Below are 72089 nucleotides of genomic sequence, written 5' to 3'. Positions count from 1 at the left end.
CCCTAAACCTCAGAAAGGCAAACTTTTGGCTGCTTAGGTGCTAGTGCATGGGATCTCTTGGGAAACTGCCCTCAAAGGCAAAGGCATGAATGAGAGGTGGGAATTAAAGACATTTTTCTCTAGGGTGCAAGACTTCTTAATCTCAATGTGCAAGAAGTTGGGCAGGGGAGTCAGGAGGCCAGATTGGCTAAGTCAAGGCCTCTTAGCCAAACTAAACCACCAGAATAAAATGCATAGTCAGTGGAGGCAGAGATATATGGCCTGGGGAGATGGTAGGGATATGGCCCCAGACTGCAGGGAAGGGATAAGGAAAGCCAAGGCACAGCTGGAGGTGAACTTGGGATTGTTGGGGTTGTTTATCCTAGGGAAGAGAAGGCTCCAAGGAGACCTTATAGTGGCCTTCCAGTACTATAAAGAGGCCTACAGGAGTGTAGTGACAGGACAAGGGGGAACGGCTTTAAACTGAAAGAGGGGAGATGTAGATGAGATCTTGGGAAGAAATTGTTCCCCGTGAGGGTGGCGAGGCGCTGGCCCAGGCTGCCCAGAGCAGCTGTGGGTGCCCCATCCCTGGCAGTGCCCAAGGCCAGGCTGGATGGGGCTGGGAGCAGCCTGGGCTGCAGGGGGGGTCCCTACCCATGGCGGGGGGGGTGGAACTAGATGGTCTTTTTGGTCCCTTCCAAGCTAAAGCATTCTGTGATCTAAATTAGTAGTGTTTCCATTAAATCTGTTGGATCATCACCAGCTCTGAGTAAAGCAGGATTACCTAGACAAAAAACTGCATGACCTTAAGGCCTAGAGAAAAGTAAATCAAAGCAACCATTACAATGACACACAGTAACACATTTGAAAAGACAGCAGAACACTGTGCAAGCACAATGCTCAGGGAAGAATATCTGTCGCATCTGACACTCACCAGTTAGCAGGAATGGAAATGACATCTAGCTGCTAACATGGTAGGGCTGGAAGAAAAATAAATTCAGTCCTATGATATGTGGAGACAAATCATTCCAGTGAAGATCACCCTGGTGCCAGCAAAACAGGCCTAGGTGAGACTTCCTCTCTGTGCAGTTCTGGACAAGCTTATTGAAGAAAAAAAATTGGCACTAGAACAATTCAAGGAGGACTATAAAGGGCATCAGGCACTGGGGAACTCATAAGAGAAGGTGAAGGATGTTTGGGTTTGTTAGGTTTAATAAAGAAAGGCTAAGACAAGATTTCATTGCTTTTTGTAGATGTCTGGGGAGGACAGAAATACACCACAAGCGGAGCAGATGAACTTCAAGAATTATGCTGGCACAAGAATGTGTAGGGGCAAACTGGAACTCATTTCAGCTGGATGTCTGAAGATCTATACTTATATTAGTACAGCGATGCTGAGGATTGGGGTCCTCGTTAGGAGACTGAAGGAGAGCTAAATCATTTTAAGGAAGGGAAAATGTGACAGTGGGGATCAGACTAAAGCAGACTGTAGAGGTTGCCATGGTCCCACTGCAGGGTAGAGAGCCCGTTATTGTGGATGCAAAGTCAGGATTCCTTAGGGATTATAGATGCTGATACCTTGCGTCATTCTTGCTTCACTGAACTTTTTTCTAACATCTCTGTTTATTTAGTCAAAACAGACATATATTAAACACCTTGATAACTAAATCAAGAATTGGTATTCAATAATTTATGACTGTATGCACACTGTATCCTTTCCACATTAGCAAGATATTTACTCTATGACTATCTTGAGCTGAGTCAACAAGGCTGTCAGGAAATGATGCAGAAAGGCACAATGATACAAATTTTTATAAATGATTAGATGTTCTTCATTACCAGCAGCTACAAATCCACAATACTGAACATTACTTTTGCCTGAAAATGGGTAATTTCCTGATAAGAAATCATGCTGAATAAATTACTGCTTTGTTGCCTCTTCCATGAAAATCTGCAATTTATGCTACCACATCCACCAAATGGACAGCCTTCTCTTTTTTTCCATACAGACCTTTGCATTATAGCCTGGGGCATTTCCAAATCCAGTATTTAATCAGGAGATTACCTCTGAGGTGTAAAGATTTCTCTTTAATCTCCACAACTCAGACAGCTGCTGTGTTTAATACAAGGATGTGTTATCCCTCTTTAGTACCCAGTCCTTAGTCAGACACATTGAGGATGCACTGAAAACAGTCCCTTCTTTCTTCTGACATGTAATTTTCAATTCTAGGTTCTCCCCTTAGATGTCCTTGCTGAACAAGTTCATCAATCCAGAAGATCAAGATGACCTGGAATAAGCAGTCTCCAAACATAACAGCACTCTTGCAGAGTATTTAGATTTTAAAACAATACTTTGCAGGGCAGAGATAAATATGTAGAAGAGGGAAGTTACTTCATTTTATTTCAAATCTGGAAAACCTGCCAAACAGCAAGAGACTTAATAAGCTCATCTTGTTTAGTTTAACCAAGAGAAGTGATGATCTGTTTTCTGAGTATGTGCATAAAAGATTTCTTTCAGGTGGGATCTTCCCAGGCCACCTGATAAAGGCATGAGAAGATCCATGTCTGAAAACAGAGGTTGGGAGAAACCTGGCAGGAAATACAGACTGCATTATTTGAACGATAAAGCAATTAGTCTGTGGTGTAATTTACCTGGGCAAGCAGTGAATTCTCAGCAATGGGCCATCACTAAACCAAAGTGGGGAGATTACCTAAAGGAGATGCTTCAGCTCAGTCAGAAAACAAGGGTTTTTCTGGAGCACTCCCATGGGTGCATGGGAGGAGGTCAGACCGGGTCCTAGCAGTTTCCTCTGGCTGTAAGATCTGTAATGCCCATAAAGATTCATTTAAAACTTTGCCTGGAAAAAAAAATTGTTCTATTCTGTGAGGAAGATCAGCTCTGCGGTGTTTAAAATAGTGGTCAGGACACTGCAAGGTTGTGGAGAAGATTTAGGTGAGGTGCAGGAAAACCTGGATTTTTCTTTGAATTTTCCAATGACTTGCTGTGTTGCACTTGACCAAAGTTCTAGTTTCTATTTAATTGATAACCTCCAATGGTTCTGGTCTGCTGGGACTGGTATTAAGGCATCTGTGAATAACATCAAAGCACTCTGAAAAATTTAGAGATGGAGGAGAATGCTTTCGTGGCAAAATGACCCTCTCCCTGAGATGGAGGAGAATGCTTTGGCAGCAAAATAACCCTCTCCCTGCTGTGAAAGATTTTGTCTCGGGTCTTTGTCTCAGTTGCAGATTTTTCAGCTATTTCCTATCCTAAGCCATCACTTTGCTACAGCCCGCCAATGTCCAGCAGCTCAAGCTTATCACTGGTAACTTATTATTAAGACATGACAGCTCATGTGCTGCATTCACATGCCTAAGTCTTGAAGACATGTTCTTAATGTAAAGAAATTGCCTTTTTTTTTTTTTTTTTCCTGGCTGTACAGTTTTGATTACTTTTAATAATGAATGACTTCTTTTCAAGAAAACTCAACATTTGACAATCAAGTTTGGACAGTGTTCTTGGGCCACTGCCTCAGCATCCTTGTAATTCAGAAAACAGATTTTTCAGTCCAAATTTTTATTTGAGATGGAGTCCAGTTTAAGCTCCCTTTCTAGTTAGCAATCCTCTGCCTTCATTCTGGTAGAGCCCAACACGAAACAGGAATGCTTGGCTGGCTTTTCGTGCTGCCCGTATGCTGTAAGACTTCACGGTCCTTCATCAAGAGCCACATGGATACAGGCCAAGGGCCTCGTAGCAAACACCTTCCCAGGAAAATAAAGATCACAGCTCTTGGTCTGTGATGGACTTCTCAAATGCTGTCTCTGACATCGTGTTTGATAAGGCTTGGGGGGGGGGGGGGGGGGGGGAAGACGAAAAATTAGGTTTCATTCCCTGCAGGAAACTCAGTGCAGCAGCACCTGAGTTATAACACAACAGCACTATGCCACTTAAATCATGGTTTTAAGAGGCTGCTGATCAACCTCAGAAACTTATACACCTCCATTCTTTGGCTCCTGAAGCATCTAAGCTCCTCATAATCTTTGACAGATTTAAGGTAATAGTGTGGCTTGCTATGAATTGTCCCCATTTTACAGAGAAAAATATGAGTGACAGTGAAACTGAGGGCCTAATTTTTCAGCCATGATAGAGGTCACTTAGTCCACCTCCTTGCACAAAGGCTGTTTCAGCTCTTCACAAACTGTCACGGCTGCTGTCACCCAGACACCTCTGCAGACAGAAGGAGATGCTCCCACCTCCCCAGGCAGCCTACACCACCGCTAACCCCCTGGATTCTGGAGACTGATCCCTCTCTCCCTTACTACAATTCATACTCATATCTGCTTGCACTGGATATGGAAGTGGATATTTCCTTTGTGCAGCAGTATTTTAAACATTTAAGCTCTCATATATCTCCTCTCTGCCTTCTATTCTCTGAACTAAACAACCCCAGCTCCTTCAATCTTCATGTTTTCTGGATTCCTAGTCATTTTTATTTCCCCCCCCTGGACTATCTCCCATTATTTCATATCTTTCTTGCTTCCTGGGGCCCATACCTGGACAGCTGAGACTTCTCCATAGTTGCACAGAAGGAACATCTTTTTATGCAGTGCTCTGGTACACATATCCCAGGAGGATTTCTTTTTTTTTCATAGCAGTCTGAGGTTTCCTCCCATGTTTTTTTGCAGACTCTTCATCGAGCTGCCCACAGCTTATATACAAGCAATTGCTTGTTCCAAAATGTAAGCGATCTCCAATTTGTCCAGATTGTTTGCACTTACAAAGTGTCTCTCAAACCACCTTCCATTCTGGCACTGAGGATGTCAGGTTCATTCCAGTTTCTCCAACATTCATCCTCATTCCACTTTGTTCCAGTTTCTCCAGTATATGTCCAGAAATGCAAATTATCTGACCCATGGTTTCACTTGCCTTCCCTGCCTCTTTCTAAATACAGCAATTCTTTTTGACCTTTCAAAGCCTTTTGCCCTCTCTCCTATGCTGTGCACAGAGGAAAGGTGCTAAGGGCTGAAAAAAAACTTTGATGCTGTTCCTGCTGGGTCCATCAATGTTCTCAGATAAATTTCAACAGATCCTCTCAGTATTTAAAATACTTAAGTGCTTGATGATTCATATTGTATTTTTGAAATTCTCTGTAGGACAATTTAAAGGGAATTTAGATGCTAAGGTTTCTGGAAACTAAACATAATAAAGTCTTTTTCTAGGTCACTAAGAAGCCTTGAAAATTCCACCAGGACCCAAAATCTTCAAGATGTTTAGGACCCTACAAGTGTAATTGAGGATTTAGGACCCAGGGGATGGACAACAAAAAGGATTAGGTGTCATGTGCCCTGCCCTTATCCAGACCTAGCTGTAGATACCTACCTTTAGGTGCCTAAATGACTTTCACAGACTGGTCCCAGGCAGGACAGGCAGATCACAGGTGAACACGGAATAAAACCCCATTCTCTCAAACCCAACAGCAACCTGGAAAGTTTTGTACTACTCTCTCTGTTCAGAGGGTTGTGTTTTCTGTGGACCTTTTGAGCACAAAGATTGCCTGAGTCTGGTAAAATGCAATTTTTTTGGTTTATGGTAAGTCTAACTAGATACAGCTAAAGCACAGTGGTCACATGGATACCTAACAGCTCGGTAAATCTGATTCTGTCCCAACTTGTCCTCCCAAAGAAGTACACAAATAAAGCTGGGAGAAAGGAAGGGTTATGGTGCCATTTTTCCAGCTAGAGATTCAGGGCAAAGAGTGATTACCATCCATTGATGTATAGCTTAACATGCTGCTTAACAGAAGTGATTTTTCCCAAAGCCATGTTCCAAATATGTGGAAGAGCTGATTTTGAACCCACATCACTGAAGAACAGGTGAGAGATACCACTGCAGTATCAGCAACCATCTTCTTCTGCATACAGCCTGATTTCAGTGATTGCAAACATAGACTCAATTTTGATGTATTCAAGTGGCAACGGAAGTGGGATTTCACTTCCTCCCCTTTAGAGTTTTTTATTCACAATGCAGTGTGCCTTAGGAAAAACTAAACATGTAATTAATGTCAAATCAGATCAGCTGATTTATATATTTTGCATACGTTCAACAGAAACTGGTACTGTCTAGCCACTTCCTGAAACAGCACAATTGTATTTCTGCATGAACAGAACTGTCTTATCTTCTTATTTATTTTCTTAACTTACATGAAATGTGATCCAATGAGTCAAATGCCAGTTGTGCTAGTTTATTTTCCGGTGTTTCAGGGGTACGGTCACAACTCTTTAACAGTTTACAGCATTTTTGCTCAGCTATAGCTTATTGCCTCAACAGGAGATGGGCCTGAGAAACTCTGAGAATCTCCAGTATTAATAACAACAGAAATGCAGCTGATGTGTTTCACTGGTGGCATACCTATGGCCAGTATTCCATCCACACTGAAAAACTCGATGGTCCAGCTGAACCTCTACATCTTTAGTAGATGTCACTGTTGGCATCAGCTTGATGCCTGGTTTTGTTCCCTGTTTTAAAGGAGTGTGTCTGTGAAAGATTTGCAGGTATTAGTAGCCTACAGCTCTCTGTCAGTGGACTATGTGCAGCTCTTGTTCGTCAAGTGGCAAATCTCACTGGGAGATATTAACAGGAGAGCTGGGGGTAGGGTACAGGATGCTGAGGTGCTGCTCCATGTTATGAACATTATATTTCAAGGAAGGAGGGTTTAAGAAAATGGGAAGCATTTGCAGGAGAGAAACAAGTGTTTAGCCATCCAGCAAGTATGAACTGTTCAGACAGGTAGAGAGGACAGATATAGGGAATGTGTGGCTGATAACATAGGTAAAATGGGTCTAAATGTGAGGGCAATCATTTTTTCTCCACCAGTTTAGGAAGACATTTAATTATTACCTCCAAGATTTCATTTGGCTTTTAGAGAAACATCTTTAACTGGAATGCCAAAGAAGCAGGGAGCTGAAGGGTCCTTTCTGGTGAGCATCTGCAAGAACATGAGATGAACAGTCTGCCCTGGGAGCAGAGCAGGAATAAGGGATATTTTCCCTCAGTGCAGAGATTTGATGTACCCAGTCATTTTAGCTTCCTTCTTACATTTCTGTGATTTACACTACTGAATGAACCTGTTGATCTCCGGCTATACAAAGGGCCCCTGGAGGCTCCAGGTGGATCAGAGGTTTTATTTATTACATGCTAGACAAATACAAACTAGGAATCAATTCCAGCACAGAAAAGCTCTCTTTGCAAACCTGAGAATTGCTTTAAAAGAAGCTAAATAGCCTCAGTAGAGCTGCCAGTCATCTGGATTTCCCTGCTGATTTTCTCTTTTCAAATTTGTTTTATTGCCCAGAACAATCATTCAGTTAAAAAAAAAAAAATAATAAAAAAATAATCAGAGAAATTTTTCTTTTGTCAGGATTTGCAGTTATCCAGCACTCTTCTAGGAGATTTTCATGCCCAGAAGTTCCCTCTGCCCATGCTGTTGGACCAGTCTCAGTGTGTAAAGTCCAGAGACTCTAAAGTGCAATGCACTTATTGCATACCTGGGAGAAATCTGTGCACAGCATCTGCGGCAGGTTGAACAGAGCACAGCACGTGTGAGCCACTACGCATATGTTGTACAGCTCACATGGTCTGTTTCTGCACAGGGTTGCTGAGATGCAACAGTTGGGTGCCTTCAACTTAATCCAATATTTCCACTGTTGATACCAATATCAGAACTTGGAACAGAAATCAGGTCTCCTTGTGGTTAATATAATGCCTGAACTGCAAGATTACCTGCATTCTCCAGAGAGATTTAACTATATTAAACTATCAGTGGTTTTTGCTCAAAATAAAACCAGGATTGTGGGACAAGTCAGCCTGCTTCTTCCTTAATTGCTGTTGTAATTGTCATGACATTGCACTGGATAATACAAAGCATGATGGGTCTTTTTCCCTTGTCATAGTATTGGAAAGATGCATGATTTTTTTGTGAAAGAAGTTTGTAAAATAAACTTTTATGTATGGGTCTCAACAATTCTGAAAACATTTCTCAGAAGTGACATTTGAATTCCACAAATATTTCCCATGGTCAACTACAACTATGCCACTTAGTGGAAGACTCAAACTACTGTGACACTTATTTCCAAAGAGTATTCCTGAGATAATCTGCAGAATAACACACAGTTTATTTCATAAACCACAAATCAAAAGTCATAGACAATGTTTAATAAGTGCACGTAGGACTGGCACAACTCTCTTGGATGAAATGTCTCCCACTATGTAATAAAATGAAAATCACCCTTTTCAATCTCTCTCCAATGAGATGTAATAGCTTTCCCTATTGTCAAGCCAGTTATAAATTTAGCTTTTGCATCTCAAAGTACAGAGAAATTGTTCCTTTTCTGTTTCAGAATAAAAGGTGGCCTTTTAAGAATCATAAGAGCTTCCTTGATGTACCCGCCTTGCCCCATTCCTGAGGCCGGGCTGGAAAAGATACAGGATGTAACAGACCATTTGCATTGCACTTGCATCCATACAAAATATTTCCTTTAAATGAAGTAGCCAAAGAGATGTTGCAGGGAAATGTAGTCTTAGAAACAATTTCAGCCCAGACATTTTAAGCACAGGTTGTGCCTAAAAAAACCACTCCATCTGTACTGAAAATGACCCTTGAAACATTTTGTTTGAGCAACAAGAACACAGTGTAAATTTGACTCAGCAGAAACACCTTAAAGTCAAGCTTTATTTTTTCCAAAATAAAAGAGATTGAGGACTTTCATTTCTTTGACTAATGGAAAAAGCTCCAGGTTCCCCATGGAAATAATTATTGCAGGGCAGCAACTGAGCAAGTAGCACTATGAATAACTGAAGACAAAGATATCCTATTTAACTCTCTAGTCTTCAACAGAAAGTTAAATATGAAAGTCCACAGCAAGCCAAAGATTTTCTGAAGGGCTACCATTTTTAGGTTTTTGTGAAGGTTTTTGAGGTCTATTCAGGGTCTTCAGAGTCTCTTCAACCACAGAAGCCTAAGGAACTCAGAAGCTTCAGAGTTTTGGGACTTGAAATAACTTCTGGGACAAAAGTAGCTTGTGAAATGCGTACACTCCAGTACAATTTAAAAGGAATGTTGATATCTCAAAAGCTGTGAAAAACACTTGTATCTGGGTAGTTACCTTTTCTCCAATGACCTGAAGCACAGAAAGAACTAGCACTCCACTCATGGAGAACAGGGAAACCTTTTTGCATTGACATATACTTCAAGTACAAATAATTTGTGTGGGAAAGATAAACAACAGGAGGAGGGCACAAGTGACCTGCTAGTTAAAAAAAAATTAATTGCACACGTCTCTCTTTCCCAAGACTACAAGGTTTAAGATACATACCATTTCACACTAGGCTGCTCAGACCACTCAAGTGATGCACACCTTCATGCATATACATGCATTTTGGCTTTAAACTGTTTCCATCTCAGGTTACTTGAATACTATTCCTTAAACTAAGTTAGAGCCCATGGGTTTAGAATGAAAAATCAGTGTTCAAAATGGAATTTGTACCAGTTTAATGGAATCATTTGAAATTCACACTTTTAATTAACCTCTGCCAGTCTCTGGGACTAAAATGCCTTGTGTTTCAGTGACGGCGGCACAATTACTTTCTTATCTAACTCCACTGGCTCCTCTTACTTGATACAGCCGGGGAGAATAGTGCCTGGATGTCAGGAGCGGCTTCAAAGCACTCCATCCAGCTTCTGCCTTCCTGTGATGGGGGACTGTGAGGACTTGAGACAAATATTTGGGAAAATCTCTGAAGCTTACACATGGTTTATAAACAAGACCAGCTCCCAGAGCAGGGGGAACTATAACTGTTCTTTTATCTTTGCATTTTTATCACTAGAGACAGTCAGGAATTCACAGATTATTTAACCTGAGTTTATCCTTGCTATCCTGCAAACTATCTGTGTGATACTAGTCATCAGACCTTCCTCAAACAATCAGCATGTTATTTTGAAAAATACCTCAGTGGTTTACACATTTTCAGTGATACATGTATTTATACATTTCCCATCACACAGTCAGTGCTCCCATTGGTTAATTTACTCTCATCAGCAGGCGTGTATTTTATTTCTACCCTTGGTTTGTCTAAGTTCAGCTTCCAGCCACTAGATCTTGTTACATATGGGTCTGAAAGACTCAAGAGCCCATTATTTTAATTTCTATTCCCCCTGTTGGTACTTACTTGTTATGATCAAGTCATCTTTTAATCTTTTTCTAAATTACCCACATTGTGCTCCTGCAGTCTGTTGCTACCAGGGCATATTTCCCCACATTTTCAACATTTGTTTGGTTCCAGTATAATCCTTGTTTAACCTATTAACCTTCTGGCGTTGTGGACAGAGGACATTATACAGTAATCCCATTACACTTGCATCAGCTCTAAACACCAATGCAACAGAAACCCTTCGCTCCTCCTCAATAGTTTCCTGTATCCAAGTATCTCATCATCCATTTGGACTGGAGCATTGTGTGGAGAGATCTTGTCCATCTGACTATCTGCCACATACTTTTTAGCTCAATGCTTCCCACAACAAAGTTCTCCGAGGAACTTTTTTCATGGTATAGGTTTTTTGCAGTGTTATTAGAGCACATGCTTCTACTTCTTTTCATCTCGCTTACCTTCTGACATAAAAGATTCTCTGCCCTTTTTATTTTTGTCAAATAGATTATCTTTAACTGTGTGTAGCTGCACAGTTTTCTGATGTTTTCCAATGGAGACCCTGGACTGCAAGCCACAGCAGATGCTGAGCTAGAAAGAATAAAACTAAGCCAACTTTCATGGGATGCCTATAAGCCATGTCCACATTATTTTGTTTTCTGCCATTCTCATTTAGCTCCATAAATGGATTTAGCCTTAAATGATAGCTCAAAGAGAAGAAAATAAGTTTAAGTATATACATTTTTTCTAATGAGGCATTCATTTCCTATATCTTGTGAACTGGCAAAATCCAGGCACAAATACACTCTGTCTTCAAAACTGCTGGCTGAAAACCAGCCCACAGGAGCAGCATTTGTAATCAGTGATGGTTAGTGTATTTACATGACTTTGTGTTTATAATGCGGTATTGCTGCTTACTGCAAAGCAAAATAGAAATATTAATTCAGTGCTGAGAATAAAAATGAGTTTGGAGAAAAATACCAGGCTTGGCACAGGGAACCTAAAATTCTACAATAAAAGCACATTGCTGTCCAGAAGCTGAATTTTTAAATGGCATCGCTGTGGCTGCCAACCTGTTTCTCTGCTTCCTGCCAACTGAAAGATATTTCAAGGTTTCTCCACAAGAATGCATTGCTTCATCCTTAGAGGGTCTCTGCAATTTCTCTTGTATAGGGGGATCCAACTTCTGCCTCCCTGAATTTTTCCCTAGACTCGGCTCCTCCACTTCCCTTACCTCTGCCAAGAGGCTAGCCACCTTCTTGACATGAATTATCTGCTCTGCTAAGAGTCTCAGTAGCATGGGGGCAGAAATTAATTTGCTCCTGCAGGTAGAAATCTTTACAATCTCTTTTTGGAGTTTATCACTATAGAAGTACTTTGGGTCTGGACAGACAAGTGAAAGTAATGACTCATCACAGTTTAATAAATGTATCACTGTCAGCCAGGCTAAAGTAATTACCCACCGTGTGTACTCTTCTGCCGCCACGATGGCCGGGCAGAGCTTGTTCGATCCAGACACCTGCATGATCACTTGCTCGGCTGCAGAAACATAGTGTTTTGCAATCATTTGTTCATATCCATTTTTGCTTTCTCTCCTGGGCGTACAGTCAATGTGTTCTTCCACTTTTCAGCTCTGGAATTTGCTGCAAAAAACACTCTCTCAGCAGTCCCATAGCATTTTGCTCCAATTTTTCATTTCCGTAGAGTGCTTTAAGCTGTCACGGTTTTAACAAGGATCTCAAAACAAAGAGTGTGTCTAACCCATACTGTGATCATCGCTGCTCTTCAGAAACACTGTTTTTACCTCCCCATACTTTCTCTTTTTTGACAGTACGCTGCTTTTCCAGAGGATCATGTTCTATTTAGTCTATTTACAAGGAGACCTTGCATCCATCACCAAATCCTAACGGGGTTTCTTCCCCAAATCCCTGCTTTAGCTCAACTGGGAGTTACAGATGTGATGCAGGTTACAGGGTGAGCATCTGTGACCCAGAAAATGCCTGAGGTCAGGCTAGATTTCTGTAAGTCTGACCTTAACGACTCCGTTAGACAATCACAACTAATGATGTTAATTTCTTCTGTGGCTGGTTCAAGCTCTCCAAACAACTTCCTTTATTTTCTGGATTTTGTGTTTACCATAAAGATAAGTACAGTGTGTCTGTAGGGACCATCATTTATAACAAGGTCCCAGATACTCTTTAGACATATATATGTTCATAGATAACAAAACCAGACACGATAGGAAAAGCAGAGTTGTTTGCTGCAGATCTCTGTTCCTGGGTATTGACATACTGCTCAAAATGATGTAGTTATGGCACTTTCCCCATCACTCTCAGCACTCCCAGGACATGACCAAGTCTTATTTCCTCAGGCTATGTGAAAGAGGCACTGGAAGGAGAGGTCCGGGTTACTGCCTCCACTCCCAGGCTACAACCTGTGGCTCAGACTCTCCCTTGTGAAATGGCCAGGTTGCCTCTTCAAATGATGTGGGTTTCTATATGTATTTGGAATTCTGTTCTTTATTTTCTGCCCTGGCAGTAGAAGTCTTCCCTCAGTGATCAGGCTAAAGTAGCCAGGGCCAGTTTACCCAAATGAATTATCAGGAAAAATTTGTCCTTTATCTGAAGCATCCCTTTTTCCTTCATGGCCTCCTACCCCCACTCACCATATCCCAGAATGGATGACGTTGGTGGCACCTCTGGAGATTGTCCTGTCCAACTGCCTTGCTCAGAGCAGGATCAGCAACAGTTCCTTGGGGCTGTGTCCAGTCATGTCTTAAATATCTCCAAGGACAGAGACTCCATGTCCAATCTGGGCAACCTGCTTGAGTGTTGACCACCCTCACATTTAAACCCTTTTTTTAAAAAAATAAGTTTTCAGTGCAGTTTCCTGTATTTCACTCTGTGCCCATTGCCTCTCCTCCCAGCAGTGTGTGTACCACTAAGAAGAACCTGGCTCCATCTTTTTACACTGGGAGTATATACACATGGATAACAGCCCCCTGAGTCCTGAACCCCGACCCTTCTCTTCTCCAGGCAGAACAGCCCCACCTCTCTCAGTGTCTCCTCGAATGTGAGATATTCCAGATGCTTCATCATCCCCATGGTCCTTTGTGATCCCTTAAGTCCCTCTCAATCTTGTATTGGGGAGATCAGAACAGGACCCAGCACTCCAGATGTATGTCACCAGTGCTCCCTTTTGTATGGTTGGAAATGCACTTAGATATATGTTTTTTGTGCTGCTGTTGGTTGTATCACCAAACACATTTCAGAGATTTTTGAACAGGAATAAGATCAATTTGATTCTTTAGTTTCTATTTTTGAGAAGACTATTAGACCTAAAAAGCTGAGTGTGTTTCAACCTTTCATTAATATGTTTAGTTATTATTACTGAAGGCAAACACCTCTGTGCCATGGTCCTTGCAACCCCCCAGCCAAAGAACAAACCCTTTGCTCCTGTTTTCAGTACAGGTGCAGCAGACCAGGTGACAGGTGACTATATGAGATAGAGGCACAGAAAGCAGCAGTGACATTGTACTGGTGAGCATTAGTGGTACTGACAGCAAACCAGCTGTCTCATTGCTACAAAGCCTTATTTTCTACATCACAGGTGGGCTGGGATAAGGTTCATGGCCTGACAGCTGGAAGTACAGCCTCCTGAGAAGATGCAGGAGGCAATGTGGTTTAGTCAAGGCAACAGAGCAACTTCTGCAAAGAAAAATCAAATAGTCCATAGCAGATGAAGTTTGGGTGGACTTGGGGTCCTTTGGAGGGTGAAAAGAAAGGAGTTGCAGAGATGGTTGTTGCTTTCTGATATTGGGCAGGTCATTAAATTGTAGCTAAAGTGACAAAACTGGGTAAGGTGAGCAGCTGGAGGCAGAATAACCTGTTCACTAAATTACAAACTTGGCTGGATACATACACCATCATAAAAAATAGTTAACAATGCTAAAAAAGCACTTGATACCAAGACTACAACAGCCTGCTGGCTAGACATCCTTGGGGTCTTATGAACATGGAGATGGTTTATTATAGTCCATGGAGATTCAGGTGTTCAAAGTGCAAAATATCTCCAAACACAGTGTTCCCCTCTTCACTCATTCGTTATTCAGGTCATTGTAAGAGTCGGTCCAAAGAGGAAGATACTGTCTCAACATTGCCAACAGAGACCTGGAGATGGAATGTGGTCCTCATGGACACCAAGACGCAAACACCCTGGCAAGGAGAACTGCACGGTACAAGGAGTACTATGCCGCTCCCTGTGACCTGGGACTGAGAGGAACAACTACGGTAAGGCCGCATAACTGCTGTCCGTAAGATGGATCACAACCACTGTCATAGCAACGAACCAGAAATGTTGAACTCCGGGTGAACTTTCTTCATTATAATATCATTATAATACAAAACCACACCTCCTGGTCTGAAGCTACCCGCCTCTAAAGCAAACCACGCCTCAGGCACCCCTCTTTGGATATGCTGGTAACCTTGCTCAAGAAGGCGGAGGCTGGCAGCAATCCATGGGCCAGAGGAGGAGCAAGGTGTGTTGCCTGGCATAAAAGATGGCTCCTTAGAAACCCAGCTTTGGAGATCTTCCCCACCAAGGACCAGCGGGACGCTGCCTGGACCTGAGACCATAGGGACGCCTTGGACCTGTGGTGGTAGCTATAATCCTCTTTTATCGTTTTTTTTCTTTTTACTTCACCTTTTCTTCCCTTCCTGTCACTCTATTTATCACACGCCACTTTGAAGGCAAACAATAAAGTTGCGCTGTTTGATCAAAGCATAACCCCCTGGTGTGGTCGCCATGATTTTTTTTTATGCTTTGAGATCATAGTAAACGAACCATCATGAGTCCACTGAGTGGACCCTGACATAAAATTGGCATCACAGACAGGATCCTGAGAGACAGAGGGGTGCAGGTTGTGTGTGGTTTGTAACAGGGGAAGGACGTTTCGTTCCAGCTGCACCTGGCCCTACACCCAGCTGGGTGAGAGGTGTCCAGAAAGCAAGGGGGGGACTTGAGTTCCCCGCATACCACACAAGCCCAGGACTTAGCACTCCAAACTCCAACTGAGGGCTCTGTCTATTGGGATCCAACTAAAAGAACTCAAAGTGCAAAAGGGGTAAAGTGCTAAAAGGGGGGCTGCCCTCATATTAATGAGAATTGTCTGCTCAGGAAAGTGAAGGGAAACCTTTTAGTAACTATGAGCTGCCTTCCCGAAGCAGATTTTTGTCCCTTCAACCACTCAGGGAAGAGAAGGGCGACACAGCTGTGTGTTTGTAACTAAGTCTGGCCTCCCCGAAGTGTGTTTGGTCCCTTGGTAGTGAGAATGGCCGAAAAGGCTGATAATCAAGACTTTTCGTTAATGAAAGATCGGGACTTGTTTTACACATTTTTGGCAAAGTACGGGGCTTGACCCTCTGTGCCAGGAGAAGATTGGGCTCAAGATAATTGGACAAACTTGCAGAGTGTAGTGGACCGAGTGACCTCTTTACAGACTGAAGCTAAGGTTAGATCAGGTAAAGGAAAAACTATAGTCTGTGCCATTTCAGGAGCCAGCCTGGTTGCTGCAATTGAAGATCACCTGAGGCAACACAGTAATGAAAACAAGATTATAGAATCCCTTGAAAATTTGGTGAAAATTCTGCAAAAAACAAATTATGACTTAAAACAAAAATTAGAGAAAAAAGGGAAGAAAACCACTTGTTAAAAGCCACTCTGAAGGCAGAATGCTTTAAAGACACTGAAGCACTGAGTGAGGTAGAGCTGGAAGTGGAGGAAAAGGGTATTTGACAAATAAACTGAACGTACCTTCAGAAGGAGTTGGAGGAGGCGAGAAAGCATTTTGGAGAAAACCCTCAAGTGAGACCCTTAATTAAAACAGAATATACTTATCTGAATGAGGAGGATAATGACCCTCACAGTACAATTAAAGAGACATGATATACTGCCACCGAGCTAGCCAAACTGAAGAGAGTATGGGCCCCTTCCTAAAGAATCCAAAACAGACTACGTGTGGCGTATCCTTAACTGGGGGGGACCACATCCAATTAAGTGAAAAGGAAGCCAATGGCTATGGGGGTCATGGAGTTTTCTTGACAACAGGAGATAAACGTGCCCCATGGTCCCTAACCCAGCAGGCTGCTTATTGGGCTGGAGGATTGAACCCTTTAGATAGAGGGGATCCCCAGCAATCACCGGCACAGCTGATCAGTTGCTAAAAAGTGTACACAAAGCAGCCTGCTTGCAAATGATACAGGAAAGAAAATTGGTTCCCTGATATGAAACCCCAATGATGCTGCTGGTGAACCCCAAAATCATGACCTCTTGATAAGGGGGCTTCCAGAGTCCCTCAGATCTACGGGGATTAAGGGATGTACCGAATGGCTTCCTTTCTGGGAGCAAAATGAATGGTAGGTTAATAGGATTCCAGTGTGGCAAAAGAAAAATGGCTAGAAATCCTAAGTATCGCTAGCAGAGGGAACTTTGCTGTAGGTTGGGTAGCTTCCCATCAGATAGATGGGGGGTCAGCAGGATAATGGAATAACTGGGCTGATGAGTTAGCAAGGCTAGCCCCTGTGCAAAAGGACCAGATTTCAGAAGACTGGGAATGCCTGTTAGAATGGTTGCATGTGAAGCGAAAACACACAGGAGCTAAAGATCAGCACCGAGAAGCCCTTGCCCGAGGATGGCCCGTCACCAGAGGACTGTGTAAAACCTGCATATCAGCCTGTGAACAATGCCCAAGATGACTTGAAAGGCACCCTTTAGAGAATGATCTTCTGCATTTAAGGGAGGGTAAAGGCTTGTGGGATGACTGGCAGGTGGATTATATTGACCCCTTTAAGGAATCAGGAGGAAAACATATTGTGCTGGTGGGAGTGGAGATAATATCAGGACTAGTCCAAGCCGAAGCCTTTAACAGGGCTACAGGGCAGAACACCCTGAAAGCACTTCAAGAACGGTTTGGAACTTTTCCAAAGCCACAAGAAATACAATCTGATAACAGTTCCCACTTTACCACCAGAATTGTACAGGATTGGGCACGAAGTGATTAAATGGGTTTTTCATACCCTATATTATCCACAAGCTAATGGGATTGTAGAAAGGACTCTTAAAATGACTTTTGAAACCTCATGAGGGAAATTGGGATGTCCACTTGTGGGAAGCCGTTAAAGGTGTAAACGATAGGTGGGGGGTAAATGGATGCCCCAAAACCACCGCTTTTTGCCCAAAGGCTCTTTCCTCGATTCCCTCATTAAAGGGACCAAATGATTCAAAGAACCCAGCTCACTTCCCAGGACAACCCTTTCTGGTGGAACTCCCTGCTGTGGGAAGCATACCACTGGTACTGAAAACCCCATAGAATGCATATGCATAGGTAGCCTCCGATGCCCAGGGAAAGGAATATCGGATAAATACCCGCTGGATAATTCCATCTTTTTGCCTCAGGAAAGCAAGCTCTGTTGTTTTATTTTTACAGGAGAACTCCGAGGGACACCAAAAATAACATGAATTATAAATGGATGAAAATTCAAGGCGTAAATTTTAAGATGACTGATAGTATAATTGGACTGGTACTACTTTTTTGTATTTTCCCACTTACGCATTATCAAAAGTATGCTGAATGGCCTTGGTCTGAAGCTACTGTCAGGTATACTAGTTTTACAGGACAGTATCCCAAGGATCGCCTTCCAAATCTGGCTACTGTAGTAATGCATAATGATGAAGTGTATCACCAACTTGAATGGGAGTGGGACAGGAAATATTGGATTAGAACCTTGACTGGAATAATTGGAGAAAAGATTCAAGTAGGATGCAGGAAAGTGGAAGGATTTCTCTATGAAAAGGCCTCTTTAATTACAGTCTCTGGAAATCTTTTGCATCCGAATTTAACAACCAGTATCCACCCTGGCATTTCAGCAAAACTTTGTCATACTGCTGAGTGGGGATGTGATAAACAAGAATCCCTCACCATGTGCTGTCGCCAAAAGTACGTCGGCAATTATACCACCCTGGACCCAAGTACCAACAACATTGAGATCTCTAAATCTTGCAAAAATGATAAGACTGACTGTTGGTACAACTTCACCTTGACAAGGCCTGTCTATGTGGTGTGTAATTGGCAAAGCAATCTGGCAAACCAATCAGATCTATTAGGTCTAACCTTCAAATTCAAAATAAATGCTGTAACTAAGCCCTAGTGATGCTTGTTGCAATAGTCACACACCATGGCATAGACACTATCCTCACACTAAATGGTAAAAATTAAGCTTTACCCCCTTTTATGGTGGCTCAGGGTGACAACATCTCCATACGATGCAGATTAATTACCGAGTCCCTTGCTGAACCAACAAACAGCTATGGAATTGAACCCCATGGTTCTATTTTTCATGTAAAAACCAAAGCCCAGACTTTGGCTAAATTTGACTGCAATGCAATACCCCCATAAGATTATGTATGGCAAAACCAACACGAGATACTGGGGAGAATTCAGGATAGAAGTCATAACACCTACCACTCAACCAATAGCTGTACCCAATCAAAACATTTTTGAAAATGGACCATACATAATCAGAAATACAGGTCATCAACAAATGTAGTTTAATCCAGAATGGTCTCTTAAACCAGTTGAGTTGTTCATGCAAGTTAATGTTTCAGAAATTCAGTCAGCCTGCTCTCCTTTCCTAAAACCCTTTTAGGGAGGATGGATAACCGGGATGTGGAAATGGATTCCTTCTGGGAAACAGACTCAGAGAGACCTAACTGGTGTTTTGGGAACAGGATTGGGGGTTTGAATGGTATTGACTTAGAGAGATTAATGAACAAATTGACCACTACAGCTAATGATCTGGCAGGATTGCCCTGGTTTTTGCGGTCTTCCCTATCGGCTCTGGGAACTAACGAGTGGCTGTTAGCAAATGTGCTACCAAAATGGGAAAAAGTGAATGTGAAAGACCATGAATTGATTGTAGATGCACTTGGTATAATCCAAAATAACATTCCTTTGACCTCAGTTGTATCCAGGCCCAATTATGGACGCAATCAGTGGCTGCCTCAATTATTAGAGAAGGTGAAGAAGGCACTTTCCCAATTGAAATTTGGAAAATAGTCTGGGACAGTGCCACTGACATTGAGAGGAAACTCCAGTCTTGATGGAATTTGGTAAACTTTACTTATAACCCCACCACAAACATTGCCACAGATTTCGTGATGACGACATACCATGCATCAATAAATGTAATCTACCCCATCATTGCCTTAGGACTGAACCACAATGGAACTATATCTGTTCGAGGATAAGAGTATGGGCCCAAAACGTGGATAAGAAATGGCAAACTGTGGACTTAGAATCTTGTATCATGTGAGAATAAAAAGGGTTCCTCTGTGAAGGCAACACAATCAGAGCTCAAGACATTTGTTTAGACACTACAGAGAATATCTGTCATTTCGAGATTTGTCCTGACGATAACCCTGAAACAGTGCTTGTATATATTGGCAAAGGTTGTGCGTGTTTGAGGACTGCTTGTAATTCTTTATCTGTAGCTATGGTAATTGTGGATACTAAGAATCATTCAAAATTTTGTGTTTGTAATTTTATTAACATCCCTGGATGTGACTTTTCCTATTTAGCCCCAGTCACATCTCACCAGCTCTTGAAATCTAATTATACACTGATTCACGAATTGCAGCCTGTACCCATTGGGATGAATATCACTTTGGTAAAACAACTGTTACAGCATCAAGACTTGATCAAGATTTTGGAAAAGGTCAGAGAAAATGGACAGAAAATCTTGATAACTGTCCACCACAATGTGGAAGAAATACACCATGTCATGAGGAGAGTGGGAAAAGATGCAGAACATAGATGGTGGGACACACTTTTTGGATGGTCACCGACTGCTACAGGCATCTTGAACAAGTTGTGTCATACTATTGCTGTCCTTTTGATATTGGTCTTGATCAATTTTGTTTTGTCAATAATATTGTATGACTTAAAATGGAGAATGGTAAATCGATTGACACATTTGACATCTGTAGTCAATGCACATAACTTGTTGAATATCCCCTCCAACGTGGACATCCCTAAATCTATTGTCACAAGGCAAATTATATAAGACTCAAGCAGATCTATGTTTAGTCATTTTAATGAATATCATTTGATTATTGTAAATTGTTTGATATAAAGTTGACTCTTTTCCCCTTTCTTTTTCCTGTCGGTCATTTTCCTCTCCCCTTTTTCTTTCCCAATCCTCTTTTACTACTCTTAGGGGGTTATGACACTGCCACGTGGTCCTGATAACAATGTTGAGCCACAGGGTGGTGTAGGAGTCGGTCCAAAGAGGAAGATACTGTCTCAACATTGCCAACAGAGACCTGGAGATGGAATGTGGTCCTCATGGACACCAAGATGCAAACACCCTGGCAAGGAGAACTGCACGGTACGAGGAGTACTATGCCGCTCCCTGTGACCTGGGACTGAGAGGAACAACTACGGTAAGGCCGCATAACTGCTGTCCGTAAGATGGATCACAACCACTGTCATAGCAACGAACCAGAAATGTTGAACTCCGGGTGAACTTTCTTCATTATAATATCATTATAATACAAACCACACCTCCTGGTCTGAAGCTACCCGCCTCTAAAGCAAACCACGCCTCGGGCACCCCTCTTTGGATATGCTGGTAACCTTGCTCAAGAAGGCGGAGGCTGGCAGCAATCCATGGGCCAGAGGAGGAGCAAGGTGTGTTGCCTGGCATAAAAGATGGCTCCTTAGAAACACAGCTTTGGAGATCTTCCCCACCAAGGACCAGCGGGACGCTGCCTGGACCTGGGACCATAGGGATGCCTTGGACCCATGGTGATAGCTATAATCCTCTTTTATCGTGTTTTTTTTTTTTTTACTTTACCTTTTCTTCCTTTCCTGTCACTCTATCTATCACACGTCACTTTGAAGGCAAACAATAAAGTTGCGCTGTTTGATCAAAGCATAACCCCTTGGTGTGGTCTCCTTGATTTTTTTGTGTGCTTTGAGATCATAGTAAATGAACCATCATGAGTCCACTGAGTGGACTGTGACAGTCATCCCTTACATTCTTTCAGTTCTTTATCGTAGCATCACCACTTACCTCAGTAGCTGCCATTTGTTCGTCACTGGGTGTCACGTCTTTTTTATCTTTCCAAGAAAATTTCATTCAGATTTTCTTACCACGAGCCTTTTTGCTTATGGACTCTTAAAAAACACAACGTTGCTTCTTTTTAGTATTTTCTTTTAATGGTACCAGTGAATTCATTCACAGGTAATTTCTGCAAACTGTTTTTCATGAGAGCTACGGGATACCTGGCCTGCAAATTCTTACACTAAGCTTGTCCCTTCTCTCTCTGCTGACAGTCAGTTTGTTGGAGGTTAAAAACTGAGCTCCTCCAGTGACTATCACCAGCCATTTTAAGCCAATTTTGTAGCAAAGTTCATATTGTATCATGCAGTAATTGGAATGGAGATTCCTCCATCCTACAGGATGAAGCAGAAGGAGAGTCTTCAGCAGAGGGTCAGTGTTGTATTATATTTATTCTAACAACTGTATTTTTAAGCTGGGAGTCAAATCCTCATGGATTACAAAACCATGTTGGCATCACTGCACTGATCTATATTGAGCGAAGACTTATTTTTGACCCTTCATTGTGATACAGCCTTCAATATCTATTCCTTCACCAAAAGCAAAAACCTGTTACCAGAATGTCCCACTGTAGGCAACAAGACTGGTTAACAAACTTGACACAGACACTTTTTTTAATCAACTTTATGAGAGCCTAACAGATTTAAATACTACTTTTATTATAGGATTTAGTTGTCCAGATTTCCAAAATAATTATTAGGTCCATAATTTTACCATAAAGCACCTAATTATTCATTAGGCATGTCTGTTAGTATCTGAAGGCTTTTATAACCATTGAGAAGTAAATACTGAAATGTTCCATGTTAAGAAGACGTAACTATTAGAATAACAGAGCATGAAGTCTTCTATAGTAAGTCTACCTCACACATGCTGAGGTAACACCCGCAATCTAGATTTCACTTAAATAAAACTAAAGAAATCTTGATAAATAACTGTTAGATATAGAGTTTCTCTTTCCATCTTTCCCTGTGCTGAAGTTAAAAACTCACCAAACCTCCTGTGAGCTGTGATGGAAAATGTAGATCAGAGGTGTGAAACATAGGAGAGCTAGAGCAGGCAGAACCACGTCTGCCACTGGATGCTCAGCTGAGGTTTTAAAGCAGCAGTCATACACTTCCCTTTTAATGAATGAAGGGTTAATTGGTGTCTCTCACTGAGAGTAGTGAAGGATACATCTATACATGTAAGCATCTGCATGAAAAATAGCTGCTGCTTACCTCCATTAATGTGCTGGAAAATTTTTCTCACTGTTCAAATAAAGTAAATATTTTATTTGTTTATGATAAAGATTTATTTCTTAAGAGGTATAATCTATTAACAGAATCTTGTAATAAAGAAAAAAAGGGGGTTGTATTTCACTTCATTCTTCATCTATTTCACAGCAGCCATTAACTAAGCATAATGCACAAGAAAAATACAATGCAATATCTGGCCTTCTTCAAAAAGCCAACAGAGTTGTACAAAATAAGAATTCCTAGAAACAGATCTGTCTGTAATCTGTGAGTAGAAAACTGCTCATATGTTAAACGTTAGACTGGACAGAAAGTGCTTTTCATCTTACCAATGACCAGATCAAAGTGCCACATTCAAAAGCATAATGATCAAAGAAGCAATAGAAAAAAATGAAGATAGTCACATGTTCACTGAATTAAATAAAATGTTTAAACAGTGAAATACAGGAAAGTCAGCATTGGTCCAAGCTTGGGTGAAAGTAGCATTGGTTGGACAAAGACATCTGAAGAGGCAACTGCAGTTACCTAGTTGTCTTCTCTAACCAGAAATGAAGGCCCCAAGCTGATGAAAACTTCCAAGAAGGTACCCAGAAAAATTCCAAAATAACAGACCTCACGTACCTCTGGCTTAGCATATTTTATTCTTTGTTATTGGGATGCTTCTTTACAGCCATTTCACTCGGCAGCTCCCATTTCCCATAAGAAAATGGATATGAGACTGCTGGCTGTAACTAGGTGGCAAACAAGAGGATTGAAATTTACCCTGGGAATGGTAGGGTCGGGTGGTTTCACCTGACAGCATGGGAGGGAAAAATCTATCTACAAATGTATCCACAAAGCACTGTACTCCTGAAGAGCTAAGCATGGCCTCAGCACCCCTCGCTGTACAACATCACAGCCATAAACTGCAGTAAGCTCTTACCGGGTTCTGTCTTTGCTGCCCCCATTTTCCCCTGCTAATCTAAGAGGTAAACTTAAAAGCACCTCCTACATCCTTGTCCCAGTTTCCTGCGCTACCCATCTAGGCATGACTGTTCACTTATTTCTCACTTCTCTCCATACACAGATGTAGAACTCAGTACCTGGGAACCAATATGCTTTATGGGTAGAGATAAAAAATAGATTTAATCATGTCCATTAACTTATCCAGAAACACACACTGACATACTCTATTAACTGTTCCTCTTCAGACATTTTTCATTTACAGTGTCTAATTCCTGGTTCTAAGGCATTTAATTACTCTCACTTTGTTATAAGATCCTACTAAATCTCTTGACTTATGCAACACACCATAAATAAGACCTTTTTTTTCCACATTGCCTGGTTACTTTATGATTGCACAGGTTTGCTGAAGACATCTGCATAAATTTTTATGGGACTTAATAGTCCACTTCACATCTTTCTTGTGCACTTTCTTGTTTTCCCCATGAATCAGAACTGGCAATCACTGTCCTAAGTACCACACACTGTAATTACCCAGAATATTATATCCATGTATATTAGTCTCTCTTTCTCTTTTTTTTTTTTTTTTCCCCACAGTCCTAATGTTGTAAGTGTTCATACATGAGTTATTTGGATTATTTGCAAAATAGGATTAAGACACAAGGCAAGATTTATTTGGAAAATTACTCATCAGTCTACCAAGGAAGAAGGTCAGGAACTTCATTAAAACAGATTAATGTATAACAACTGTTATCTAATAAGGCTGGAAGCCTAGAGGACCTTCTTGCTCGTTGCAGAAGTACTCTGCTAACATACATTATTTGTGGGAGCAACAAAAGCTACTTTAGAAACACTGCAGTTGCAGCCTGGAACATGACAGGAGATATATTCTCTTTAGCCGCTCCAGCCATTGATAAATTAGTTCATGCCTGAAATTGGCATTCTGTCAGTAAGCTGAAGGGGACTGCAGCAAGTGCTACAATTAGTGTTCCCCACAGAGTGAAGGCAATGACAGTATGCCTGCCTGCGAAGGTGCTAAGAATTCCTGGGCTGGTTTATTATGCAGCCTTTATGGCTTATCCACTCCACTCTAGGCTCCAGGGAACGGCCTGGATAATAATTCTGTAACTTGAGTACTTAACCTGCTTACTTAGTTTGCAAAGCCAAGTCTTCATAAAGGAGTGACTCGTGGGGAGTACCACTTAGAGACAGGTTGAGAGGCATACGTTGAGCAGTATGGGCAGAATTAGTATTGCGGTGATTTAATTTCTCTTTTTCTGCCTTCCACTAACCATTTCAGAAAGATAACTGCCAACATCTACCCTACCCCCCCCCTTCTCTGAAGTTAACCAATTTAAACAAAGCAAAAAAAAAAAAAAAAAAAAAAGCGCTAAAGACCTTACAAGATTTGCATGTATGTGCACACATATTTTTTACCAGACCTGGCCTCAGAAATAAAGGCATAAAGTTTATAAAAATGTAGGCATAACTGAAACAGCTCTGCTACGTTTATGTGTTGCTGCAGTCCAACAAGTGACAAATTCTAATGGGTGGTTGCAGCTTCCAGAACAGTATCTGTCTCACTCCTTTGTCCTTGGTGAGTGATATAGACCACAGGCAGAAGTTTGTTACACAGATTTATGACCATAAGTCTTTCCTCCTTGAACTCCACACTACCTGTCTCTGCTTTTTCTAACCATTGAAATGGCACTTTATTTTTAAGTACTAAATGCCACTAGGAAAAAGGTTAAGGGCAGGCAAAGAAAAGCCATAATCCACGTAAAACTGTAATTCTGTTATTTTTGTAATTGAGAAAAAAACCCAAAACACAGAGATTTAGAGTGTGCGATTGAGATGACCAATCTGAAAAGAGTAGAAATTCAGGTCTTTACGCAAGCATTTGAGATGACTGGGGAAAGATTTAAGCTCACATTGTGCCACAGCAAAGGAGGATTTATAAAAGGCCAAGAGTTTTGGAAGAAGTCTAATAAGTCACCAAGTGAATGATGCTGAGATTTGAGACGAGATGATGTTACCCAACTACTTTTTAGCTGGGTCAGAATGATTAAGTGGTTCTTCTCTTTCACAGTTCCAGCTAGTGCCCCTTTTTGGTCAGCCTCTCCTATGCACAGATCTCTGTATCTCTCACCACAGTTAGCAAAATTTATGCCAAAGAATACACACAAGAAACACAGATATAACTTCCAATGCACGTGGTCTGTAGGAAGTACACCAAGGTCCACACAGGTTGCTTCCTGGTTTTAGAGGCAATATTTGGAAATAATATACTAGCTCTATCTATAATAAAATATTGCTTGGATTTCCCTGCCTTAAAAACAGAGCTGCTGCATTTTTTTATGAAGTCTTTATTCACGTTTAAGCCCACAGAAATAGAGGAACTGAAGCACAAACACTGTTAATGGCCAGTCTGAACATCCACGTTTGTTGCATCCCAAGGCAGCACAGAAGCAGCACAAGTCAATTAAACTCCTTTGCCCCTTTCACCATCCCGGTGTAACCCAAAGGTGATGTTTTTACATTTTATGAAGAATTTTTATATGCTCAGAACACATGCAAAATGAGCACTGACCTCTCTCTCTGAAGCCCACAGGCTTTGTGAGAGTGGGGCACATTTTAGTCAAACCTTTCGTATTTGCACATGCAACATTTATCACCATTTTTAAGGCAATTTTGTCACTCAGGAAAAAGTCTGGTGATGTCTTCTTCATATATAACAAGTTCCTTTCACAAAAGCCACCAAAATAGCCCATCTCAGAGCATGCACCTACCCAGAATGCATCTGTGAGGAACCACCTCCCCAAACCATGTCCCGTCATGCCACTTAAATGACATTTTGCTCTAGCGGCTGATACTCAGACCTACGGCTTGACTGTCCTTTCCACAGGATGAGTGACAGTCCATAGAGTCAGGGCATAGAGGAGACAGACCCAGACTCTTCTCAGCCATGCACAGCAGAAGGATGAGGGAAACAGCACAAATTGCAACTGGGGAATTACAATTAGATATCAGTATTATTTCATTTTCATCATGAAGGCAGTCAAAAACTGGAACAGGGACCTGAAGAGGTTGAGTAACGTTCTGGAGATACTCAGAACTTGACTGGACAAATCCCTGAGCAACATGATCTAATCTGGACAACCCCAGCCATCCTATCCAGCCTCAGTTTTAATGTGATTCTATAAAAACCATCACCACTGGAAACATGAGTTAGGTACTTCTGGAGGAGAATAAATTGGTTACATCTCTCAGTGGGTATGGGTGCCTTGGGACTTAGATTTCTGGAAAGCACAGCCCATGCATGGGTTAGCTGTGAGCACATTTAACAAATGAAACTGCACTGAAATGAGCACACAGTAGCAACTTTATCTTCATTTTACGTGAAAACCTGGTGCACTTGCAGAGGAAGTAGGAAATCCCAATGGGACTGTTTATACTCTGCAAACATTCCCATTAGGATGAAGCTCACCAAGATATAGTTCAACTTTCTCTTCCTGCCCCCTCATCTACCCACTTTCTCAAATCATTTTATGAAATGAGAAAAGGTAAAACCTTGCAATACACTCATGGTCGTCAGTAGGGTGTTGTTCTGAAGGGAGGAAAAAACCCTGAATATTCATAACAGACTTGATTTCTGCAGTCTATCAGATGTTATTTTAATCACTAAGGAGAAAGTGGTTTCCCTAACAACAGTGCCTTTGTTTAACCTTGTCCATATGATGGTTGCAGAGATCTGTCCATCTTGTTCTAAGGAACCTGATTTTTTCATGAGATACTTTCCTTTCTCTTTTTGACATTATTAGGATATGTTCTTTGAATATACTGTTAAATATGGTAGCACACAGAAGTGTAAAAATTGGAGCAGGACTGTGTGGGCTAGGCAGCACAAAGAGATATACAGAACAAAGAGATTCCCAGCCACAAAGGAATTAAAATCTGAGGAGTAAGAAGATAATATAGGCAAATGAAACATGGAAAATTATCATAATTTTGGTCAACATCATAAGCCAAGGTCTCATCTAATCACTTGCCTTGTGGCCATGCAGTTTTGAGGATATTATGGCTAAGGCAAGGTGTAAGGAGCATTATGATCTTGTCCAGACCCTGTCTCTGCATCCTAGGTTTCCCGGTCCTCACATCATCTAGTTGAAAATATTCAGTGCCAATATCCAAAATACCCCTGCTTCTTCCTTCAGACACTCTGCATCTAGTTCACAGCCCCAAACTCCACACCCAAAACTTGGGCTTTTCTCTCTGTAAAATCCCACTCTGCTGAAATTTGGGTTTTGTCTGGATGATGTGTCATGCAAGGTACTCCAGTAGGTGCAGGAAGGACACTGTCCATTGCTAAGATAAGAATGGGCAACCCTCCACATTACTGGTCACCCACCATCAAGAATGACAAATTTTTGCCACTGCAGAGGTGATCAACCAATTGCAAAGTGTGTTGAGTGGCAGGGCACTCAGGATGCTTTCACTGTGTTAATTAGACTAGCATTCACACCTAGTTAGATCAGAAATTGTTCACATTGTGAAACCAGCTGGTCCTTACTCTGAGCATACTTGGAAGTCTTCCCTGGAACCACACCACTCACAGAAAATCCATCTATCCTGAGGTCATTTGGATGCTGGGTCTCGCAAAATGAAAGGGAAATGTGTTTTTTAATAAATACATCCAGAAGGGAAACAAAACAAAGCAAACAAACAAAAAACCCCAGAAATTAATTGAGTTATTTAAAGCAAATAAAATGTTGAGACAAGATCTATCGGTGTTTGAACAGGTTGGAAGGAGTTCTGGGCTGGAAATTAGAAAAGGCTTTAGCTGACTTCCTGAGGGAGTATCAGTGTGTGTAGGAAGTCAAAGTGCTTGTAGTTAGAAGATGAAGTTTGATAAGTTTTCTGAATGAGATTATGAAACACTGCTACCCCCAAATTAAGGGAGGGGTTGGAGGGGTGGCTTTAGATTTCTGTGCTAGTTTAGGTCTGCTGTGTTCCATGTGTATCTGTTGGGTATGATGTGTGTGACTTAGTGCATAATCCCCCTTTGCACAGCATGCTTTCCTCTGTGCTGTGCAGCACACTTAATAAATTATAAATAAGAGTAATAATTTCTGAGATTCCTATTTCATTTTACAGTTATTTATTGGCTTTTCCCAGAAGAGACTGGCTTGCTGGAGCTGGGAGATAAGCTTATTAGAAACCATAGCACAATACTTTGAACACATGATTTATGTGTTTTTCAGGCCACTGCTGGGTAATCAGCTTATTTTGGATTCCATCCAGCCAACTTTGCTTGTACTTTAATCAGACCAGCTGTGATCCACCTGGACCGTAGGTTTCTAAAAACTTGTCTCAGCACACTGGGCCAGATTCTTGGAGGTTTAAATTAACTTTCTACTACTGGCGACAGTGGAGTTTTGCTGATTTACACCAGCTAAGCAATCTGTCCGTAGTCCACAAGTAAAGCAGAGCTAGCAGCATTAATAAAAGGTGGGCAGGTAATCATTTATTTTAATGAGTGGTGTTGATGCATGGTGTAATTGCCTGAATTCATCAAAAAGAATATTTAGAACTTAATGCGGAAATGATATATAAGGTATTGTTAATAAAATCACTATCAATTAATTCAGCCCTTGAATCAGCAAGGCACTTAAACATGGGCTTTCAGCAATGGAATGCATGTACACACTGAAATGCTCTGCTGAATCCTGATTTTAAAGTTACACTTGCTTAGCCACAAAGAAGCTAACCTCCTTACACTTCTGACCTAAGGATTCCTGCAAGGACATCTGCTCATCTTCTTACTATCGTTTCTGGAAATGAAAAGGAGCTGTAGAAAGGAGTTATTTACAGCCAGGGCGACTTTATTGTTTCACTTTTTTGCCATAGTCCTTGTTCTCCATAGACGGCAACTTAGACATCTTGTCATTTTGTGATGTCCAAGTGCTAAGTCCAGCTCAGACTCCACAGTACGTGATGATAAAGGGTCACTGGTAGGGTCCGCTATTGCTGCTATGGAGACAGCAGGGTCCCTTGGAGCTTATTAGTGAGGATTTTTATGTATGCCTCATTTCTAGAGTGTGAAGACAAAAAATATGGTCAAGCAGTAAATAGCTGCAGAGAACATAGCTGGGTTCAAAACTCTGAAACAGGAGATCATCTTCTGCAGCTCAAAGACAAGGACTAACAGAAGATGTTACCCACTGAGATCAACTCAGCACCAGAAATCTGCACCACAGAGAAACCCTTCGCTGAGAACCTGACTTTTCTTTAGGAAATGATGAGTCCGTGGTACAGGGGCTGTATAATAACCAGAGAAGCAGACCTGGGACAAGTGCCAAAGCGATTACAAACAGTTAACAAAAGGAATCATGTCCTAATTTGTTAATCTGCTGCTTTTCTTCCAGCTTTGCTACCACAGTATGTATGTGTAGTTGGGTTTTTTCCCCTTATGGACCCAAGTATTATTCTGGGTGGCACCAGCAAGATGGAAAGGCCTGAGGGCAATGAGGTTCTGCAAACCCCCGCCTGCAGAGGTAATCGGCACAAAAGGGTTAATTACCTTCAAAGATGGAGTGCAACCATCACGTAACACAGTTTCTGTGTTGTAGTTTCCTGAGGTAGAGAAGCATTAAACCAGTGATCAGGATGAACCTTAGCACTTTATGTCCTGGCAAGCTTCAGGTGCACCAGTGTCTGCCCAGCCACTGCCACCATGGCAGCTCATCCATCCCCATCAATACCCTGTGCTCACAGAGCAGAGGCAGAGCTGCAGGGAGACAGCAGATGCAGGGCTGTGTTGTGTTTGCAACAACAAATCACCCACCAACTTCGCTGGGAGCAGAATCAAGCTGATAAACCCTGACTGAGGGAAGCATCCCAGTTTTGGAAAGCACATCAGCATCGTTGTGAATAGTGGGGAATTTTCCATCATTTCATATCTGCAAACCAAACCAGGCTACATTTCTGGAAGATGTAGTAAGAGGTAGGTATTGGCCTTCATTTATGCAAGACAAACTGAGAGAAAATGTCTGGTTTGTTACAAACCCGATGTGTCAGCCCCTTGTAGCTGCAGACTTTTGATTTCACAGTATTTAAGCTCAACTGAAAGTGTGTTATTAACGCTCACACATTTCACTAGAAGGGCTTGCTGGTGACTAGCCCGTGGCTCCCCTCAAACCATGGGAGCTGGCGAGGTTCCATGTCTTCCCCTCCTGTCATTCAGTTTGAGAAGACCCAACAAGCCGCCCCTTCTGCTGTGCAGCACTCGGACCCTTCCCTGTGGGTAAAGAGGGAGTGCAGTGACCAGTTGTTAGCCCCTCACACCTCTGCCTGACAAAGGCACTCGGCTTAATCTGAAGTGGCTCTGCCAAGACTTTCCAGAGAAGGAGATAACGGCACCCCTGTGACCTGTCCCAATGACACTGCCCAACGCTCTGCCCAGGAGACTTCACCATCTGCAACAGAAGTTGTGCTGAGACCACCAGTGCAATGTTAACCCAAATACAAACAAGGTCTCTAACCCCATTCCTTAAAATAGTCCCCTAGATCCTGACAAACTTCACAGCAATACCTTTACTCAGAGCTGGAGTGAACCCAGCAGTTGTCTTTCAGCAAGCTTTCTTCTCCCTCCCACCGTGGTGCAGAATGAGTTCTGCTCCTCAGCACCCAGAGGATCCGGACACAACCAGCCTGGTCCTAAGCATCTCACTACCTACATCACAACTGGCCTTTTGGCTGGGCACGGGTGCTTCTCCTTCTCTTTATATCCATCATATTTGCATGGGTTGGCTGATCTGCTCTGATTTCACAGAGTCTGGTTCCTCTGATGCCCCACAGGGTTTCTCGTTGGCCTCATCTTTATTCAGCCTCCACAAGCTTCCTTTGACTGAGATGATCTGAAGATGTGGGTAAGAGATCAGGTTTTATGCAGATGACATGCAGATTTATGTGAAGTTTATTCCTAATTATTCTTTCACTTCTTCTGTTTTATCAGTTTGTCTTGAGGACATGAAGGCATAGATGTCATTTTTTTCCCCTGGTCTATATTTGATACTCCTAAAACTCGAATCTCAATTATTGGTTTCAGACATTGGCTTAAATATGCTGCTTCTTTCTCAAAAGCTGGTGAATATGTTAACAGTTATCATGGCTGGCTGGGGCAGCATGCCATTCATCCCTTTTTAGCACAACACTGGTGATATTCACAGATCCATCAGCACTGATTTCATCATTGCAATTACACCAGCTGCAGACCTGAAAATTCAGGTTTCCTTAGCCCTTGCTTTAGGTACTTTTACGTTTTCAACAAGGAAATACAAATTAATAAAAATGTGGACATGTATTTTTCCATTCCTTTTGAGAAAAAAACACGTGTTAGCAAGTCCTTTAACAGTTCTTCAAACAGTTTTTAGGCAACCTGCATTTATTGGTATTTTAGCCCTTTCCAATAACAACTTGACATCAGAACAAAACATGACAGCTACAGTTCCTTCCAACAGCAGCAAATGCCAACGATGACATCCAGTTTTGATCTTTGTGCACAAATTACTGGTAGGTGTTATAAACTAATGCGACAACTTATATGCTTCATTCAAAAAGAGTAGCTAAGCAATATCTCAAGGTTTCTGACACATGCTATTCTTAAGGGTTTCTTTTTTGGGTAGCTTGTGATAAAAAATGGATTAATGTTTCTGTTCATGTGCAGTGCTATGCTACAACATATTACAGCTAAAGAATTCTGCAATTCCGGATGCTGAAATAACCACTAACCTGAAATTTAGTGTCTGCTCAAATATGGTCACAATTCAGTATAGAACAGTCCTGAGTGACTTTTTTTTTTTTTTTTTTTTTTTTTTTAAGTGGCAATCTGCAGATGAGATGTCCAACAGGTCATTTTGGTACGTCACTAACCAATTTTTTTTTACCAAGTAAAGATTTCTCTGAGTTGCTGCTTATTGGCCCTCTCCAAAATAGCAACATATGGAACCTTTGAAAATATTCATAAATTAACCAGATGCCACGAGTATTAAAAGCAGCTCATGATCTAGTTTCAAGAACATGACTCATTTTTCCAGGGAACTCTATTATTAAAGTAAGGGGGTTTGGCTTTAGAAAGAACAATATAAGAATTATACAACAGTCATTTAAATGCTTCCTTTTTCTTATCCACAAGCCTTACATTCAACACCTTCTCACTTTGCTGTCCAGTGCCTGTAACACTTATAACCAAGAGGGGGTAAATAACATATTGTACGTAAGAAGGGCTTTGCTGCAAATATATGAAAAAGGTAGATATAAACTGAATGTCAGAGCAAGCAGTCATTCTTCTGCAACGTTCAAGGCCTGCATTTAATTTTTTCAAGAAAGATGCTACAGTATTTCTGTATGTCTGAATTAGTCAACTAATGAATGAATGAGAGAAATAATAACATTAAATATTATTTCTTCCTCATGACTAATACGTTGTTATAAGCCAGGGAAGATTGGACAGGTGGATGGAGATTCACAAAGCTGCATTAGTCATTTGCCATTTTCAATCTCTGTATATCCCCAGATCATTGAGAATAAATATGCAAGGAGAAAACCTCAGGTAGAGTAAATCAGCATCTTTCCCTGGGCTTAATCGAGCTCTACTGATTTACTAGCACGACATTCTGAGACACTGTTTCCTGTAAAAAAATATTTATAGAACAGCTGAGAAATCAAATGCCATCAGCATGAAACATAATTGAATTTGATAGTATTACTAGGAATGGAAATGGCACAAAGTTTATTCAGACACACCTTGCTGGTTTTCACCCCATGTTCATGTCTTGAGTAAAGTCTGAAAGCAACCTGAAAATGAATGATGAAAGTTGCATGATGGTTCAGACCTGCATCACCTTTTTTTTGATGAGAAAATATGAATCATGTGATTTTTCCCACAGGGTCATTTCTTCCACTGGAGGTCAGCCAGGATCAGCTCTGAAAAAGTTACTCCATTGAAACGATGCTGGGTGACATTTTGGTCCTTCCGCTCCTCTTGAGAAGTAGTTTACTCATTCAGTCTCATTACAATCAGCATCACTAGGCACAAGGTCAGATGCTTTTCAGCAGGATGATGATAAGAACCTGAGTTAATGGACACTGGAGATACCCACGGAGAAAAAACGGGTGTAGCATTTTAGCAGTAGATAATATGGGTTTTCCTGAAATAGAAAACTTTCATGGGAGCTAAGTTTAGTGATTCTCCTTGGGGAAAAGGGATCAAAACAATTTAGATTAACATTTTTCATTTGTGCTGACTTCTTCTATCTTACAGGGTTTGGCATTTATTAATGGTTGCATTTAATTTTGGCATTCTGTATTTTATATCCCTGTTGCATCTGATGTTTTGTGTAGCACTGGGGAGAGCAATCCAGAAGTTGTATAGTTTTCATTTTCTTAATGGTGAACATTATATTAATATTTTCTGCAACATGAATATCCTTGAATTTGTTTGCTTGTTGGACTAAATTTGGATATTTCCACTTTTCCTTCTGAGTTGTGAAAGGCAATTTTTTTAAGCACTAAAATTCTTATGGGGCAATTTTCTGATTCATGCTATTCCTAACATGAATGGGCGAAAACCTTCTTGTAACATAAATTCTACTTTTGTTTATCCAGTGAGCTCACTTTGAGCACCGTTCCTATCATGCAGCCGGGACTGCCTGTACTGAAATGAGTTTTCTTGGAGACAATAGATTTGGAAAGCAAATTCTGAATTCATAAATATTATTCCCCCAGAAACTCAACTTTAAAACTTGCATTTATCCATCCAAAGAACAGAACCATACTGCATGATCTCAAGCCTGTGTCCAACAACACAACTTGCAGTATGAATACCAAAAACTCTTTAAGTGATTGCACATACCATGCTGACCAAGATCCCATTTACAGAACTTTTGGTGAATAAGGCACAGTGCCAAACAATTTCTGTATTTTCTGCTTTTAACATGACTCCTATCGCCACTGTTGCATTTTTGTGCATTTGAACCTTAAATTCATGTTTCCTGTTTCTCCATTGTTTCACTAATCTTTATCTAATCTATTCACAAATGGGAAATGATCATAAGGCAGTACCATATCACCACCATCATAACTTCATTTTGTTAAAGTACTTCTTCAGAAAGTTTATAATTTATTAAAAACCTTTATCTATTCTTGAATCATCTCTTCATTGTAATTGATCCTCTAGAGCTCACAGAAATTCTTCTAAGAGCCTGTTTGAATAAGATTGCTTCAGAACAATGAATGGTATAAAGGACCCTATTAAAATTCCCTTTGGCCTTTTTTCCATTATATAAAGCTCCAGGCTGGGCTCATCCATTAGGAGAATAATGTTGGGTTGTGTAGCTCAGAGCAGGCAGTCGCACAAGAGACAAAGGCTGGGGACATCGCTGCAAAATGGTCAAGTGCTCAGGAGAGCAAGGCGAGTGGCAGACGTAATGCATCCAACAAGCAAGGGAACAAAAAGGCATGAAGAAATGAGGTCTGGAAGCCCACAGTGGGCAGGAACCAAGGCCAGAAAGAGCCGTGGAAGCTGTACAGGCTGAGATGGAGATCTTCTCTGTTAAATGTACCACCTGCTTGGAAACCCTGAAGTAAAGTTCATGGGGACCATGCGAGGAAGGTGTGCATGGGGTATTTATTGTGCCTTGCACCAGCTGCAGCAGTCGCAAATGTTTGCTTACTGTAGTATCAAAAAAGGAGAAGTGTGTTGGTGAACTGCAAGTACAAAAACCACACTGAAAGGCTGTGATCCTGCTGGGCTTTGAGAGTGCTGGACGATTAGCTGTCAGTGCACTAGAGATTCAAAAACGAATTTCACTGAAAAGAAGCACCCAAACTTCAGATCATTGCCTGGATCTTCTCAGACAACCCGAGAGAGAAAAACTCAGCTGAATAGCTCAAGTAAATTACCTTCCTTATAAGACATTCACCACTTCTAGTTCAGGTAAGCTGTGTGAAAAAATAGCACCTATTTATCATGCTGTTGCCATTCTCAAAATTTGGTCTTCAAATATTAAAATGAAACTTTCAAAAATTATCACAAAGTTGATATATTTTCTGATTATTTTTTTTTCCTGAAAAAAACCCAACAACCAACCCACACCACATGTTCTTGTTTGACTCTCAGTTCAGAAACTTAATTTGTTTCTTATTTCCAAACTTCTCTGGAAAAGTTTTTCTTGAAACTTGTTTTTTTAAATCAAAGCTGAGTTTCACTTTCTGTCTCTTGGTTTAAGCAGCAGCAGCTTCCAGAGAAACGTATTTCAAGAGCCGCATGGAACAACTGAGTTAGGTTTGGCAATATTTTAATCCCTTTCCCAATTTATGTGACAGTTCCTCGATTTCTCTGTGTTTTTATACTTTTTGTTCCTGTCTTTGGAGGAATCTGAAAATGCCTGAAAAACAGAGATCTGCATTTAATTGCTTTTGCACTCATTTGAATAGAAAAAAAAACAAAGCTCGGTGCAGATTCAGTTTTAATAAAGTGCTACACCAGAAGGGGTGTTTCTTCAACTTTATTCAAATTCTCTCCTCCATCCCCGTAGCGAATAAATTAAGAGCACTGCAGCAGAGTGAATTCTCTTGACCTTGAAACAATAAAACCATGAGTAGGGATGGAAGAATGCCGGCAACAGAAACCTCAACTTCTATTTAGAGAAGCGCTTCAGTGTGCAGGCTTGGAAGGGGAACAACAATATTGTCTGACACCTGGGCAGAACTCAGCCAAACCGGCAAAAATGTTGAAGAGTGGGGAGGAGTGTCCCCCATACAGAAATGGGCTCTGATGGCTTGTGTAACCATCGCACAACCTGAGGCCGCTTGTGTGACTTGAGGACTGTGCTTCATCAGGGTTTTTTAAATAAGCCCCACTAAATTAGCAGGAGAATTAGATAGGGAATGCAGCATGTGAATGCCTTAAATCTGAAAAGCTGAAATCCTCCTTTTTTTTCCAGACCACAGATTTTTATATTTCTTAGGTTAGCACTAATAGGAGGTGACAGAAGCTCCCGTAATAAGATGCTTTGTGTCATGACTTAGTTAATAATGCCCAACTAATTGGCGAGTATATGTTATGTGAAACAACAAGAGACCCTGCTTTCCACCAGAACCTTTGGAAATGCTGCTTCTCTGTACAATTCATGCAGGTCATCATGGTCTTTTACCTAACCTGTGGGGATGGAGCCAGATGCTCAGACACACACACAAACTGCCAACAAACCATGTGTTGTGCAAGGCTTAGATCTTGGCTGCTGAAGCCTTCCAAAATGGCTTTCTCCTGCAACAATTCTACAAACCATCCCAGCTTGGATCCAGCATGGTTCCAAAATTGCTTTTTTTCTCCCTAGTAGTGCTGGGAAAATGTGTCTTTTTGCATAAGATGTTCCACCATGGGAAGCTTCTCCTCTGGGTCCTGTGCCAAAGCTGCTCTGCCCATGCTGGGAAATGCCATGTGGCCAGGGCAGCCTCAGGAAGGTAAGTAGGAAGGCTTTAGAAGAGCAGGTCTCTACTTCCCTCCCAAATAGCTGCTAAACTGATTTGTCCAGCCACTGTTTGATTCATAAGGGCTCACAAAGAGGCTTGGACTTCCTCATTCTTTGTTGAATGCCAGGGAAGGAGGTGCACCCTCATCTAAGTACTGCTGGGAGAGGTCCAGCTCCTGACACCAACTCTCCATGCAGAACATGGGAACACAGCAGCCAACAGCATGCAGTGGAACCCAAGACCTGCAGGTCTCAGGAATGGTCTTTCCCAATCTTTTGGAGCTGCTGAGATGGTAGAGTTAAAAGATAGAGCTTCAGCTGCTCTGCCAGAGATGAAGGACCTGGAAGCATAGTGGCAATATCACTCACTCTTCTTACTTTTTCTCAGATGTGAGACACAAAGTCACATCAGGCCAGGTGAAGGGCACAAGTCCAGCATTGCCACTGATGTGTCAGGGAAGCATGATAGGTCTGGGCTGAAGATAAGAAATAGATCTTACTGAGTACGGCTGCAGCTGTCATGGCTAGTCCAAGGCTGCACCACAGTGGTGTGATGGCTCTCCTGCTCTGCAGCATGACTTGCCAGGGCTCTTGTCATGACCTGCAGGACATCTGTGTCCAGGCAGGCTGCCACTGTGTGCTGCAGACAGTGGGACTGACACAAGGCACTGATGACAAATACGGGAGGTAAAGACCATCCTCCCAGGAGCAAGTGAAGGGCAGCCTTTTACTTGAGCCTCAAGAAACACCAGGCTGAAAATGCCCCCCGTTTGGTAGCCCTGAACTGGCCCCTAGAGCTATAGGGTTAAGTTATCCCCTTCTTCCTGAGATGGGGACCGCCAGTAGCCTACAACCTGAGCTGCCAGCAACCACCAGGATCTCTCTTAAAATCCCTGGGCACCCAAAGACTGTCAGAAGTGTTGTGATGGCTTTGACAAGTTGCAGCTGTAAACTGTCTGCTAGCTGATGCACTGATGCTCGTTTTAAAAATACATATCAGCTGCTCAATTTCTGCTCAAAATTTTAAATCAAACATCAGGCTTGAGGACCTGGGAGAACTGGCAGAAGGAGGGAGAGCTGTATCATCTGGACACAGTAGGGTGTTAGTGAAAAAGCACTTCTGAAAAGCAAAGAACATTAGGCTGTATTTTTTGTCTTTGTGTGAAAGCTTCTAACCACAGCTTTGATGCTAAAATAAGGGAAAACTATTGGCAGATTTGGTGTTATTTATTACAGGTATTACTGAGGCACTTTCAGAGTCACTGAACACCTTGAGCAGATCACCTCTTCTGCAGCCTGTTCCCTGTTACTGTTATGATCTGGATGTAATTCTGAAGTTGCCTTTTATTTACATAGGTGTATTGCAGTAAATAAAGGCCTTGCACACTTCAGTAACACACACAACGTGACCTTTGTGGACAACTATCAGGCGGAGAGCAGAGCTCCAGCAGTCTTCTAGCTGTTTCAGAGACAGGCAGCTAAGTCAAGAATATAGACATATGGGAGCAATACTAGGTATTCAGAAGAGGTTGAAAAATGTGGGGCAAAACCTTTGCTCACCCATGCACAGCAAGATACAACTCAGCACTCCACAGAGGGGCTGAGTCTGTAGGCAAATGTACAAAGCAGGAACTGCAAAGGAGGGTTGGGTTTCATGCCTCAATGCACCAAAGAGCATAAGAGCTTGTGATGGGCTTGGAGCCTTTGCTCCAAGCCGTTCTGCTCACCTTATTTTTTCTGCCTCCATCCCTCCACAGTCTGCATTTGCATTCAGCGGCACTTACGCAGTCAAACATAGGGGAGGCAACCTCGGAGAGTAAATCTTGGATTTGCTTAGAAATCTGTCTCTTTGCTGCAGGAAAAAAATTCCCTTGGAGAAAGAGAATATGAAAGAATAGATACTTATGCAGCAATTTTAATCAGGCAAAACTGAGGCAAAAGACTGATTACAAAGTTATTTAGATGATACACTTCTGACTACAGCTTTGTAATCAAGCGGCAGCTACCATTCAGCCATGTAATAACCAGATGACTGTATATCTGCCTTGCTGTGCATATTTATAAAGAATGCATGGCTAACACTTATTTACCTTTATTAGCTACATTCTCCATAATTAGCTCAGCTACCATGAGTAGATTTCAGTGCCTTGGGACAGCCACAACTGTATTTCCATTAAAGCTGTCTAATCTTTCAACGTCCTCTTGGAAGCAGATGAAGATTTGTCAAAGCAAAAAGTATACTTAGCGTAATCTCAGAATAAATGGACACACCAAGGAAATTCACTTTCCGCAAACACCAGTTTATTGGAGTCAAAAAGGTGCCTGCAGTGGGAAGTAAAGGTTTCAGTGTGCCGTGCTTGGATCTCACAGAGCCGCAGGAGGCCAACCTGCTGGCAGATGTTACAAGAAAACAAAGCAGCTAAAAATTGGCAGCAGCCTGGACACCAGCATGTGGAGTCTAGGTGATTTGCTAGGTTACACAAGTAACCAAGCAGGGTGAGGGATGAATGCTGATTTCCTCAGAAGACCTAAGAGAATTGGTGGGGTTTTCCTTGGTCCTGTTGCTGAACTTACCACTGGGGGGGGGGGGGAAACATTTGGAGTTGATCTAACATAATTGTAGGCTTGGGTTCACATTCACCAAAAAAAGATAGCTTATGGGTTTTCTGTGGCATCGGACAAGGCAAAACACTTTACACCAGAAGGAACTCTGCAGGTGACCAGACAAGAACCCCTCACTAGAAAATGAGTCTCTGGCCTTGCTAAAGTCAGCAAGACTTCCCACCTAAAGCACAAGTAGGACTAAGACATATTGGTTCAGAGTATCTGATAAGGGTTGCTTCATCTGAGTATATAGAGGCGGAGACACAGAGGCCATTTCCATGGAGTCACTCAAGTCTTCCATAAATTTGTATGCAGAGATGAAATTTCACTGAAGACAACAACATCTGTTCCTTTAGATCACGTCTTTATTGACATTCAAACATAAGGCACAACTTGTTTTCAAGTTATTTGGGTTGGAAAGCATGTGCTCTGGTGCTGCTGAAATTACCACAAATTAATAGTCCGGCAGATAGATTTTGGGACGTGTCAGCATGGGGTGAGGCTCCTCTAGCAACTCTTAATACATCACTGCTACATGGGCAGAAGTTTCAGCTATTACATTTCCCTGGATGAGCAGCACCGGGGAGGCAAACCCTCTGTGGGAGAGCTGGGGCGGGGGCAGATTGCGCCATGGGATGGGTCGCCTCATCAGAAGAGCTTGGGGAACATCTTCAGCCCTGGTGTGCTGCAAGGACATCCCGACCCTTCACAGCAGTGACAGCTGGACCTGCCCTGTACTTCAGCGTGCAGCCTGGGCTGCGGCTGCTGGTCCCACAAGGCTTTTGCACCCCACCCCCATGAGGCAGGGATGGAAAAGTGTGCTTCCTCGTCTTGCTCTGGAAATTGTCGCTGCCATATTTTTCTTCTCTTTAAAAGCTGCAGTGTCTCATAACTCCCAGTAAATCCAAAGAGAAAACAGGATCTTCTGGTTTTTTCATGTTTAAAACAAGGAATCCCAAAGGGTTTCATTTTCATACCTCTATTGTTTTTCTTTTATGCAGCTGGTATCAGTAGCAATCTGAAGTTATGTTCCTGCTGATGATAACATTATTTGCCCTCAGTACGGATTTAATCTATGAAAATTATATGAGAAGATTGTATTTCCATATGGAAGCTGTTTTAATTAATGCTCACTTTCTTCTTAATGCCTCAGAGGCCGATATCATATTGTTTAGAAAGAGAAATTGGAAGGATATATTGAAACTCTCATTAGCAATGTTATACTGAGATAACGAGAGGCTGTAGAAAGAACCACATGTACAGATACGCAAACCCAGACCTTTCCCCAAAGGTCAGGTACTTGCACTGATATGAAATGAACTCAGTGTGGCAGTGATTTCTGTCATCACTGAATATCCCATATCTTTTCTGGTTTTCTCTGTCCCATTGTAGGAACCGTGGATGTATCCGAGATACCTTGCTGGGTTGGAAAAAGGTCTGAGTGTCCATATGTTTTAACCTCTTACCCTACAGACCCGATTTTGGCTGCATCAATGAGCACTTGCCACCTCCCCAGAGGACCAGCACCATGGCTTGCCCAATCTGGCCAAAGCCAAGCAAGAATTTGTCTTTCCAGTAGGATTTTTACAAGGCTTAGTGGAAGTGATAGCTTGACCTGCCCTTATAAATGGATGTCTCTGCTCAACAATGAAAGCATTAGTAGGTTAAAGAGAAACAAAATTGTTTATGTCACTAATGGCTGGATGGTTTGACTATCTTAATTATAATACCTCCTAGAGACAGGAGCCTTTGCTACATTTATACAATCCACTTTTTATAGAAGAGAAAAGCATCTTAGGGAGAAAATGTCCTTCTGCAAAAGACTCACCCTGTTTCTCCTGTTAATTGAAATCATTTAGTTGATGATGTTCATTAGGCATTGCCTTCAAGAGCTCAACAATTGTTATGGTCACTACAAAAGACTACATTAAGTGCATGCTGATTTAGCGAGCATCTGTGGATCTTATTTACTAAAAAAAGAAAATTTATAATGATATAACATCAGCAATTAAAATTAAGGAATGAAAAGAGATAAAGCTGCATATGCAGAATCATCCCCCAAGTGGAGCTGTTTCTGATGTTATCTTTGATTTCAGGAACATACGCCATTTTTAGTCTCTGGTCCTCTGCCTCATTCCTTGCACACAGAATAGAGACTATTCCCTTAATAAGAGAAAAAAATCAATATTTTGATTTTTGGCATTGTTCAGTATGCCATCTAAGTCCTTATTTATTGTGTGCTCTTCAAACTCTCTCCAAAATCAGATGTATTACCTACCCATTTAATATTCTAGGTGAAGAAGGGGTGGTTTTACAGATCGGGAACAGCTGCACAGAGCACTCAGGGTTGAAAGCCTCCCTGTGTACATCAGTTTTGAAACACCAATTACAGTACTTTTAGCCCACTTGGCATTATTAACATGTTCTGGATCTGGAACTGCATACACAGCTGTGACTCCTCAGCACTTGTGCAAGTCTACCACCAGGATCGCAGGGCAAGCACCCCAAAACTAGGGACCACAAAGCTGGAGATCCCTCATGGAAAATTTGACTTATGAGCCAAATCCCACAAAGCACACAGATGTGTGCCTCATGCAGTGAAACACGATACCTATCACCTTCTGCTCTGCATGATGAAAATCGGGCACCAGAGAAAGGCAACCCCAAAATCTCTGCACGCGAGGCAGGAAGATGCCTAGGGTGGCCCCAGGGAAGGACTGAGCAGAGGGAAACATGAGGATTTCTGCAACTTTCCTGATGTCCAAGAAAGAGTGGCTGAGGAGGCATCTCCATCTCATAATCCTGAGCCAAAACCCCCAAGCTCTGTCCTGAGGATGTTCTTGAAGGGCCTGAACAGGTTTTCCATTAACTTTCAGACAGGGGAGGAAAAGGAAGAGGACTCTAGTGTAAGAAGCTGTGGTTAACAACTTCTCATCCTAATGATGCCTCTTCCCCACCAACTAGTTCTCCATTCAGTCCCATTTCCTTTCCTATATTCCTGCCAAGATAAAGTATATGGGTTCTGCTCCATGGGTTCAATGCAGGAGCATCCCAGCTGCATGTGATGCTAAAGAACTGTGGTTCATAAAGGAGCGACTGGGATGGAGCTATGGGCATGAAAGATGTGTGGGACCTGCTCCACCTGCATTCCCACTGCCACCAGCTGCAAGCCTGACAACAGATTTTTTGGGCAGCCAGATGTCGTTACTGACAGACACCAGCCAAAACTGTTCTGTTTTCATCCAGAAATGCTCTGTGAAAGCTGGGAGCCAGAACGCTTCCTGCAGTCAAGACATGAAACATCTGCTCGTATGAAGCTGTTTTTGATAATGACCTCAGTACAGAATTGCTGGTGAGCGCTCCATTCATTAAGTTTGCTGTTTTAGTGCAAGGGTGAGAAGGCACTGATTTGCCTGGGTTATGTCTTACTAAGACAACTGGCACGGAGTAACTTCCTTGCCTAAAACAAAAATCATGGTGGTCTTAAGAAAAGGAAACAGTCAAAACAACGAATGGTGTAAGAGGAGCAAACCAAAGGGTACTCGTCATAACTGTGCACTGTTGGTTACACCTGTCCCAGTAAATAAAACAGCACCCAAGCACAAAGTCAAGCTGTGAACCATAATCATCTATGGTCCTTTAATTGGAGGTCTATTTCCCAGTTCTCTCCCAAACAGTGCTTGATTGCAGCTTGGCCAACGGCACAGGGCAGGGACAGTGCCCAGTAGGGAAGTTGAAGCAGGTCATCAGTTTTTTTTACTAGCATAGAGGTAGCTGGTTTGATCCAGTCCACAGAAACACTTGTGTCAGTGCACTGATTGCATACCAACATCTTAACAATTATTAGAGATTTGGAGGATTTTTTCAGCAACCAAAGGTATGTACAATGACCAGAACCTGTAGATCTGACATTCAGAATGAGAAACCATAGACTGTGCTGTCATCCCTGTGAATGGCATCCTGAAAAGCCAGCCCCATCCTGCATGCATGAAGTGCTGAAGAGTTTATATTTGAATTGTGGAATCATAGAATGGTTTGGTTTGGGAAGGGACCTTAAAGATCATCTTGTTTACATGTCCCTGCCATGGGCAGGGACACACCCCCCCCCCACAGCCCAGGCTTATCCCAGCCCCATCCAGCCTGGCCTTGGGCACTGCCAGGGATGGGGCACCCACAGCTGCTCTGGGCAGCCTGGGCCAGCGCCTCGCCGCCCTCATGGGGAACAATTTCTTCCCAAGATCTCATCTACATCTCCCCTCTTTCAGTTTAAAGCCATTCCCCCTTGTTCTGTCACTCCATGCCCCTGTAAGAAGCCCCCCCCAGCTTCCCTGTCGGCCCCTTTGGGCACTGGCAGGTGCTGTCAGGTCCCCCCGCAGCCTTCTCTTCTCCAGGCTGAACAGCCCCAGCTCTCCCAGCCTGTCTCCACAGCAGAGGGGCTCCAGCCCCCTGAGCATCCTCGTGGCCTCCTCTGGGCTCTCTCCAACACAGCCATGTCCCCCTTATGGTGGGGGCCCCAGAGCTGGACACAGCACTGCAGGGGGGGTCTCATGGAATGCACAGGGGAAAAATGGTTTGTTTTTACATTTCTGGAAAGAAATTATTTCTGTAGCTGCAGTACTTTGCCAGTAATCTCCTTTATTCTTACAGCCTTTCATAGCTCAGGGACAAGGGCAAGTGTCTGTGTGACACAGGTGATCATAAATCAGCCCTGCTGTTCCATCCATCACAGCGGCGAATGGCAGCAGCGTGTGTCCTGCCTCTGCACATGCAAAGCTCCCTTCGCCAAAACAAAACGCAGACGCTGAGCAGACTCTCTGAGTTTATTAGCATTTCCTCACTCTTTCACCCTTCTTCTTGCATTAGCAGATGGATGTCAGTTCAAGTCGCTTCCCTAGGTACTCTGGAGGTACAACATGTAAACCTGTGTGGAAGACATGATGTAGATTGAAGCAGCCCTGTAACCAGAAGAAGTCTCTTCTCAGGGGGAAATCCTTTCAGAAACTCTGCTCTTCATGTATGAGAGCACAAGTTGTTTGCAACAGCAGTCACCAGCAAAATCAGGGTGATGAAGTGGATTGAAAACCTTTAATAACTGGAAGGATTTTTTCAGCCATTATTATCTTGTAGATCGCAAGACATTACTTACACATCCTATGCTCTACATCTCATGCTCAGCATCCACAGCTGATGTGCTACTTTCTTTAGATAATCTCCTCCCAGGGGCTTAATTTGAATTCCAAGGAGTAGAGTGGAAGGCGTCTCACTGATTTTTATGGTTTTAATTCCAGACCTGTCTTATGACCATCATCTCATGTCAGAAATCTGAAGGTTTGAAAAGTGTGAATTCCTCAGTTTTGAGAGGACCTATAAGTGATGTCTACGTTTCCTCCCACGGCTGTGGAATTGGGCACTACAGAAGGAGTCGGTGGCTTTTGAACAAAGAAACAATGAAATCTCCTGGTAACAGTAGAGAACCTTGGAATCATGACTAGGTACCTTACCTATTTCTCATGCACTGGAATTAATCTTTCTTGGCTTTTAGTGTCTAAAATTCAAGCTTCTAATCAAAACTGCATATCTACCCTCCCTTTATACAGCAGAACGGCACAGAGTTTCAGCAGCTGATTCATCCAATGCTGAGACAGGAGGAATGAACCACCCTGCAGATGCTGCAGACAAAAGAATCCCCAGTGCATCCCACCACACTCCTCAGGTCAGTGCCATTTTACACCAGTTGACTTGCACAGTCCAACCCCAGTGAAATCCAGCCACTGCTGAAGTTATTGCTCACGACCTTGCAGATTGTTCAGTGATTATTGGAGAAAAGCTCTTATGAAAAATTCCAGTTTGGAACAACTGAAACCCCTATTTTACACTTTCCTGACACTTCACTACATCAAACTCTCATACATTTTCTGTCCAGTGCAGAAATATCATATCATAAACCCACAAAATGTGATCTGAGGTCCTTAACAAGCCAACAGAGCAAGCAGCAACCTATGGTGTGATAGTGAGAATGGCTGAGCATCTCTGCCAGGTGCTCAGCACCAGGGAGAATCAGGCCACAAAGAATCCTGGACTACTCATCTCAGGTTAATAAACCTGACAGCATGGATTTCGGATGGCTGATTTGTCTCAAGAGACTTACCTCCTACACAGCACAGATTGCTCTTCTGTATTATACATCCTAGTGTGTTATTAGCCTGCTTTATTGTGAAAAACACTTTACCATTATTTCCTGCATAGTGCCTTCTGAAGTTTCTTTCAGGGAAAGAAAAAAGCATGCTAGGAAACCATTTTCCGAGCTGATTATGCTGTGCTTCCCCATTATTCCCACCCAATCTTATAACACTCAAGTATCTAAAAAAGTTCAAATGACTTCTGGTTTTCTCTATACACTTCGGATGGCCAAATATAGGTCTTGTAGCACTATCAATGAATGGAAGTGCCTGGGTTGTTTTAGGTGATGTCTACAAACTTCATACCACTGCAGATTTTGCCAGTGGCAGCCAAATGACTGTTCATTTAACACAGGCAAGACAAAGAACTTTCCTAAGTGTCAAGCAAAGGATTTAGTGAGGAAATAGCCAAAAAGCAACTGAAACATTAGCTTGAACAGACTGAATAGTCTAAGGCTGAAGCAAGAATAAAAGCCCATCAATTTTCTGCAGTGTAATGGAAAAAAAAAAAAAAAGCCTCAGGGATGCTGGCACAAAAGACACTGATAATGAAGATGTTCATATTTGGATATACACCAAAATATTCATTTGTTCCCCTAATTAAACTTTCATATAGGATTTTTGGTTTGGTTGGTTTCTAAGATTATGCAGTGTTGTGCATTCCTTCTGAGTGAAATATTCATAGCTTCATGGACCAAATTCCTTAGATGTTCTGCAGTTTGTCTCTTTTTCAGCAGCAACTGCTGCCATTACAGTGTTGCATATCTTGTTTATCTGCATGGAGAAGCACAAGAGTGAGATGAGACTCAGACTCTTGCTGGCAGGTGATCAAAGTTGAGAACAAGCAACAAGGTGGGGTTTTTTCCCTCTGACTAGAGTGTTAACAAAACTGAAGTTGATGGCCTGATTTAATAACCCCTAGCCATGACAACCTGAGGCTTATTTTCACCTTCAGAGATGCTTTTTGCTGGAGAATGGACATGAAGGGGGCTGTTCACAGTTGGTCCTGATGTTGTCATGTTGCTGTGCCCATAGCATGTCAGAAAGTCTATTTAATTTCCCTCTTTGCTGCTGCCAGATTTCTCTAATTTTTACAGAGACAGAAATGAGGTTCTACTGCCTGTGCTACAGTCCATGTAACTCTTCCCAGAAGCAGGAAAAATAAACAGTTTGGAAAGTTTTGAGGGCATTACAGCCTATTGAATGTGCACAGCCCAACATGGAATATGTTACAGGTTGCACCAAAGGTAAGATTATGGTATTTTTACCTGCTGGCATGTCTTTTTATGTATATATACCCACAATACCATTATATGGACCACAAGAAAATGTAAATTGCCATTCGATGTGACAATATAACTTATTAATGCACAGAATCACAGGGGTTTTGTGATGATTTCCAGTTGTTTGCTAGACTTTTGCTCAGTCTGAGGTAATATCTGCAGCAATGGCATGCATTTATCCTTTTCTCCTGGGAGGCTATTCCACAGCTTAATGCATCCCACCCCAAAAGCTCCTCGGGACTGCTCAGTCTGCCTCTCTGCTCTTCTTCCCGTCAGATTTCTCTTTGGCATTATACCACGCATCACAAAACTTTTTTTTTTTTTTTTTTTTTTAATATTCCTTTCTATTTAGTGAAGAAATGACAGGGAAACATAAGGTTGCACAGCAATTATCTTGCTGCTAACCAGGACCTTCTATAACCTTCTTCTGAGCATCCCATTTGTATTAACACCAATGTCAGCCATCTGCCTCAGAGAAACTGGGCTGCTTGTCCTTGCTAAGCTGATGGACTCAGTAACCTTTCTGCAATCACTTCATCATGCCTTCTTTTTCTTGTTTACAGGTGCCTGTCACCGGGGAGTGGGGAGTATTTACCACTCTGATTCAGCTGTATAAATAGGGATTTTTGGACTTTTGTTATTTTTTAAGCTGCTTTACCAGGGGGGTGGTTTGTTTATTTTTATTGCTACTCAAACACATGCAGCAAAGTAGCTGGGAGACAGAGCTGCTCAAAAGACCAGTTCACATTAACATAGCTCACGAGCAGTTCTAGCAGTACAGTGGTACTCATATTAAGCAGTTGATGTATTCCAACATGAAATGTTCCTAAACGATTTGTTGATATGTCACAAAAATATTCATCAGAATCCTCAGCGCTGGGCAAATGCAGGCAAATACATTTGAATATGATGCGAAGCCTTGAGCAAAAAAGTGAGCTGCTTCTGGAGAGCAACTCTTGTTAGGATTTATTTGGGACACAATACGATATATCAAAGAAGGACTCCAAGGAGCCTTGTACGATTGTAAAATGGCCTTAAAGGGGGAAGTTGTTGCATTTAAAAGAGAAAAGCTATATACCGCTTATCTTATACCGGAAATAGTTCAGTGTTCGATTTGGGTGATGATAGAAACAGTGGAATGGAAGCGAGGCAGCTCAGGAAAGAACCTGATCTGTAGATGAAAGCCCAGAAAATGTTGTAGATACTTCACAAGATTAATTCTGACTAACTGACAGCTCCAGCCTTTTTTCCTCATTTTCTTTCTCTCTTCCTATTTTGGTTTGTTTTGTCTGCTTCAACCAAAGCTGTTTTCTTTACTAAAATCCTAGTGAGAACAACAAAACTTCACTCGTGTCAAGCTGCTGAAGAAATGCACAAGCTGTCATCATCTGTCACTGGCATCTTTCCTTTTTATCAAATGAAGCCATCACTGCCCCTTCTGCTGCTCACAGAATCTTTTGATCTTTTCACCTTGCTGTTTCCTCTGGTGATGCCACTATTTGATATACTCAAACACCCCCAAGTGAGAAGTATCCAGCTAGGAAAAAACAAAAAAGACAATGTGTCTTGATTTGTATCACTAATTTTCATTGAGATAAAAGAAGAAAATCTCAGGTTCAACCTCAGAAATGGTTAAAGAAAATAGTCAAGGAACAGAGGAAAAGGAAGTCATCGATGAAAGAACAGAAGCCTCTGCACCTGATTACATATACAGTGTGAACTGAGTCACGGTCGGCTGTAGAAGCAGACACAGAGAATTACTGTGTTTGAGCTGAGAGGAAAGCACTGAATCATTTGTGTGGCTGTCCCATACAACAGAAACCACTGAATTTCACCTTCTTTTAATCCTAATAATTTGAGCTTAGGTCAAATGTAGCTTCATTCCAAAGACATCTAGTCCCTGAGTAACCCTGAGGCGATGAGAGATGGGACACCACCAGCGCATTAAGGCATCCTTTGATCTCCCTTCGCTTTTCATATCGTGGCAGTAACAACAGCACAGTGATGTGCTTCTGTATTGCTTCCTTTGACTGCAGGTGCCTAGAGTGGCATGATGGCACCATAAGCACGCTGCAATTATGAAGATGACTCTTTATACAACACAGTCTTCTACCCCTTTCATTAAGCCAACAAGGGAATAAAGTTGCCTATAAAGGTTCATAAAAATCCACTGCTTAAAACCTTCTTTTAACAGAAGTCTTACAGCTTAATGTTCTTTGAAGCGCAACATATCAATCATTACGAGGATAAACACAAAATAAGCAGTCAAAACTCACATTAGCACTTTTCCTCCCTCTCATCAGTGGCGAGGTGTTGCTACTTGTGAGATTACAGCATCTCCCTACCCTGGAGAATAAGAAAAGAGTCAACCTGTCAGGCCACCAGCATAATCGTATGCAGGACTCTTGGGCTAACGTGGCTTTGCCGTATAAATGCAAATCGAGCAATGGGATGTATTGCTGATGCTCTCACCATGTTTTTTAACAACTGTCTTTGGCTGCAAACAAAGAATCTGTGCTGAGCTGCCTGCCCTGCTCCATGCTGTGTCCTGGGAAGAGAATGTCATGAGATATCCTTGATGAGCCTGCCCTTGGAGGTCATGCTGTGAAAGGAGTCAACGCAAACTCTGAAATAAAAGGGGAAAACTCACAGGGCAAATGGTCCAGCTGTTCCACTTGCCCAGCAAGGGCACATTAAGGCATCCCCCAGACCAGCTTCACTAGCACTGTGACTTGGAGAGCTGCCCAGCAGCACTGAGCTCCTCACTCTGCCCCACTTGGCCTTCAGGATTTTGAAGACCGTCCCATAGGTAACACTAGAAGTGTCTCTTTTCTACGTTACATAGGAAATAAAAGGCCTTTGGCATAAATCCAGGTGCAGCATTTCATGTTCACACGTACACCTCACTTTCAGTTTCTTTTATCTAGTTTTTCTTTTCTTCAATGGAAGAACCAAATGAGATGTTTCATTTTGGTTTGCTTTGAAGAGGACATAAAGGAATCTTAAAAAAAGAAACCAAAATTATACAGTTTCTCAAATCCCCACAAGTCCAACATTAAAGTCAGAATGAAGCCTAATTTCATTTCCAAATTATAATTGTGACAGACATCTTCATATTTTATATTTATTGTGATTACTTATATCTTCCCATGGAAAACATTAACTCCAATAGAATCAAATTTTTCCCGAAAAACTTTTGAAGTAAAGCAAATGGACATGGCTTGGCCTTGAATCAACTGCCATGTTGCTCTGATTTTCTGTTTACTTATGCCACTTCTATGCTAATGTCACCTCAGTTATTACAGTGACTTTTTTGAAATATGGGGACATGGATTTTTGAAGCGCAGCAAATATGAGGTGAGAACGGATGAGTGTACCTGCTCTCAGCTAAACTGTCATTTAAGGAGCTCTCCAAAGGGGCTGAGCAGTGCAAGCCTGGCAGTACAGTCATGTTGGTAGCCCATAGGGCACAGCAGAACAATCATCCTGAAGTCCTCACAGAAAAGGCATGAAGAGTAGACAGATCTTCTGCCTGTTTATCTCTGTAATCAGTGGCAAAAGAGACCAGTTCTTCAAATCTTGCATCAAAACCAGTATCTCCTGCTAAATTCCTGGAGCAAAGCAAGCCTCAGCACCACATTTGGCTGGTGAAATTCCAGCCCCTTGAACTGTGCCTCTGCCAAAAACACATTGATCTGAGTTTGAACAAAACCAGCCTGAGAACTGCTCTTCCAAGCCTCCAAAATTCATTGATCCACACCTCAAAGAGGACACTGCTGTGGTCTTATCAAAAGCAGAATAAATCAAGTTAACGCAGTACAAACACACAAAGGCTACAGGTTTACAGCTGTTTTAGTTTATATTATTACTAATAGAAGATGCTCAAGCAGAGCTCTAAAACAGTAATCTGGTAAGAGCTCTGTCTTGAGGGATCTGCAGACCAAAAATAGCTGAACTCTAACATCTCAGCTACAGAGCTAAGTCTGCATGGTGTGAAACTGGTCCCACCGTGAACAGAGGTTTACTCTTTGCTGACTATCTAAATAGCCAGATTACATGCTGGCACAGGAGGCTGTTTGCAGGTGTACAGCCTCACAGTGCCTCCATCGGAGGTGGGGGGACACTTTCTGCTACAGCGACGGTGGTTACACTTGGTCTGCTGGCTGGGACTCTGCTCCAAGCATCCCCTTGCTCCATGCACAGCACTGAATGAAATCCAGGAATAAGAAACTAAAGGAAGGCACTTCGCATTTTATGAAATCATTAAGGAAATAGGAAATAGCAGGTGGCTTTCCAGTAACAAAGGTATTCTGATGTGGTTTAATTAGGAGACAAAGCTGCTCTTTGGTGTATTCTCACCTTCCTATTGACTGAATCAACTGAATTTGGGGAACATGCAGGGAGCAAATTGTCTGGCTTGATCCAGATTGTATCATGCAGCTAGTAGAATTGTTTAGGGGCTGGCAAACTGTATATACCTATGTGGAAAAGTGGACAGAAATCTCCCAAGGGCCATAATGACTTGCTGCTGCCTGGGGAAAGAAGCAGCACCCTCTATTCTGGCAGCTGTTGAGAGAAGTGAATTCCCCTTTATAGACAAAGATGCCACTCCCTGATTTAGCTGTCATCTTCCTCATCCTCTTCTCAACTCCCTGTGCTCCCTGTTCTCCCTTACCCCCACAGCTCTATTATTGTTTCCTCCTATAGATTTGCCCATTCCTGGATGTTTCTGCCCCAAAACCTGGCACCTTACTTCTGATTCTTCTTACCCCAGACAATTTCCAAGGGACCCTCCCCTCTCTCTGTCATTTCAGTAGCATGCATTAGCTACTAATAGGGGTTAATAGCATGTATTAGGGGGTAGGTGGCAATACAAGGCAAGAGAAATCCATCTTGTTCAAATCACAGGAATATTATTCTTATGGTTTTGTGCAGTGCCTGACACAATGGAACTGCAGTCTCAGTCACAGCAACACAGAAAAAGAATGAGCACTGCAAAATCTATATGGTGGTTTCACTTTGATGCCTCTTGTGAAAAGCCAAAGAACTGCCTTCATTAGCTTAATGGAGGATTAACAAAGGTTTCTGCAAGCTGACACAACACCAGTTAGCTGTTGTGTATCTTTCTCTTATAAATCCCTCTGTAACTAAAGCCCACAAATCCAACAATTGTATTTTGCTAAAATAACACTCCAGAGTTAACTCTGAAACCCAAAGGAATTCATAAACAAAGCTAAACTCAGCAAATTTCCAGTTCTTGGTTAATGATGAGCTTTAGATACTTCATTACAACACATTGAATGCAGGATTCACTTTACCTATTCCTGCAGGTTCGACTTGTTGGTGGGTGTCTGGATTATTTAGACATTATTTTTTTCAGGTTACTTGTGCATGCATTTGCCAACACAGTCACAGGGTAGCTGACTAAATTTATGCAAGTGCACTTGCCTGTATACCAACTGTGTGCTTTGTGCTAGTGGTTACATTCATCACAAATTACTATTAAACCAAATGCCATGAGTTGCTGGTGGTACAGTGCCAGCAAGCTGCACATGGGGGCTGTGACTGCCAGCAAACGAGCACCCAGAGGTTCTGTTTCTTTTCTAGCTGAAATATAATTTGACTGTCTTTTCAGTTATGCATGCAGAACAGGAAAGAAAGACAACACAGTAGCCGAGGGAGGCTTTCTACAAATAGGTGATGTCAGGTTGACGTCAGGGAGCAGCCACCTCTGGCTGGCGGGCAGGCTGAATTCTGGCAGCCCCAGGCAAAGTGCTCAGCCCTGCTACTGGCAACAGCCTGTCCCCACAGCAAATGATGCTTGGATGAGTTTAACTAGATGGGATCCAGCCCAGGGTCCAGCATGGTAGGTACCCCATGCATTAGCCGTGTGAAACACTGGTAAAGCAACTAACTGATCTCTTAGTCTGGGGACTTGCAGACTGGTTGCTCTTTCTTGAATGAGACTCCAGCCGACCATCTCTCTGACCTCTGCATATTCTTCAGGTCTGCCATTTCAGCTCTTGCATCTGTTGGCTTCTACAGTCCTCAGCTTGCTCTGACTTTGTACTGTCTCCGTTGCCAAGTCTCCTAAACCTAATCACTGGCACATTAGTGCCTGCCACCAGTGGAGAATCTGGCCTTCAATTAGTTGTCCAGACAGCACTGAACTATGTCATTGCCAATGCACCCTTTGGCACTGGTGCCCACACGGGGAGGTACTATGGGGACATGGAGGTGGACAGGACCTACAGAGATGAGCTGACAGCACTGGGAGAGATGAGACGGTGCTGCATGGAGGGAAGGATCACTGCCCTCAGCCTTAAACACAAGATGTTATAAGAAAGGGTTGCAATACCCCAGCTCTGCCCTGCTTTCTGCAGTGCCTGGCAGCAATGTGAACCTGGCTGGGGTGAAGGATCGGGCTGGAGCAAAGGGTGCTGCTGCAGCTGCCCAGACACCAAGGGCTCCACTGGTCCCCTCTGGAGAGATGCTCAAGCCTGGGCAGTGCCGGGCTTTCCTGAGGAAGAAGCAAACTCCCGTGTGCTTTCATCAGGCAGGCAGAGGATCATCAGGTTTGCAAAGGAAAGGAAGAGCCTGCAAACCACAGGTGTTGGTCCTGAGCAACAACACCCATCCTAAGGCACAATCCTGCAAAAGGCAAGCTGCCAGTAATTCCTTGGTCAAAACACTCCTGGTAAGGGAGACTGTGGGAACGAGCTGGGGCAGGGAAAGTGATCCTGTGAAGACCTTAATCTTAACATGAAAAAAGGTCAGTAAAACAGTGTGCAATATTTCCTCACATGTGTCTTAAGAAAGCATGAGAAACACCTGCAGTCGAAGGTAAGCTTTAGCTCTTAATTCAGAATAGTAACTGGAAGGTGATGAGTGGCTCCATCACTGGGATACACAACATTGATGATATCCCTATATCTCGTATTTTTCACAGCAATCTCAGCCCTGCTATTCAGACTCTGGCCAGCAGCTAGCTGGACATTTTCCACTGTGAAATCTTGGTTAGAGGTTTGACAGCCTTTACATTTCCTACTCTGGACCCCTTCTGCAACTTAAAACAGTTATTCTGTCTCCAAGGCTGAAGAAAAAGAACAAAATTTGTATATTTAAAACATGCTGGGTGTTTTATTATTTTAGAAAGTCTTCTTTGGAGCAAGAAAAGCCTGAGAAGGTGGTGTGTGTGTCATCCCCCTTTGGATCACTGTGATGGACCCTGCTCCAGATTCTTTCTTCCAGCCCTGCTAGGTCTTCTTGGTGAAGAGATGACCTCCAGCCACGGCTGAGGGGCTGTGCAGCAATGCCAGGGCACAGTTCAGGGACACAAGAGAGGGAACAAGACTGGGAGTGTGACTGCAGTGGTGCCAAGGAGGTATTTTGAGAGGCAGAGGGGACACTAAGGTCTAACCCCTTCATCCAGAACTGTTCCATTAAACCATCCCTGCATGAAACACAGAAACAGCTTTTGGGGGTATAGTCCACCTCACTGTTTTAACATGCAGTTAAAATTTGACTCATTTAGCAAGAGCACAATTAATTTTCTGTGTGTTAAATTTGCTCTGAGCAGCTTCTGTGAGTGCTTGGGACCAAAAAAAGAGAGACAGGCAATTTCTGATCCTCCATCGGAGTTAGGCATAAGCTGGGGAAATTCAGGAGGCACAAAGGCATTTATCTGTGACCTCTTTGGTTCTGAACCACTCCCACAGTTTTGGCTGGAATATACATTACATAGAGATTGGGGGGTGGAGATGGTGGGGGGACAGGCTTGTTAGATTGCTTGAATCCTGTTTGAAGACCCTTAGTGGTCTATATTATCTAGGCAGGATTTCTCACCAGATCATACTGACTTGAAGATGACACACAAATATTATCAAGACAATCATGTGTAAGTCTCTGAACACCAGTCCTCCCAGTCCATCATACTCAATGCAGGAATTAAATTTCCTGCAAAAAGCTGGAGAGTCAGCAGGGAGAGGGAAGGTTTCGCCCAGATCTCCTTTCTCCACTAACTCCTGCCTGCAGCCCCACGTGAGGGTCGCTGGGGGTGTTTGGGAGCAGGGACTGGCTTTGGTGGGTGGCTTGTGCCCCTGCTCAGTCCTCCACATCTCCACAGTCTACGGGCTTATACATCTCTGTTAGTGGATCCAAACCCCCTCCTGTCCGGTGATGCTGCCAGGCAAAAGGCTGTCTGCTGGAGTTCATTACACATGGACCGGGTATATATATCCCAGCAGTATGCATATATAAGAAATAGGAAGGTATTTAATAGCAAGATTCATTATCTTGACTTACCCGCTTTCTCTCTGGGCAGCAGGTCATTGCACTGCTGTTACACAGGTCAGGCTGTTTCCATTGCAAATAAATTCCCTTTAGAAACCACTTGCTTTGGTTATTTCATGAAAATCCTGGTGATTACTCTGTCATAAACAAAACCAGTGTGCTGCATACTAACACCAGCCTTAGGTTTCACCTCCCTTTAAGTCTTCATTTGTAGCCTGGCATTTCAGGGCATAATTTGAATTTATAATAACATCATTCAAGACCTATTTTATGGATTATAGTTCCATTTGGAGCCGTTTCAGTCATACCAGAGTAAACACTGGATCATCTTTGCAAGAAACTTCCAAATTAATATATCTGCCATACTTTGTGACTGAATACAAATCAGTTGCTATTACTGGGAAGTATGACAACCTCTGTTCCAGATGTGAAGAAAAAACACGAGATAAAACCAAAACAAAACAAAACTGAACCCCAGAGTGTTTCTTTTTCTTTTCTCTTCAGTATTAAATTTATTGACAGCTGCTCAGGGCTGGTGAGGAAACAGCCCTTTAATTTGTCACTTCTGTGCTGTCTCAGTGGCTTTGCCCATCGGCAGCATTGGCTGGTGCATGTCACAGCCGCTTTGTCATCTCTCCTGCTTGGCAGAAAAACTTCTCATGCTCTGTGCCCACTGCAAAATGTTCAGGGTGAGACACTCAGCTCCATAGGTTTCAGCTCTGCTGAACTGCCTGGTTTAGACGTAGCTGCTTTAATTTGCACTGGCTGAAAGTCTCTCAGGCTCTCTGGCATGGGCGTCTGGTCAGCCACATGGCAGGTATATTTACATGGTTTTCACTCGAGAGCATTCTAGCATCCCCTCTTGTACAGAAGCTGTTACCCTTATTTGATTAAGGGAACGTAGCCCCAAACATCCTGAATTCCTACATCAGTTTCCAGATTCCCAAGGACACTTTTCTTTAAATAAATGATCAGGTTATCGTTCTGTTGTATCTCTGAATTTGTGAAGCCCATTGAGATTAATTTTATTATTTTTCTCCGATATGTAAGTTTATAAATCCTAGCCCCCAAATTTTTCATCGCATTTAATGCACTTTGTCCACCCGGCTACCAGGTTCTCTGACTGACACCTCTGTCTGCATTTAATGCATGAGCCAGAAGCCCACCATATCCAACAGCAGAAAACATTCAGCCTTATAATACCAGATAAAATTAGACTGTCATTATTATATGGAAGCCCCAAATATCCTTTAAAACTATATCAACTTAATAAACAAAAAAAAAAAAAAAAGAGAGGAAAAAAAAGGCAGTAAAAAAAAGACTAAATTTCTCCTATACCCACTTGATGCCAGGATCTGGGACTTGAAGAAAAACAGGTACAAATATTACAAGGCTTGTGCAACCACATGAGCTAAGACCACAATCCTCTGCACTGGTGTCTGAAGGAGGTGTTTGTTCCTTCCCACTCCACACTTCTTTGCCAGGGCACCTCTTCATCTACAAAATTGTTTATTCTCATGCTGGCGGGTGAAATCCAGCATATGCCTTTGTCATGTCACCCCATCAGTCACTTGCTTTATCTTAGTGCTTTTGCAAAAACCCAGGGAGTGTATTTCAATAATGCCAGACTAATTAGTTGAGCAAAGACTAAAAGGCACACCTGGATCTTTATACAACTTTGAAAACATGATGTGGCCATACAAAAGTAGGAGATACCTTGGGAATGCCCCTAAGTTGAAACAGGAAGGTGAGGGGACCAGAATTTCCAGCAATATAATTGTCATGCCGCTCAAATGCCAAAACTCAGAGTAACAGCAGCTGGTATTTATTACTTTTTCATTTGCTATGTAAATCAAAGTGAAGGCATCAGAAAGAACAAAGGGAGCCAGAGAAAATGCAGTTCAGAAGGTGTCATGGACTAATCAAATGTAATCCTTTATTCAACACTTAGTTGAAAAAAAAAAGAAATTCTGTCATCCAGGCTTGAAGTACATGGAAACACCAAGTAAGACAAGACAGTTCCCTTATGAGTCTGTAAGAGCAGAGGTAAGTCTGTCTATTAGGTACGTAACACATGCTAATCAAGCCCCAATATGGAAACGCTACAGGCATGAGGCAATTTACTGTGGGTGTGTTAGAGGAATGATAGAAAAAGTAGGACCTGATGGGATGAACTGGGGAGGTTGTCTGCTCTATCCATGTGTCCTAAAGCTGAATCAAACACATCTAAAATTATGGGAGGAACAGCAAGATGAGACTCACATTTACATTGCTGTCTGCCTTCTGACCTCATTGTATGTTATTTTAATTTCAAATCTTAAGGCCAGCGGTAGCCTGCAACATTTTTTCTGATTCTCATACACAGCAGAACTGTTGGGCAATAAAACAGCAACAGAACCCTTGGGTTAGAGACGAGTTATTGAGGCACGAACTTGCCAAAAGATCAAGTAACAGAGAGCTGTCAATTGTCATCTGTGCAGAAGTCCTTCACCCTGGGAGATGGCACTGGACCAGTGACTAAAGGGAAGGGGGAGGTCTGGCACTGCAGGATCAGATCTCCTTGATCCAGACTGCAGCTCCTTGATGTCAAAGTCCACAAATCTGTGGGAATAAAAACCCTGAAAGCTGGAGGATTTTAGGGTTTGTAGCGGGTTAGAGACATATATTCTGGGATTTAGAAAAGAAAAAGGAATAAAAGATTTGAGAGGTGGCAGGACAATCATGCCCTGTGAGGGAAACACCTTTAATGAGTATCTGTAAGGAAAGGACAGCATAGCAAACTCTGTAAATCTTCTCTTCTTCATGCATTTTAGTGTCCCAAAACACAGGTCAATAAATACTGCTTTCACCGGGGCATTTAATGTATAATAGAATTTCTCCTTTGTCACTTTATTTTATGGCAGTGACATGACAACAGAAAAGTCTGCTTGAAACTTCAGAGGCAACAAGCATTTCTCATAAAAAAGTTTAAGCCTCCACTGGCCCACATCAAGGAATTTTTTAACGTGTTTGTGCATTATATGAGGCAACGCTCAGCATCAGCAAGTGGGAGTAACACAAAAGCTGCAAGCAGGTCACATGCATTAAGTACAACGCCACATAAGCTGTGTAATGGCCTCTGGCAACCTCTCTCAAAGGATCTCATGCCATTGCAATATGATTGAGAAAACAGAAATAGCTCAGCGTTATGCTGTCTGTTTTCGCCTGACCTTGCCTTACATCTTCTTACCATGCCCTTGGTTAAGGTCTCACAGGAAAAAGAACAAGCTCTTCCGTGTTTTTAGTTACCTATTTCAAGGGAGGGTTTGGGGAAGATGCCAGAGCAGTGGCCAGAAACTGAAGTCCTTTGTGCAGAGCTGCAGAAGCATCAGTTCCTCAGTCCCTGAGATGCTGTCAGGATGGGGCAGGTCTTTCTCTTCTCTCTCACCCCTCTTGCCTCTTTTTGGCTGGTGTGGTTCAATGATAGCACCAAAGGGTGCTTGGGTTGGGTTTCAGCCCACATCCTTGCTGTGCTGGGGAAAAGAGCTAAGACCTTCATCCAGCCTCCGTGCTGTGCCTATATACTGATCCTTACATACCGGGCCTTATAATGGGTTGTTTTACTTCTGCCTGGAGAAGCTGCTACAGAGAAAGTTCCCATTGTGTTGATGCCATGCCTTTATGTCACCAGCCAGGTGAAGGAGTGAGAGACACTTCTAGGAGTGAATTTCCAAGAAGCTGTGGAGCATTTAATTGTGTGACTCCCTTTAGGGTTAATGGGACCATAAACGTCTACATTAACAGCAAAATGTGTCCTGTAGGCAGTGTGAGTTTGACACGAACATCCATTGTAAGTCCTGTACCCTTTTACTGTTTGTTATGGGGAAATTATTGCAACACACCAATCATCACAATGGCTTTCATAGGAAATGAATTTGAGGTGAGGCACTCGACATAAAAGGGAACTGCCTAACTGGGAGGGCAATAATGGATTAGGAAACCTCTCTACAGAACCAAGGCTACTACAGGGGGACAAAGAAATATGCAGCCCAAGGACTGCACAGTCCAATCATGCAATCAGGGTTGTGTCGCTTCTATCCTCAAACTCATCGTAGGTGGTTGTTAACAAAACAGGAACTGTTAAAACAAGAGAGAAGGATTGGAACCCCACTATCAGGCTGCAAACTGACAAATGACTGAGCATAGCAGTGTCACACTGAAGGCAGAAATTCCTAAGTCAGTAACCAATACCCCTCCATGCATTCCAGCACTGATTTTTTTTCTTAATGATTTAACATGACAACTTCCTGTAAAAAATGGCTCTTTAAATGCCCTCTCCTTTGAAAGTCGATCAATGGTAGAAGTCAATGCGATGATTTCTTACTTGACCTCTTACAAGGAAATGTCTAATTCGGCAGGCACCCAGCACAAGCTGAAGAGCAGCCTTTGGCAGGACAGTTTTGACCATCATGTTTCACAGCCTCAAAGTCAGAGGAGGAATGGTCTTTATAATAGTGATGCTGGCTGCTGGGGCTGGAAGATATTAAGGTACTTGTGATGATGGTTCCTCATGTGGTGCTGCAGGCTGTGGCTAACAGGAGCTTCTGATTCCTGATGCCTTGGCACCCCTCCTATCATCTCTGTGGCCCCATGCCTTCTCCACCTGGAACACACCTCATGTTTTTTCACAGTTGGTTTGCCCTGCACGAGTCACGCTCATTCTGACATTGTCACCACATGGTGTCTTTTGAGTTTTCAAAGTGAATTTGTAATAGTCACTGTGCTTATTCTAAGCAGCATCTCTATCCTGAGAGGATCTGAGGTTTATGAAGGGAGATGGAACATCTCTATTTCTCTGGTTGCCAAGAATTATTGGAACCCCTCTGCTCAGTTCTCATTGCCTGTGTTTATTTATCCTGCCTGCTTTGTCCCTCAATTAGCAAAGTCCTTTATCCTGCAAAATACTGTGTGCAGGAAAGGGAACAAATGGGACAAAAGTCCTTCTTGCCATCTGCCAAAGTAACCCTCTGTCCCTTCCAACCTGGTGTCTCCAGATGGATGGCTAGAGAGCCAGGGGCACATCACATGGACGTCCCCCCGGTCAAACAAAGACCTGTAAGGTTGTTTCTGTAAGTCCATTTTCAGCAAGCTTTAGAGAAGAGGGGAGAAAATTAAACCTTTTTGTGCCCTTCCCTTAGATCCTTTATCTGTGCTCTCAGCAAGGAGCAACCACAGCAGCCCAGCTCAGTAGAAAACCTGCTATTAAAGAATCTGGCCCAAAACGAGTTTAAGAAATGCAAAAAACCCCCCTGATGTTCCTGCACCTGGCTGCAAATGGGGACTGTCTCTGCAGCTTCCTTCACTGGACAGAAATAAAACGCATGAACTTGAGCTCTGCTGAAGCCTGCCTGATCTGAGGCTCTGAAGAGCACACCCCGTACTTGCTGCTGCTCACCACACCAGCACCAGGCTTTTTTTTCACTGCAGATGAAGTGCAATGTTTTATCTGTCACTTGCAATATTTTTGGAGCTGTGTGTGCTTTCTAGATGTATTTTTGGAAGAAGTTATATGTGTGACAATTAAAGTTTTTTTAGAAATGGGCCTTAAAAAAAGTACTGTGTCAACTAACAGTATCATGCCTGTTTTCTCCTTGGTATAGGGCATCATTGAACTTAGTTAGATCAGTCCAAGCAAATCAGTTACTTATCTGGACTGATATTAGCTCTGTCCTAGAAAGCTAATGTGGTACCTCTGATGGGCCCTTGTTACGTTTGAATCCCGTACTTCCCACAGAAAATTTTGTCAACAAATAAGGAAAGTTAAAAGAAAACACTATAACATGATTTTCTCCTAAGTTTTCAGGGTGTAATTTTGAATTTCAAAATAATTTTTTTAAAAGTTCTAAAATCACATAAAAGATAAGCTGGTAAATATATAATGAGGATTAACTTTTCCAATGAAAAACAAAAAAGTTGTAACTATCTAATCCCAAAATCAATTTTCCATTCACAAAGATTCAGCCAACACCTATTCAGCAAACAACAGTTCAACCGCAGTGAAATTCCTGTTTTTCAGCACCAGCACAGAAGTGGAATATCAGCCTTTCACAACATGCCAGGGAGACACAGGAGGCACAAGTATGTCTAAGAGCCTTGTCTTAAGCATACCACTCTGTATCGTACTTGATGATATTGCTTTAAATTAGGCTTACACCCCAAAATTGGCTTCGTTTTTCTATTTGCAGAGTTGCATTGTGCTATAATCGAGATACTAGAGAAAAAGAGAGAGAGGGAGATTTGGAGACAGATTTCTTGAAGACTTCTTAAAATCACTTTGATTGTTTCTTAACTTGGAGTTGGTGGTCAGAAGGGACTCTACAGCAGAGCTTCACAACTCAGTCTGGCCCAGCCAGCCAGCCAAACTCACAGATCTCCAAAGCTTTCAGTCCTGGAGCTCTGAACTTTCCCCCTGCACCAGAAGCCCAGATGCCAAACTTCAGTTCAGATTCATATGACCTGACTATAAGCCAGCAGGGTGCCCAGGTGGCCAAGGAGGCCAACACGCCCCGGCCGGTGCCAGGAACAGTGTGGCCAGCAGGGCCAGGGCAGTGCCCGTCCCCTGTGCTGGGCACTGGTGCGGCCGCCCCTCGAGCCCTGTGTGCAGCTCTGGGCCCCTCACGCCAAGAGGGACGCTGAGGGGCTGGAGCGTGGCCAGAGCCGGGCAGGGGCTGGGGCAGGAGCTGGGGCACAAGGCTGGTGGGGGGCGGCTGGGGCAGCTGGGGGGGCAGCCTGGAGAGGAGGAGGCTCGGGGGGGACCTTATTGCTCCCTACAGCTGCCTGACAGGGGGCTGTAGGCAGAGGGGGTCGGTCTCTTCTCCCCAGTAACAACCAACAGGACAAGAAGAAACAGCCTTAAGTTACACCAGGACAGGTTTAGATTGGGTATTAGGAAAAATTTAATTACTAGAAGGGCGGTCAAGCACCGGCACAGGCTGCCCAGGTGGTGGAGGCACCATCCCTGGGGGTGTTTAAAACACGTGCAGCTGTGGCACTTAGGGACATGGTTTAGTGGTGGGTTTGGCAGTGCTGGGTTAGTGGTTGGACTTGATGATCTTAAAGGTCTTTTCTGACATAAACAATTCTATGATTCATACAGACCCCACCCAGAACCCTGACCCCGCTCCCATGTCCCACCACACGTCTGCGCAGAGCCCTGCACTCCTGGCATGGCTGGCCTCTTACTGCACAGCCCTGCCTCTTGCTTAGACACAGCTGTTCACCACGGAAATGATGCATCAGTGCTTGGGGTGGCGTATGGGAGATCAGCCCTCCTGATCTAACACGAAGCTGTACCCCCAAAAGTGAGGACCCCACAGGTAGGTGAATTAACAGCATTTGAATCAGCTTCGGCTCATGCCAAGGCTCTGAACAGGAGGGAGTGGAAATAAGATTTAAAATAATCTTCCTCCCTTTCCTGCCTTCCCTGGGTTCCTATATATCTCTTAGCTCTGTGCACAGGTTTAACAAGCTCATATTTTTAATCAATGAAATCATCCACTTGTAATTAACCAGAAAACATCAGCCTTGTCAACTGACCTTTCTGTTTGATGGAACAAATATAATTACGTTGTCACTTCAGTCTGGTTTAACAAACAACCAGAAAATGTTCTTTAATAAGCTGCCACATTGAGATGGCAGTTTATGATTGTTTAAAAGAATGTTTAATCTTAGTTAATTAATACTGTCTAATCTACCAGAACTAATGAACTTTCAACTACAATAGTAGGTCACTGCCATTGTATTCAATGACACATAAACATTACAAGTTGCAAATTTATCAAAGCGCAAACTGCAAAGAATAAAAGTAAAATGTGACCTTTACTAAATTTATATCTATTTTAATGTTCCTCCTATAATTACATAGTAGGAATAAGAAATGGAATGACCTACTTACACATGGCAGAAAGTTGTCAGTGTTGGAACCCTACAAATGCAAGGAGACAACGCATTAAAATTAACAACCAATAATATGTTATTATTGGTAATGACTATTTATTCAATCATCTGAGTAATATTCCCCCACCCACTTGCACAATCCCCCTTATTATGGACGGTACATCTGTATTATATGAAAGGGAAAGGAAGAGAAAGCAACGGAGGGAATTGCCAGCAGTGCCCGAGGGGTTCAGCTGCAGCGTGGGAAGATGATCATGCTTTCCCAACAGCTTGGACAGGGCATGGTCCACGAGCTCACGCTGCTCCTCACCTCGCTGGCTACCTCCCCATGCTCCTCCTTTGTCACCTTTCCCAATTCCACCGTCAGCAATAGAGAGGGGGAAGTCAGTCCCCTGGTACAGGCAGTGGGATAGGGGCTCACATCCCCCAGGGACCTCAGAAACTTTATTTGTCTTGCAAGTAAGTCCTAAGCATCACCTTTGCAAAAGAGCAGAATACATTCTTGTCCAGAAAGTTTGCTGAAACATCTTTCAGGTCATCCATAATTCTCTTTTTTTTGTTGTTTTTTTAAATTTTTTCTTAAATACAAAGTCAGAAGGGGAAAATTAGGCAAACCCAGACGAATTTCAGCCAAGAACCCTAAAAAAAAAAAAAGTTACTTGAGAAAATATCTTCCCCACTGCTATTAGGTCTTAATAAGTATAACATAACAGAAGAACTTCCAGAAGACTGGGAAAGTCTCAATGTGGTGTTAACATTAAAAAAAGCAGATGAAAAAAGTAACTTACAAGCTGACTAATCTGCCCTCACTCCCAGGCAAAATAATGAGGAAGCTGATATGGAAATCAACAGGATTAAAAGATAGGGATATAATTAATTCCAGTCAACAGTGTTTCATGAAAAATAAGTCATGTCAGACAAATCTGATTTCATTCTTTTATGAGCTTATAAATTCAGTGAATAAAGATATTTGCATGGAAGCAATATAGCTAGGTTTTTGTTAGAGATATGACAGAATTCACAGTTACTTAACATGGGTTGTTATTCTACTACACTATTTGCAGTGGACATCATGAAAGTTAATAAGGATATTATTTCTAAAATATTATAAACAGCTTTGGTTACCTGTGCCCAGAGAAAATGAGAAAGGTTCAAAGAAGTGATTCTGGGGTGGAGAGGGAAGAGAAACCATTGAAGAAAAAGAAATACATAAGCAAAAGGCAACATTGCAACACATGTGTATGATTTGATGACTATGGTGATAGCCTGGGAAGGGACCTTCTGACCCATCCTGTTCCTAAAATGTGAACCTCTTCCAACACCTGTAAAGTCGATGGTGTGTGCAGATAGAACTGGCTACACCACAGACTCACTACCATCAGTAATGTGATGTTGAAATTTGCAGATAATACCAAGGTCTGCAGAATGGTAAATAACACCAAGGACCAGGTAATTACAGAGAGCAATGGACCTGAATAAGGCAGGACCACCTAAGCAATGGCGTTTAATGACAGACTTGTTCCCGGTCAGACATCTGGTCATACCTGTGAAATAAGGACCATGCTATAGAAAGCAAGGACTGGAAATTCTGATGGGTTTATAGCAGAAAAGAGCGGTTTAGCATAACTCTGTTGCACACTACTGAGACCCAAGCAGCAGCCTTGGGTGCATAGATAGAAATGCAGAAGGCAAGAACAGAAAATTTTATTTCTACCTATAGCACTGGCAGACTGCACAGTCATACTGACTATGATTCTAGTGCTCGTGTTTCTAAAAGGCAGTTGAAAAATATTAAAAGGTGCATGAAAGTTCTGGAAAAAAAAACTTCCGTGCACCAGAAATAAACCTCCTTGCAGCCAGACTGAGGGGCAAAGCAGTACTGACCTGTTAAATGTTCCTCTAACCCAGGTGAGGAAAGAGGAACTGGAATGAAAGGCTGGAGACTGGAATAAGACACTAGGGAGCCGTCACCCACTTGTTTGACCAGTGAAGGTGGTTAGCCACGGGAGCGGGGAGGACTGAAGACATCTCCGTCCCTCTGTGCATCTGAGAACTAAACAGCATCCTGCGGGCCAGACGGGAACCTCACCGAGAGCAGAGTGGTGTGCAACGGCCCACAGCAGTCTATGGGCCATGGGCACCAAATCATCCCACCAGCTTTAAGCCACATGGGTTTGCCAACATTATAATTTAAGATTTGCATCATTACAGCACATAGGAAGGCTAACCATAAATTGCATTTTTGTATCCCAAGGTATTATATTAGTACCAATACAAAGACCACACTTGTTAAGAATTGATGAATCTGGAGATCTCTACAACAGGTGAGGTTACAAAGAGATTTGTTGCCTTGGATGAATTAGATATTTTCATGTATCCCTGAAACAAATGCCAGGGAAGGAAGAGAGAGGTGAAATTCTGCAATGTCTTACATGCAAGGTCAAGACAAGATAATCATTATGGATTCTTCTCACCTTAAAACTTACAGAAGTGTGAAAAACAATTATTCCCTTAACTGAACTGGTTATCTGTAGAAAAGAAAAAATGGAGAAGAAAAAAAAAAAGGCTTTACTTGCAAAAATTTAAGACCAGTTTTACAGTTTGGCACTCACATACTATCATACAAGCCATTTCTATAATCAGACTTGTGAACTTCCAAATGCTCATCATTACTAGCTGATGCTCATCTGTTTAGCCATCACTGGACTACAGATGTACAGGCAGCAGATGCAAACTCAATGTAATACTATTCTCACAAAATTTATGAGAAATTAGGACACTTGGGACATTTCCATTGGTTGGTTTTATGGTTATTGTATGATTTTAAAAGCAATTCTGTTCAGCAGAGAGAATACTGTTCTTCTGCCACAGATGGTTTACTCTGTGCAAATAAACTTGAGGGAAGTATACACATCGCCATGCATATTTGTGGGACTGAGTTGGCGACGGGTTGTCTGAATATTCATGACATTTGCTGGAAGATTTGCAGGTTCGCTAACACTGCCTGCTTTATCTGGCCACTTGTTCTTCTGCAGACACCCCTGTATGGATGGATGTTGAGCTCTCCCTCCACTTTCCAGCTGCCAGATGTGAAATGCTTCCTTAAAAGATAAATGAAGTTAAATGTGGCCCTTAGCAGAGGGTTATACTTCTACATGAAGACAGAGATAGAAAGATAGGGGATGGGCTTAGGCTTTATTGAAGCAGGAGAGTTGAAGATAACTCACCTGGGTTGGCTGCCTGATGGAAGGACTGACTGATTATTGTTCATTAGCTCCCAGATTCCAAAGCTGGGAGTCAGAGGTGGGAAGCCAGAGGCTGAGGTCAGCAGTAGAGGGAAATAATCAACCCAGCGTGTGAGCTACATTGCAATTCTTGGGTTTTCTCCTTTTTTCTCCCACTGCACTGGGAGGAGATACAGATTTGGGAGTAGACATTGTGGCCTGAGAGTTACATACCCAGGGTTTGGAAGGGGCAGCAAGGGAAGCTCAGCAAGCATCAGAATGAAAGGTTTCAGTCCTTATGGAGCAAGCGCAGTTATGAGGATATCAGCTGGAGCTGTTCCTCAAGCCAAAGCCAAAACCACACCACAAGAACTTTGGAAGCAGGTTTCGCACAGGTACAAGGCCAAAGGTGTTCATTTGGAAAAGATGTGTTAGAGAAAGGCTGCACACCTTCAAAATCTGATCCGGGGCTTGAAGACTCCTGAGCTGGGCAATGACAGTAATTGCCCATTTGCACCTTTGGAAGGTGCTCAGTGAATCATATCCCAGGCTTTCAAGAGCAAAGACAAGCATAGTCAAGGACAGATGCAAAAGGAAGACAAAAGGAAGAATATAAATGTGATATTGGCATTACAAAGGCTGTGGGACAGTGAAACCAGCATGTGAGTGCCTTTGGCACAGACAGAGACATTACTCGCCTACACGTGTCTCATTGCCACATCTCTACGGTGGAGGAGATAGTCCATCCCTCTCCTGTTGAGACTGGGATGTCCCTGCAACACAGAAGTTTTCTTTTGGCCCTGAGATCATCCAGAAAGTCTGTGAAAGAGCCAAAATGTGAGGCCAGATCTGATTCAAATACCTTTTACTCAGGGTTCACTTTCCAAAATTATTGATCTATTTTGTGCCAGTCCTTGGACTGCCTCCCTCCATCCTACCAGCACCTCACCTGTGCGAGACACACATCTCACACCAGACAAGCTGTTCTTCACAGATGTCAGGGTCTCTTTGCTGACTGTAGGGAAAGCCAAGATTACAGATTTAGGACAAGTGACAATTTTTAAAATGGCTAATCTACAATATAATGAATGTCACCAAGGATAATTAAGGATAAAAATGGAAGCAGGACGCTGGGCTGAAGTAAATGAGGTTTTTATTATTACTGGTTTTGCCTCCTTAAAGTTCATCATTATACAAAGCTTGAAAGCTCACTGGCATGATCAGCTTTGATTATTTTCATTTGATTTTCTCTCTACACTTTTTCCTCTCCACTTCTCTTATTCATTGTGTTATTACATCCTTAAAAGGTATTTTAAATTAATTTACTGCACCCTGTGAACACTAGTGAAAATATTAACTTTCAAAGAGTTATGTCAATGAAGAAAGCATGTTCATTCTTCCTTGAAGAAAGTATATTATAAAAACTGTAACCCATAAAACAAAAGCTTACTTGCATTTTTCTGCTCTTTAAATGCATCTCTGAGCTAATGCAAGGAAATTTAGCACTTAATATGTAATAAATATGCATGGAAAAACCAGAACACCTTACCAAACAGGCATATTTACAGTGTCAGCCGGGAGGAAATTATTAGTATATCAAAGGAAATGGTCATGCTTGGCAGCAAATACAAAGGGTTCTGATGCAAATTTGTATGAAAATTATTATTTTTTTTAATGTTGCCATGGGAAACCATGACGCTGCAGCTGACCACGCCACTACAGCTATAATTTTGGCATGAAAACAGGAATTGACTGCTAATCTTTTTTAGCTCCCACATTGCAAACAAGTTTCTACCACAAAATTTAAGACTTAGAGCTCTTTCTAAACAACTGGGCTGGACATAAAGTAAATCCCTTTTTTAATGGGTAACAGAATCAAGGTGTTTTTCATGTGTTTGCCAAATAGAGAAAGTGACTAACGAACCCAGAATCAAGAGCCACTGAGCTACTGGTTTCCATCCTTTTTTCCCATTTGCTTTCTCCTTCGTTTTCTTACTTTTTCTCTCCTTCATTCCCGCTCCTCCTAGGCTTGACTAAAACCCAGCCCTCTCATTCTTTCCCTTAAAAGGTCCCTGTGTCTCATAATCAGGTCCAGAAAGTGGAAACTAAATGGATTTTTGTATAGGGTGACATTTTCCAGCGAGTTGATGGACCAGCTGCGTCAAGAACAAATCTGTGTGCTTTAAATTAGCTAGTATCCCACCGCTAGATAGACCACTGAAGCACACTGAAAACACAGAAAGATTAAAGTTCATTATATCTCTTCCACCTGCTTTTCTTGCAAACATTTTAGATGTCAAAAAATGGCAAAAGCTACCAAAAAAGAATTTATTTTTTTTTATGATCAAGGTAGGAAACAAGTGGAAAGTAAAAGGCTTAAAAATAATAAAAGCATCGGGAAAAGAAAACCCTCAGAATGGCCAGACAAAGATAGGCTGAAGGGAAGAGAGAGGCAGGATCACCAGGGGGGGCTTCAGAAGGGGAAGAAATCCACCCCTGCAGGGAGAAAAAGGATAAGTGGAAAAAAACGTAGACATATGACTCTCCATGGCAGAGATTTTATGGACATTTAGCACCGCAAACAGCCTGTGGGGTTTTCGCTGAAAGCTGCTGCAGGAGCTCATGTCATTCCAGCATTCAACACCAGTGCAGTACATGAATCAGAAGCACTTTCTATATCACTTTTTGGCCAGTGACTTCACCACGATCGGCGCAGAGGCCGTATTGCAAAGGCGTATGAAATAAGGCTCATGTGAACGCTGGGTTTGCCGCTTTCCCCCACGACGCTGCACTTTCCAGCTTTTATGCTTTGAGTGTTCGACCTTCAGTCTGAAGCAACGACGTGGTGTCTTATACAGGTGGAAAAGAACAGGTCTAAAGGGGAGAGCAGGCAAAAGTTACTTTCAGCGTATCTGTAAACTAATGGATATTGTGACCGACTTGTGAAATTGCTTTCAGCAGGCTCTGCTCATGCAGTATCTTAAAACCTATCAATACGCTAAATTTAGCCTCAAGTTCCTATTCATAGCCTAATAAAGCTGTCAGAATAAAATGTTTGCAAAAGAAATTTCCATTGAAAGTTGTCTTCTGCCAGAGTCTTAAAAGTACAATTGTTTTATCCAAGTCCATAGCAGCATAGGAAGTGAATGCAAATTGATTTGCGAGGAAAATATGCCAAGACTGTAATTCTCTTTCTTCAAGTAAATGGATTCCTTTTAATAGGCGGAGAGTTCCAGCGTTATTAATTAAGACACTGCAGACAGGAGAGGAGTTGATTTTAGAACTTTTTCAGATCAGCTACAACGTATTATGTTTGATGCCAATGCAAATGATTTCAGCAAAAAGCTTTGAAACAGATCTCAATTTTTCTTCATTCTTTGCTTCCTGTATTTTGAAAAAAGAATTAAACCTGTCCCAGGAAAGCAGCAACCTTTTGGTCTGCCTTTGAAGCCCTGCTTTTTTTTTTTTTTTTTTTTGTTGTTGTTGTTAAAAATGACAACTAAAAGCCCAAATGAAAACCCAGGCAGCAAGAAAACAAAGAGAACCTCTCTTTTACCAAACTTAAAAGGCACTTTCTTTGCAGTAGCTGTGTTCATAAGAATGCAGTTGGGTGGCACTCTGAAAAGCATTGAACCTCCCCAATGATTTCCATTGAGATTATCATCCTGAAAGTTCTATCACAGCCCTCACCAAGCTATATACAAGAATGTTTAATTTTGTTATTCCTCTTATTTTTATTATTCCATTAAGGAATTGAGTAAGATCAAGCTTAGTCTAAATGAACTAATTCATGTTTGCTGCCCTGAGAAAAGAAAAAATGTACCACACTGAGCACAGCTAAAACAATACCATAAGTGAATTATATACTTCACTGTTACTACCTCTCACAGTTGCATCTTTAAAACTACGATAGATATATTGTTTTCTTACAGCTCTAAAAACCTATAACTTAATTTGAATTTTCCTTTAAAGATCAAAGCTTACAGTTTCCATTTCAGGGGGACAGCTGGAAAATATGAAACCGAAGAACTAGAGAAGTGTTAAGAGCCAACACTTCTCCATGTTTCTTAAGCCAAACTGATGAACCTGTGGGCTTGAGTCTACTTGTGGAGAAAAAAACACCCTCTTCTTTGGTCTTATTACAATTGCCAGTCTTTTCTAACTGGGTACCGGGTGTCATGCCTCTGCATTCGGCTGTGATAGCTGAGCTGGGAACGCGCAGACCCAGCCACCAGCAAAGCAGCGTGTGCTCAACTCTCAGAGCACGGAAACCAAGAACCACAAATATCAATGCTCAGCACAACTTCTGTGGATGAAGGCCACCTTATTATTTGAGCTGTGGGCACAGACACTGAACTACCATGAGATGGGACAGGCTGCCTGCGATTCATACACTCCAAGAACAAGCCAGAAGCAGAGAAAAATTCCAGCGTGCTTCTGGCACACGCACTCACTCCTGGTGTCTGCCTTTGTGCAGGGCTGTGCTTCCCATCCAACAGCAGATTGATCAACTTTTCGCCATTAAAATGAGTAATGATAATGCCAGTTAGAAAAATTTATGTAGGTGCAAATTAAGTGGCTGGATTTTTACAGGTGGATTTCATGCTGTTATTGTGAAAAAAATATTTTTAAAATGCACAGAAAATGCTTGGGTGCTCTTTTCGGCCAAAGAAAGGATGTCGTTTGAGTTTTTGCATGGAAGATTCTTGCAGCTCTCCTTCATGCTGAGCAACACTTGACCATATAACATGTTCATCAATCATCTGGAGGGTTGAGATGCTACTTATCATGAAAAGGGCATAGCTAGTTGGCCTAAGAAAGCCTGTCACTGCCATCACAAAGTCAAATTTTTCCTTGGCGCATCCCTGTATTGCAGCAAAAGTGATCTTTCTCTGGTTTCTCAAAGGCAGAATATTAAAGACCAGATTTCCAGATTCCTGGAGTGACTCTGGAAACTTTGAGTGTTTCCATGAGACTTTCCAACAAGGATGCTCCAATCCAGCAAATCCCACCCTGTCTTTCCCCACAGCCCCTGTTCCAGGGCAGCATCCATACCAGATACAACCAACATTAAATGGGAGGGATACCATCAAAGCTGCTATCTTCTCCCTGTAGGCTGCTTTCTAATCCTTTTGACAGGAAATTATCTAGGAAAATGAAAAAAAGACACCTACGGTGATATTGTGAAAACCGATTGTATCTGGTTTCAGAGCCACAGCAGACAGGTTTGTTATATACTGGGAAAGAAAATGAGGTGTCGATGGTGCTGGCTTTGCTATGCCCTTGCAAGTCTGCATGTCAAGACTGGGTTTTAGGAATCTTGCAATAAACATAAAATGCCCTTGGGCTTAAATTGGAAAGTAAACACTTTCATTTCCAACACACCACCGTTCTATTTAGTTCCTTTCAACTTTGTTTGTAAAAGACTACCCCACTATGTCAAGCCAAGCTGGATTTGAATGCATAAGATAAGAAAAGATGAGTTTTTTCCGGACTAAAAAAGATGCAG

The sequence above is a fragment of the Falco punctatus genome (assembly GCF_963210335.1).
Source record: "Falco punctatus genome assembly, chromosome: 7".
Classification (NCBI taxonomy): domain Eukaryota; kingdom Metazoa; phylum Chordata; class Aves; order Falconiformes; family Falconidae; genus Falco; species Falco punctatus.
The sequence above is the reverse complement of the archived record's forward strand: the minus strand, read 5'-3'. Positions refer to the sequence as shown.